This window comes from Natator depressus, chromosome 22, assembly GCF_965152275.1.
Source record: "Natator depressus isolate rNatDep1 chromosome 22, rNatDep2.hap1, whole genome shotgun sequence".
NCBI lineage: Eukaryota > Metazoa > Chordata > Testudines > Cheloniidae > Natator > Natator depressus.
Window position 1 is genome coordinate 12,838,305 of NC_134255.1, and position 72,089 is coordinate 12,910,393.

General features: G+C 46.7%; 1 protein-coding gene across 2 annotated transcripts; it reads right to left on the bottom strand.

Moving 5' to 3' along the window:
* Window positions 1-22,453: 22,453 nt before the first annotated feature.
* LOC141975951 (protein NYNRIN-like) lies at window positions 22,454-41,011 on the bottom strand. Of its 2 annotated transcripts, none has more exons than XM_074936653.1 (2): window positions 37,617-41,011; window positions 22,454-22,567 (listed from the first exon to the last, which is right to left on the bottom strand). In XM_074936653.1, exon 1 carries the CDS (start codon window positions 40,730-40,732, stop codon window positions 38,768-38,770), a length of 1,965 nt encoding a protein of 654 aa, XP_074792754.1. In that variant the 5' UTR covers window positions 40,733-41,011; the 3' UTR covers window positions 22,454-22,567; window positions 37,617-38,767. The 2 variants fall into 2 exon arrangements, with proteins under 2 accessions (XP_074792754.1, XP_074792753.1); XM_074936652.1 differs by having other exon boundaries at window positions 22,535-22,567; window positions 37,612-41,011.
* Between the last annotated feature and the right edge of the window lie 31,078 nt (window positions 41,012-72,089).

Below are 72,089 nucleotides of genomic sequence, written 5' to 3' on the forward strand. Positions count from 1 at the left end.
AAACACTATCCTGATGGCGAAGGGGACAGAAGCTGAAATGTGGAGTCATGGTGGGAGAGAAGCGAGACAGGATTCCGTTGCAGATAGCACATTGACCGCAGAGTGTGCTCTCAGGAGAAGTGGCTTCCTGCCATAACGTTTGGACCTGGACCTTGAATTCTGAAGACTGTCTACGGATATTCGTACCCAGGGGTTCTGATGGCACCTTTAAAAAGGGAGACATCTGGGTTGGAGCCAGAGGTTTTGTTCAGGGCCATTGCTACGTCACAAATCACAACCACATACATTTAGAGACTGCGGTGGTCAGCCAGGATCACACTCTGAACCTTCAGCATGGCAGCCACAGATCTTTATCGCTTCTGCTAAAGGAAAAACACCCTTCCCTGTAAATAGAAGGCTGCTCTGGTGACTGGGGAAGTGCAGTAATGCCCAACATGAATATCTTCAACATGCCTATGCTATGCTCTCATAATTTGATATCAAAATACATCTCTCCTTGTGTTCTTCTTATGATTCCATGCACACACCATACACACATGAAAATGAAAGATAGTCTTGTGCTTAACGCACCGGCTTATTCCCAGTGCTGCTGTATACTGTGTGTGTGATCCTGGGCAACTCATTTCATCTCTCTGTGCCTTGTTTTTTATATCATCATTTATTTGTATTACAGTAGCAGCGAGAAGCCACAATCTGGGATCAGAGCCTCATATCTATGGCCAAAAGACAGTCCTTGCCCAAGAGAGCTTGTGATTGGGTTAATGACCAGATGCAAGAGGTAGATTTGGATAACTGACTTTCTATATTCTACAGCTGGCTCACCTTGGGTTTAATTATCAATGTGATATTTAAGGTTTTAGGCATCTAACACATTGGCTGTTTCCCTGCTAAAAGGGACTATACATTCTGCTCTGTTTGCTTCCACCCTGCCCCTTAAACGCAAGCAGGAGAACCAGGGCTGAGTCTTGCTAGAGACGACACAGTAACAGATGTGCCTGTGACACCATAACAAGTTAAAGTTGCAAGCAGGTAATTTTCTCTCACTTCAGAGTCCCCATCCCATCTACCGTTATCAGTCACTCTACATGAAGGTGTTGAATTGACTGGGTAGAAGAGTGCCTAGTGCTAAATCTTCAGTTCCTACAGCCGCTTCTCAAATCACTTTAGAGGCTATTTTTTACAGCCATATAAGGCTTAGAAGCCCCACTTTGATTCTTTTGAGTATAAATTAGACTCATTATCTGTTAAAGTGTCTGACTTGGAGAGCAAATTTGAATTGGCTGAAAAAACATTAATGAGATCCAAGAAATATTAGCAACTCAAGAAACTAAGGAGGAGAGGACATGGGAGCGTTAATTAAAGACACGGTGGTCCTCCGTAGGAATGCGGAGGCATTAGACTATTTCTCCGAGATGCAGAATGCACGTGGTTTGCGTTCTCCCAAGAACTGTAAAAGGGGAAGGATTTGTACAATGCTGTGACCATTTCAAAAATCTTGTTGATAATTTGAACCCTCCCCTTGCAAATATTTAAATGTTCCAAGGTAGCTCTAACATGTGCCCAGTTGCCAAGGGCCCCAAAGGGATGTTCTTTTAGCGGAGGACCACCAGAGAGCAGACCTCCACCCACACCCCGTGCTATATAAATAAACAAATAAAAATGACAATACGTAGCTCTTCTCTGCTGCTTCACCTCCATATTTACAAAGGGGGCCAGAATTATTGGCCCTGTTTTACAGGTGGGGAAACTGAGGCACAGAGTGGGTACATGACTAAGTGTTATGTTGGGAGAGAGTCCTTGGAGGAGGGGAGGAAATGAGCAAATCCTTCACTGAGCGAGTCTAGTGTTTTGGGTTCTGTTCAGTCTGCGCTTTGGAGGAAGTTTCTAAAGTCTCCCCAACTTATTTGGTCACCCCTAGTCCTAAACTACGAAGATGCTCAGCCAAATGCTTCTCAGTCCCTGAGCCAGAATCTGCCAGTGTTTTGAAAGTGAGCACTCAGTCCAGAGCCTGCCTCTCAGGAGCTATCATATCCATCTCCTTCCTCCCCCCAACCTTTGGCCCTCCTTGTGGATAAATCCAGATCGGCTGAAACCTTAAACAAAAAATGTTACCATAAAGCCCACTGAGATTAAAGCAGAGACTGTGTAATTCCAGAAATGTGTAGAGCAAAATCCATAAAGGTTACATTTAATGTCAAGGAGAGGAAATTTCATCTTGCTGGAGCTGCCTATCATCTGAAGGCCATGAGATACAGGGAAACCTAAAACACAAAGGGCGGCTTCTTGCTCCAGTGCAGTGGCTAGCGTTTGCCACCAGACTACTGCACTTGCCCCTTTTCATGCCAGGACAAGAATCAGCTGATTGAAGAAATCAGCTGGTGGCAGACCTCTTGAAACATGCTTAAACAGAGTCTGGAAATGATTAAATCCATGTTCTCTATCTGTGAAATTGATCAGAAATTGGAAGATTGTTCAAAGCAATTATGCTGAGATGGGCCCAACCCCTGAGATCACAGCCTGTGTGAGCTGATGCCAGACAAAGGTTGGCACCGTTGGGAAAGCGTATTTGGCACTGGAACCTGAAATCCTGGAAGTTTAGAGGCATTTAGTCTCGATCCAAATCTAGAGTTTTGCACCTTGCCTATAGCTGCCAATTGCCTGAATGGGGGAACTAGCTGTATGGGTGGCAGGGAGCAAGTCCAAAGTGTTTCAAGCCAGGGTTGTTTCTAATTTCTCTGCTTAGATGAGTAAAGGGCCAATAACACTGGGGCTGGACCAGGAGTGATGCATCGGACACTATATAAGTTCTTGCCAATGCACCTCAACTATACCTTACCAGTAGCATAGATGCTATGATAATACCAACAATAGCAACATCAGTGTCTATCAGAACCTCCCCATCATCGACACAGCTTCGCTATCCTGCCACACCTCCCAACCTAGCAGCTACAAAAGACCACTCCTGACTACTGACCGCTCCTGAGCCCACTTACAGAGCTGCTAGTGCTCATCTACCCTAACCTGAAGCACTACTGCTCTTCTACTCCTGCGTGTCTCCTCCTTCCAGTTTAACCAGATGGTTTTTCTCCCTGTGGCCAGTTCCACTAGGGACCTAGACTGCCTACCTTAAATCCAGATCTCCTGGCGTGAGCACTGAAAAGGGTTTAACATCCACCCATTGGTCCGGTGTCTTGCTGACCCACATACAGAGCTTCCGGCACCTCTTTGCAAATGCGTTAGATGGGAGCAACCACTGCTGCTGAGGTGTCAAAGCCTTGTTTTGCAAGCGCAGACTGCATAATCTGAACTGGGAACCTGGGCTCTCGCCCTCCTGGAAGCTGGGAACAGCCTAGCAGAGCTCTATAGTAAGAGGTGTGACACACAATTTCTTGCTGCCTTAATATATGGGCTTCCTTTTATAGGGAGACAGGATTACAGATGAGTTTGGGGACTGCTGGTTGCAGAGTTTAATCACTGCACAGATGACATTATTCTTGAGAGCTCCAACTTCTGCTGCTGCCCACGACACATCTGAGAGAATGGGGGAGAAGCAAAAGACAGACTGTATCTATTCCAGTCCACCAGTAAGGGGACCCAGCTCGATCTTCTGCATTAAGGATTTTGCTAGGGTTTATACCTGCCCAGAGACACCTGCATTTGCAATCTCAGCCTTAAAGCTGAAGAAATAAGAAACAAATCCTCTATCTCTTTATATGCCTGAGAAATAGCTGTGAGCAGATCAAACATTTCTGAAAAGGATTTGGAACCTTCAGATCCATAACACAGACCGCTATCACTTGTGCTAAAGAAGTAAGTCCATTAGCTGCCAGGAGTAGTAGGCTATTATCCTCGATGGGGATGAGACATTAAAGGGGGACACGGCACGCATCGGGCACGCAGATCAGAAGTGTTTGATGAATTATTATTATTAGTTATTTGTATTGCCGTAATGCCAGGAGGCCCAGTCCCGGACTTCGTTGGGCTAGGTGCTGTACAACCACAGAACTAAAAGACAGTCCCTGCCCCTTATTGTGTTTTTCCTTTTACACTATGGGCTGATCATGAGCAGTTTTCTGTCAGTATACAATATTCATTATCTGTACTGTATTGGTTAGCTGGGATTGGTCAGATGATTCACATGGTTCTGTTTCCACTCCCTGATTGGATGAGTGGACAAGAACTTTGTATGTGAATATTCACCCATATGACTTGGAAACTGACTTTTGGCAGAAGTTCACAAAACCCACCGGCACACATCCCCCCCGGGGAACACAGCACACATGGAACATGAGCTCCACCAAAGAAAAGAGTGGTTCTCCACCATTTCCACACTGGGATCCTCACACCAGGAGCCCCCACTCCCATCTAGATGGGACCTCCTTTCCATTTAGCAATCAGGAATGGGCAGGATGGTTGCAATCCCTGACACCTATTAGTGAGCCCATGCCACCACGCCCTGATTTGAAACATGCAAGCGACTAGTCACGTGTCAGCCCAGCTCTGCTTGCCCACTGCATTGGCTTGCCTGAATTTCTCCATTTCCAACTCTGCAGAGGGAGACAGAGAAATGGAGACATGGACAGAACTAGAGAGACAGCAAGAGAGAAGGGACTGCAGAGCTGCAGAGAGAGAGCTGCTCATGTCAGTAACAGTGTTTATTATCCACAGAGAAATTGCTTAGGGCTTTTGACTCCTGTTTTGCGGGGCACTTTGCTGCCTGACATTGCCAAGGGAACTTTCAGCAGCTCCTGCTGCTTCCCTCTGGGTGAGCTCTGCCCCAGGGAGGAAGCAGTGTGGCGCTCAGCTCTCGCTTTCTCCTGTCTCCCTCCCCTATATTTGCTGCCCCAGAGTAGAAGCCCTTCCTGGTGACTGTGGAGAAACTCTCCCCCAACCCCTTTTGCTACCGAAGAGTCTCATCGCCTACGCCTGCTACCAACTCTGAAGTCACAAGGATCCCTCCCCTTTTCTGTGCACCCAGAATGGGTCAGACACATGTATTTGCTCCACTGCTTTGTGTTGCCCACCAGGGCACTAGGGTTGATCGTCTTGCCATAAAAGTAATCCCTCAGCACTGGAAGCCTCCTGCCCGAGAAGGATTAGCCTACTAAAAGAGCATGGTCTAGTGGTCAGAGCAGGGGGACTGGGATTCAGGCATCCATGGTTTTTCTCCTGACTTGAGTGAAACGGAGCATGTTGCTGAACCTTTTAGGGGGCAGGTTGTGTCTCTAGGGCACAGACCATAGTAATGGGCAAGGGCACGTAGCAACTCTGCTCCAAGAGCATGGCTCAGGGAAACGTCTTTCTCCAGGGAGGAGTATATGCTGCTGGCCTATAGCAATAGTAAATTACTGTCCAACCCTGCATTGGCCCCGCTGAGTATGCCAGCATAGGGATGGAGTCAATGCTCTGGATGTTCCCCGCTCTGAAGAGGGGAGGATGTGCTATGGGGTTCCTACACTCCTCTGCAGACATGTGTTCCCAAGCACCGTCTATCCCACAGGGCTCCAGTTAATTACTCTGCACACCAGAGATAATTAGGCTCCTCTCCCCCGTAGCATCGTGTTCTTTAACCGATGCTACAAAAGCTCTTTGAGGTCCGTCACTGCAAGGTACCAGGGTATTTTGAGCTGGGCATTGAATCAGTTCCCCAGGGTGATCAGAAGGGGAGGCTGGAAGATGTGTAACACAAAGGAAGAGTGGGGGTCTTTAGCTGAGCTGCCTTTTCACTGACTGCAATATTAGGAAGAGCTTCCTGGCTTGTATCACTGGAGAACGTTGTGTCCAAAATTTGCTAAAAGGAGTTCTAATCTAGCCATCCATCCCTTCCCTCCTGCATTGTTTGCATGATGCACTACAGTCCCAAGGTATAATGAATCCAAACGCACTGCCTGTGATTTCTGTGTTACTGCAGCCTCACTATTGCAGCATCCCTAATGCAATGTGAATCTGTCCAAGTCAATAAAGAATCCCAGCCGGAGACATTGCCATGTAAGGAGAAAGAGAGAGAGGGAGAGAGAGAGAACTTCTCCCCTGAAGACAAAAATAATTGCACCCGTTTGCCTGAGCTGCTGTTCCCAGCTTCTGGCTGTTACAGGCCATAGTGGGAAGCAGGCAAACCAGAGGCTGAGGCAGCTAGCAGAACAGAAGCCAGCTCCGTACTAGAGCAGCAAATGAAAGGGAAGAAATCGGAGTACAGAACTTTCATCAATGATTCTTTTGGTATGGAACCCCCCACGGCCCCAGTCACAATTCCCCTGGAAGCTCCACCCATCCTTTGAACATAGAGAAAGAAAGTTCAGAATGAGCCACTCCCTGTGAACATCTCTGTTGGATATGTGCATTTCCCAGAGTCATAGAATATCAGGGTTGGAAGGGACCCCAGAAGGTCATCTAGTCCAACCCCCTGCTCGAAGCAGGACCAATTCCCAGTTAAATCATCCCAGCCAGGGCTTTGTCAAGCCTGACCTTAAAAACCTCTAAGGAAGGCGATTCCACCACCTCCCTCGGCAACGCATTCCAGTGTTTCACCACCCTCTTAGTGAAAAAGTTTTTCCTAATATCCAATCTAAACCTCCCCCATTGCAACTTGAGACCATTACTCCTCGTTCTGTCATCTGCTACCATTGAGAACAGTCTAGAGCCATCCTCTTTGGAACCCCCTTTCAGGTAGTTGAAAGCAGCTATCAAATCCCCCCTCATTCTTCTCTTCTGCAGACTAAACAATCCCAGCTCCCTCAGCCTCTCTTCATAAGTCATGTGCTCTACACCCCTAATCATTTTTGTTGCCCTTCGCTGGACTCTCTCCAATTTATCCACATCCTTCTTGTAGTGTGGGGCCCAAAACTGGACACAGTACTCCAGATGAGGCCTCACCAGTGTCGAATAGAGGGGAACGATCACATCCCTCGATCTGCTCGCTATGCCCCTACTTATACATCCCAAAATGCCATTGGCCTTCTTGGCAACAAGGGCACACTGTTGACTCATATCCAGCTTCTCGTCCACTGTCACCCCTAGGTCCTTTTCCGCAGAACTGCTGCCTAGCCATTCGGTCCCTAGTCTGTAGCGGTGCATTGGATTCTTCCATCCTAAGTGCAGGACCCTGCACTTATCCTTATTGAACCTCATCAGATTTCTTTTGGCCCAATCCTCCAATTTGTCTAGGTCCTTCTGTATCCTATCCCTCCCCTCCAGCGTATCTACCACTCCTCCCAGTTTAGTATCATCTGCAAATTTGCTGAGAGTGCAATCCATACCATCCTCCAGATCATTTATGAAGATATTGAACAAAACCGGCCCCAGGACCGACCCCTGGGGCACTCCACTTGACACCGGCTGCCAACTAGACATGGAGCCATTGATCACTACCCATTGAGCCCGACAATCTAGCCAGCTTTCTACCCACCTTATAGTGCATTCATCCAGCCCATACTTCCTTAACTTGCTGACAAGAATACGGTGGGAGACCGTGTCAAAAGCTTTGCTAAAGTCAAGAAACAATACATCCACTGCTTTCCCTTCATCCACAGAACCAGTAATCTCATCATAAAAGGCGATTAGATTAGTCAGGCATGACCTTCTCTTGGTGAATCCATGCTGACTGTTCCTGATCACTTTCCTCTCATGTAAGTGCTTCAGGATTGATTCTTTGAGGACCTGCTCCATGATTTTTCCAGGGACTGAGGTGAGGCTGACTGGCCTGTAGTTCCCAGGATCCTCCTTCTTCCCTTTTTTAAAGATTGGCACTACATTAGCCTTTTTCCAGTCATCCGGGACTTCCCCCGTTCGCCACGAGTTTTCAAAGATAATGGCCAAGGGCTCTACAATCACAGCCGCCAATTCCTTCAGCACTCTCGGATGTAAGAGGAGTCTTATAACTTATCAGAGTCTTATAACTCTTATCAGTGACAGGAGTCGCTGGCTCCTGTCACTGATAAGAGTTATAAGGTTCCATAAGGACCTGCAACACATGGGGTTAGGGCAAATGAGGCCACCTGCTGGAGTGCTCCATATCGGTGACTGGGAATCTCTGAACTGAAGGGATGAAGGGTGACTGGAGCAGACTGAGGGTACTCTATCAAACTTGACAGTAGTTAGGCTGCAGGTAGGCTTAGATCACGGCCTGTCATGCTGAGCGACATTGCCTCATTGTTTCCTCCTGCCTCCTCTTTGTTGTCTTAAACTCTTTCAGGAAGGGTTCATCTTTTTGTTATGTGTTTGTACAGCACCTAGCACCAGAGGGCTCTGGTCCATGACTGGGGCTCCTCGGTGCTGCAATGATGCAAATAAATAATAATAATATGAGATGCTAATAGATAACATTGTGTTATTGTAGAGGGTCTTGTGGTTAAGACACGGGGACTCAGGAGATGCAAGTTCAGTTCTGTCACAGACCCTGTGTGACCTCTGGCAAGTCACTACTTTGCATGGCTGCCCCACGTTAGCAGACTCAGGCTGTGGAGCTACAAAATTGCAGTGTAGATGTTCAGGGTTGGGCTGGAGCCTGGGCTCTGGGACTCTCCCCCTTAATCTCTCTGTGCCCCACATCCAAAGATCTGTTAGATAAGCATGGCAGAACATTTATGGTAGGGGCAAAAATCCCAAATTTTTTAATATATTTAACTCCTTTGAGTTAAAGGATGAGTCGCATCATATATATACACATATACACATATATATACACACATATACACACACATGATGCGACTCATCCTTTAACTCAAAATAGTCCATTACAGAAGCTGATGCTAGTCCAAAAGCAGACTGGAATCCCCTGAACTCCATGAGTTGTTGTGAACGTGCTTAAATACCATAGGAACACAGGAATTGCCAGATTGGATCAGACCAGAAGTCCTTCCAGTCCAGTCTTGTCTGTATTCAGTGTCTTGTCTGTGTCAGTACCTGCTGCTTAAGGGGAAGGTGCAGAAAACCCTGCAGCAGGTAATCATAGAATAAACATAGAAATTTTTCTTCCTGACCCTCATTAGTTGGAGGTTGATTTATGCCCTGAAGCATGATAATAAGCAATATAGAAAACGTCTGGTAGGCCAAAGTAATAAGTGCCTGCCAAATGACAAGCTATGACTGGATCCTTAAACTAAGATGGGAGGGAACTTAAAGATGTTTTAAAGTGCATTTTCCTACCATAACATAAGACACTTTCCTCCTCTGGACCAGTAGGGGGGCTCCTGGGCCAAATTTCATTCCCTCTGTAATGAAAATTAATGGCAATGGAGGAAGAGTGAGGCCAGTTACCTCCCACCCTGCACATGTGACTACTTCACGCCTGCCCCTCACACTCCGAAGGAACACAGTCACTACATTTTAATCACAGCGGTCATATACTTTCAGTCACTATCCCCCTCGGAGACTGCACAATAACCATTTTAACACAGGGTCAGTTTGCTTGCAGGGACACAGACCACAGTGCTCTTTAAGGTCACTTAATTCTGCAACGTGTTCTGTTCCAGACAGACACACACTCCACACACCTCCTCCTGCTGGTGCCCGAGGAGGCCATAAGGGAACAACCATCAGAAGCCAAATCAAAACCCTTTTCTACTGGGATAATCAAAAAAAGTACTGCTCCGGGGATGCCCAAACTCCACTGAGTGTGAGTTATATCCCAGTCTTCTAAACTGGAAATTAAATTCTGGCCCTGACACCCTTTTTGGATTAGGAAAGAGGGATTGGAGTGGAAGCCAGAGAGTGGTTATAGATTGTCAAACCATTTGAATGTCATCTATATATCAAAGGGAATTGTGATAGAGTAACGTGGAGAGCTCCTTTATGTGGGAAGTAATGTAATTCTAAGTGCTCAGGGGTTGGAGATTTATTAATATAATAAGATCACAAGAAGTAATCGGAGCAATGTGAAGAGGGATAAAATGGCAGAGTTGGAAAGGTATGGAGGGAGAGAGAGATGGATAAGAAAAGAGAAACTACAGAAAAAAAAATGCAAGTAGAAATAGGCAAGGTGGATAACCGCACACCAGGTAGTGGCTATGGTCATTTTTTTTATTTTTGTTTTTAAGAGTGACTAGTTGGTTGGGGGGGGGGGGGGGCTGAATTTTGAGGTGACCTCTTAAAGGGTCTGGATTTTCATAAAATGCTGAGCCTCCTCCATCTGAAATTAGGCCTCTCCAAGATGGCTAAGGTTGAGCCCCCAGAATCGCTAGCCTCTTTGGAAGATTGTGAGGAAAAGCGATCAGGCCACATCTTTCCCCTTAACAGAAGTGGGAGTGTCTGTCCCGGAAGGCAGCGCGTGACTGGAGGGTAGATTTGCATCATGGTATAAGGGATACAATCTCTCATTCCTATATTATTGGAGCTGTGTGACCCCAGCATTGCCCCCCAGTGCGCACATGACTCAAAACTCATCTGCTTCTCTGTATCTGTGCCATGCTGTTTGGGCCAGTCTGAGTTCTCTGTTGGTAGGGGCACTTGGCCTTCCTTCCCAAACTGTTGTGGGCACCCTTATTTATTCCAGCCACCAACCACAAGGGGCACTGTTGCTCCTACCTTGCTCAGCTCCCTCTAATGAGCACAACCATGATGCTAAAAAGCTGGAAACAGGGCACATGTCAGGGCTGGGTGGGTGCCCCATATGCACCAGTCAGTTACCAAGTTGCAGTCAGGAGATGAGCAGGGAGAATCAGGATCGAGCCAGATCAGGATACCAGGGAGTGAAGGTCAGGTACCAAAGAACAAGCAAGGAGCAGAGTTGGGGATGAACCAAGACCAGAAGCTGCCCTCTAGGATCCATAGAAAGGCAAGATCTGGAGCAGAAGCAAGCAGGTGATCTTGCATCATTGCTCAGACAGCTCCCCATGATGGTTTCCTGGTTTATATACTAGCTGGGTGGTACTTCCTGTAGTGTCTAGCTTCCCAGGATCCTCCAACAGAAACCTAGCCTAAGCTTCCAATGGCAATGCAGAAGCATTGGCATCCCATAACCCCCCTAATCCCAGTTTCTAGTCCTGTAGATTCTTTTGGCACATGGCAAATGACAGGACGAGTGGTACCGATCAAGCTTCTAGATTCTCAGCAAAATCTCTAGGCTGGTTACGAGGAGGATAAATTTGGGATTTCACAGCCATCTGATCCCCTAACCCTCCTCCCCACAGTCAATACTTTCCTTCCAGCATGCATGAATCCTTTATGCAAGAACTCCTGCTCTATACAGGCCCTGCTGTAACTGGCAGGAAGTTTGCCAAGGATCCACCCCTCCCCCATGTAATAACCTCACAACCCCCTGAGGGGTCCTGATCCCCAGTTTGAGAACCCCTGCTCTAGACCATCCCCGACAGGGGTTTGTCTAAACTGTTCTTACAAATCTCCAATGATGTAGATTCCACAACCTTCCTGTGTAATTTTTCTCCCCACTTAACTACCTTTACAGTTAGGATGTTTTTCTTAATGTCTAATCTAAATCTCACTTGTTGCAATTTAAGTCCATTGCTTCTTGGGCTGCCCTCAGTTGATAAGTAGAACAATTTATCAACCTCCTCTTTAAAATAACCTTTTATGTACTTGAAGACTTATGTCCCCCTCAGTCTTCTCTCTCTCCAGACTAAACTGCAGGATCCAGCTTTCACTGGAGACTTAAGAGCAAAGCAACTAGCCCATGTCAGTTTATGGCTTTCCTGCTCTTTAATATCTAATTATCCCACTTCCATGGATGCCCAGAGACTCCATGTCTTGCAGATATCTTTGTAAATGCCAGGATTTCTGGTTGGTTTCCAGATGCAGGGGAAAGAAAAAGAACTGACAGTTATTCCCCAGGAGACCAGGGACTCGTATTCCTTCTCCCTTCCTTCCCCAGCTGCATTGCTTTCTCTTCTAGAGTTTCTAGCAATGTGGAAACCTCCTCCCCTCCCCCACGCCCAGCAAAGTTCTGGCAAACCTTCCTCCAGGTGCAGCCACCCCCACCGCTTGGGCTGGCTTCAAGCAGGTGGCACAAGGGGATGCATGTTCCCCCACAGGGGGCTGCCTGCAGTCACAGATCACACTGCTGTTTCCTACCACAGAGCTTTTTTTGAGAGAGGGACAGCCTCTTCTTCACATAACCCTATAATTTATGGAGGTCTCCCCTGTAGAGTAATAACAACTGCTGCAGCAGAGGCAGGCTCTAAAGAGAATGGAGCTGGAGAGAGAGATGACTTCAAGCCCATCTCTTCCCCAGCTTCCCATCTTTATTTCATTTTTAATATTCATGAGCACTCCCAGCAGGGGAGCTAAAAATGCTCCACTCCTAAATCTAAACGCTTTATAGAAGCCTAATTAAATTCTTTGGTGGAAATAAAATGACCTTCAGAACCAGTGTTTCTATTTGCAGTGCCACATCCCAGAAAGCGCCCCCAGATAATAACTCCCCTGACCCAGTAACTTCCCTGCAACAGTCACAGTCTGGCTCTCCTTGCTCTGCCTGCATGGCTCATCCCCCTCCTCCTGATGAGCTGCTGCAGGGATAAAGCTCTGGAGGTGGTGGCAGATCACTTGCACGCTGGGCTGGGATAGTGCAGCTGTGGTGAAGGCGAGGAGATGCTGGTTATCAGAGCACATGCAGAACGTTGGTAGAATTAGTACTTGAGTGGTGCAATAAAGAAGGGCAATTCTACCAGGGACCATTGCACAACCACAGCCGTGTGTGCACGCACGCGCATCACTGCCTTCCACTGGAGTATGATGGACCAGCTCAGCTAATAGCAGTTCCTTCATTAGTACTGGTTAAGTGCCTTTAGTTTACGCTCATGTTTCAGGGCATAATGTGTTCACAATCTGGGTTTCATGGGAAAGTATTTACTTTGATATCGTAGAATCATAGCAAGGTAGGGCTGGAAGGGATCTCAAGAGGTCATGTAGAACACACACGCACACCCTTTTTGACATAGGGCTATGTAAACCTAGACCATCCCCACAGGTCTTTTGTCTAACTTGTTCTTAAAAACTCCATTGAGGGGGATTCCACAGCCTCCCTAAGTAACCCGTTCCAGCTCTTAACTGTCATAATTAGAATGTTATTTCTAATACCTAACCTAGATCACCCTTGCTGCAAACTAAGCCAATTGCTTCTCGACCTACCCTTGGCGGACATGGAGAACAACTGATCACCACCCTCTTTATTAGAGCCTTTTATGTCTGTGAAGACAAATCATGTTCCTCTGCAGTCTTCTCTAGATTACCCATGCCCAATTCTTATCATTCTGGACTCTCTCTAGCTTGTCTGAAACTGGACCTAGTGCCCCAACGGAGACGGCACTACTGCAGAGTAAAGTAGAACCGTTGCCTCCAGTGTCACGTTGCATGGTCAGGTGCATTACTGGAGTTTAAACACCTTTGTTGGAACGATGTAGCACCTGTCTGAAAAATGACAGCAAAGCTTGGGAAAGCAGGGGTTGGATCTGCTAGTTCTGCAGTGTAACAACCTATCCAGTCCAGGATGCTGGGAAACAAAGGTCAGTGAAGCACTTGGAAACAATTCTGAAAATTTAATTGAAGATCGTAAAAAACAAAACAAAACTCTGTTTTAGTGTCACCAGCTATAGAACCTCTCTGCTTGGAGTAAATTCAACATGGGTGAAAGGGGCTAGACTGGTAGCTCTGGGGAATGAAGCCTTCTGTTTATCTCCAGATACAACACAGAAGCTACCCAACAGTGCCCTGCTGAAGTGTCTCAGAGCCCTGATCTGGAGACACAATCTGCAACTCCTTCCCTAAAGTCCCTCCCGGCCCTAGACGCTGCTGAAACTGACGGCCAGAATGCGGCAGGTACCACCAGAGGGTCCCAAGTCAAAAATGCGTTTTCCCATCTGAACCAATCAATATTCACAGCATATTATTCACTCAATTCTCGTCATTGTTATGGGAGCACTCACCTCAAAGGACAGATGGGGCTGTGGCTCCGGCGCAGGGCTGGGACTCAGGAGATCAAAGTTGAATTCCCAGCTCTGCCAGTCTCCCATGACGGAGTCACTTATTACCCCTGCGCCTTAGATCCCCAGCTGCAATGGGGCTAATGATGCTTCCTTTCTCCTATTTGGACTGCAAACTCTTCAGGGCAGTGACCGTCTCTTCTGGGGTGAATGCACAGCACCTCGTGCCATGGGGCTCTGATCTCAAACAGGGCCTCTAGGCACTGCTGAAATAGAAAGAGTCATGATTTGTCCATCTCTAGTCATGGTTACCTAAGTAGCTACCTCAAAGTGGGCCAAAGCCATGACTGTAGGAGAGTCAACTTTGTTTATCCTTCGTCTCTTCTCTCCATCCTGATCTGGTTGTCTGAGGCTCCCCTATGCCCATACAATGGTCTGTCCCTCTCCACCCCTTTATTTATGCTGTATGTTCTCACTCTTTGCATTCTTCCTACCCGGCCGCCACTTCCTTGGGAAAAAAAGAAGTGCTGAATCAAATTAAAAATATCTTCATGCACAGAGTTTTTTGTTTTTCTCTCCCCCTTCCCAGCTGCTGCAGCCATATCACCATGTGCCGTGATCCCAGCTCTTGCAAGCTAAGTAAGGTCAGACCAGATTAGTGCCTGAATAGGAGACCTTGGCGCTGCAAGGTGTGGTGTCAGCAGCTCAATTGCTGGCACTGTGTTCTCTGAGCCAATGCTAACCCACATGGTAGAATAAAGGTGGGGGGCCGAGCCGGTGGCCTGACCATCTTTCTGGGAGGGAGATTAACAAATACTCAGGACCTTGGGTTTTTTTTTTTTTTAAATTAAAGATCTGAAGGTAATTTGTCATGAGAGTAACCCTCAAGCTACTGCATTCTGCCTCCCTACACTGTGGTCACATTCCACCTACCTTTCTCCTTCCATCCCTGCTCAAGGCGTATGTGTGAACACCTCCCAGCATCCCTGTGAGGGTGAGCGGACCATCTCCATTTGACATGAGGCACAGAGAGAGTAAGTAACTTGCCCAAGGCTATACAGGAAGTCTGTAGCAGAGCCAGCAACTGATCTTGGGTCATCTTGCGATTAAACCACTAGGCCATCCTTCACCCCAGAGGCAGCTGTACTTAAGAATTGAGCAATGCCTCTGCATAGCTTGTGTATCAGTCCACAAAGCACTTTGGGATCCCTTGGGGTGAAGATGCTATAGAAACAGTAGCCGTAATTACATCAGTCGAGCTAAAGAGTCTCCCGCTCCTCGCCCACTGCAGACGTGTCCTGAATTTCCCCATCAGTTATTCCACGTGGACGCTTGGCTTCATGCACCTGCCCCTCAAACTGTCACTGTGGACAGACTCATTCTTCTGCTGACCTTTTACTAGGATTCAGACAGTTAACTCCTGGCCACAGCTCTCCGCTTTCCCCTCCGCCTCAGGTCTCCAAGTCCTCTGCAGTGAATGTCTACTGCCCACCCTCTCCTCTGCATCCATTAGTAAACCCCACCACCCCGTGGCCACCTATCAGAAGCATCAGGGGCTAGCATGTCTCAATCCGCCTTCCCAGGTCACGTTGACACCAGGCGTTATGCAAGTTAAGCTAATCAATGGCAGAGCCGCAGATTAAGGGGACTGGTTTACAGCCATCCATCAGTGCCATTTACATGGGGGGGGGGGGTCTGTCAGGCCACAAACAGAAAAAGAGATGATGTGAAACAATCCTGTCTGAAGGTTTTTAACACTCTTTACAAATTGCTGTGGTGAATAACTTGTTGCCTGTATTTATCCCTTTTCAAATTGTGTCTTCGCTACAGTCATCCATCTTCATTCCTCACTGCCTGCTCCAGACACTCCTGGCTGCTACCTCATTACTTTATATTTGTACACGCTACTGCCAGAATGTGGCTAGTTCAGAGACACAAAGGAAGAGGCAGAGGACAAGCTCATCCCTGGTGTAAGTCCATTAACTTTCAAATGGAATTCAGCCTGGTCTGCCTAATATCTCCCCTCTTGGAGGCAGTGTGTTCTGTAGAGGCCAGAGCAGTGGCTGTAGGCATCCTGGGTTCTATTCATGGCTGTGCTAATGACCAACTAGAAAAGCAAATCATCGCATTGCTCGGTGCCTTAGTTTACCTAGTCTGTAAAATGAGAATGACAACTCTTTGTGGTGAGGTAAAGCATTGGCCACCCACATACAAGCTGCAGCTTTATGGATATTGATACCGAAGCTATCTCAAGTAGGTCTCCATGTGCTGTAATCACCCCGGGACTGGAATGTAGCAGGGACAGAACTTATGGCCATAGAATTCAGATCCTCCTGCTGAACTAGCAAAAGCCATTGTTAATTGATCCAAAGTATAATCTCCAGATGCTGATAGCTATATCGAGCCTATGACAAGCACTTCAACAGTTCCACTTCTATCGAATCAAGGGAGTGGCACACAGCCAGTACATTGCTGAATTACATCCCAAATTAAAGATCTGGATGATGCCATTGGGATCCATTGTCCCCCAAAACATATCTGTGCCCCGTGATCTGCCTAGAGATTTACATGGTCCCCAGATCTGAGCATCTTATTCCCACTAATGTATTTTATCCTTAAAACACCCCCGCTAGGTAGAGAAGTAGTATCTCCATTCCCAGGTGTGGAGATGTAGCACAGGGCAGACTCACATGAGGTTGCAGAGGGAGCCTGTGGCACAGCTAGGACTTGAACCCACGTCTCCTGAAGCCAAGGCCCTCATCACTAAACCAGCCTCGCAAGACAAGTCTAGCTCCAGCCAGAAGCAAACATAACTGCCAAGTACCCATTGTCTGGCTATGGCAAGCCAAAGGGCAGGCACCTTCCTCCTCCATTAGTGGAACGCCTGCCTCTGCCCCCTCTCCAAGATCCCATCACACCAGACTTCTGCTGCTCTCCTTTGTAAGCATGCAGAAATGGGATTATCTCACCTTCACCCTCACATCCCATGACCCATCCTCCCTCATTTCAGGACCCAATTAAACAAAACAAAACACACACACACTTGTTTGGGCAGCAGATCTTTAGCTGGTGCAAACTGGCATGGTTCTATTGATACAGATTTAGGCCAGCTGAAAAATCTGGCCCCTTGTTTTTAAAAACACTCCACTGAATTACCCCCAGCTGAACTCATGGCTTCCCTGTCTCTGCTCCCTCTCTTTGCTTACCACCAGCCCCCTCTCTTCTCAGAGTCTTCACACTCTCCTGCTGCTGTTTGCAAAACTCCCCCCTTGCCAGCTTTCCCTTTCATTCCAAACTTCAGCCTAAAAGCGTAATGTATCTTTTCTGCCTCTGAATCTCTCCCCCTCATTTGCCGGCCTTACGACTGACTGCTTCAATTTATTCACTCTCCAATGTCTCGAAACCACTGCTTCCTGTAATTTATGCCCGGCACTGTCTCGTTTTTATTTGACTCTGAAATGTGTTCTGGGGATAGAGTTTCTATGAAAGATGCTGTACAAAATAAACTTGTATTGTGCTATAAATCTTGGCCAAACTACAACTGCGTTAGGGATAAAATTACAGGCTACAAGTAAGTGTGTTGGGGGTGGGGGGGGGGGGGTTGATTGCACTCAGTTACCTAGCGGGGATGGGAAGACTCATTCCCTCCACTGCAGGAATCACTGGATGAAATCTTCTTGCCCTGTGCTTTGCAAGACATCAGACTAGAAGCTCACAGTGATCTCTTCGGTCCTTAAAATGCATGAATCTGAAGGGAGCATCATTACTAAAATAGCACCTAAAGGTCGCAATCAAGATCAGGGTCTCATTATGGTACAGGGTGTACAAATACCTAGTAAGAGACAGCCCCTGCCTCCAAGAGCTTGCAATTTAACTAGACAAAACAGACAAGGTGGGAGGGGAAATAGCCAGGGTCACACAATTGTTCAGTGGCAGAGCCCAAGTCACCAGAGTTCCAATGCATTGCCCTGTCCATTAGAGTACAGTGCCTCAACTGGATCAAAAGAAGAGAGTGGACTTGCTGAGGGTGGCCAAAGGGGTATAGCTGGGAGGAGCGCAAGGACATTAAACAAAGGAAGATTGGTGCTGAAAAGCAGGATGTATTTCCTAAAGGAGAGAGATTGTTTAGACGGAAGAGTTGTCTCTTCCAAAGGGAGGGAGAGAAGCCTCATAACGTCAGTGATGTAAAGCTGGAGTGGAGCAGGCACTCAAAAAATAAACCATTGGGTGCAGTCCTGCCCTGGTCAAGAGAGGTGACTAGACTGGATAGATTGTAAGCTTTTCAGGACACGGCCTGTCTTATTATGTGTGTGTACAGCATCTAACACAATGGGACCCAGATCCTCGATTGGGGCCTCTAGGCACTTTTATGATAGAAATAGATAAATAAAATAGTGACTTCTCCGATACTGGGATCAGCTTGGCACAAGGTTCACAATGGAGGGTTTGAGACAGGTATTGATGGAAGCAGAAGGGCAACCGATGGTATATCACAGGAACCTATTTTTGCCAACTGCCAGAGGACACAGAGCTCTGCAGAGGTCCCCGGCTCAAATAGGTGCACAGTAATTCACCAAAGGGTGTGATGTAAGGCCTCTACAGAGCGCCAGTAACCCACTGGTCATCATCGTCATTGCAAAGTGTATGTGCAGATAATGTTTAGGCAGTTATGTATCTATACTGGAAATTAGATTTGTAAAGACTTGCAGTTAAAAGCAGGTCACCAGGAGGGGATGCGCCTTGGACAAGTTCTGTTCAGTCAGGGGATAGCAGATGCTTATCTGTCTGGTCACTATGCATTGTGCGTCTCACAGCGTAAGTCTATTTGCACAAGAAGCCATGAGCTAATCAAGATTGCAAAATTGACAAGAGACTGAGAAATCTACAGGAAGGAACACATAGAAGGAGGGTGTCCGGATTATGAGTAAAGACCAAAGGACTGTTTTGATGTATCTGGGGTTGCAAAGAGGCACACAGTATCCTTTACCTAGGGGACAAGCTGGCAGCATGTTTTCTTTCATGAAAAAAGGATCACAACCAGGCCTGGCTGAAACCACTAAAAAGGACTTCGGGGTGAACTTTGCTCTAACAGATAAGAAAGTATGTAGTTAAATAAGTCTAGGCTCTGGAATGCATGTTATGATTTTAATGCATATATAACCATTTGTTCCCAATATTTCTACTTGCAAAAGATTAACAACAAAAAGAAGAGATACAAATGACAGCTTGTTTTCACTATAGACATATCTAAGTGCTGTGTGTTAAGCACAGCGGTGATCTGCAACTAAGCTGGGGAGTGCCGCTTCTTTGGGCCCAGCGACTATGTGAATACTATGAGTGTCCAGTGGAACAGGGGCTGGACACCCCAGAAGGTTGCTCGCAGAGCTTGGCAAATTGAGTGTGCTTATTGCTAACCTGCAGAGTGGCAGAAGAGCCAGGGCAGGTTGTGAGAGGAGGGCTTGTGCTGTCCACGGCCCATGGACTCAGGCAGCTGGCCCATGGTAGGCACAGATAAGGCTTCCCTCACACTAAGAGCTGGCAGTGGCAAGATACATCACAAACCTAAGTATCCCTGCTGGGAAGCATCGCAGATGGGTTCTGATCGAGTTGTTCCTGACATAGGCTTGCTAAGGAATCCATCCTCAACTGAACCACTGTAATGGACTTACTAATGCATTAGGTTATCATAACATTGACACAAACAGCCCTGTCCATCGTTGACATGACTAGTGAGGTCAGCAGCATTCACCGGGGTGGACTACAGCTACGGTCTCCCCAGAGCCATCTCTACTGGGCACATTCTATATCTTCCTTGGTGTAGTTTATCTATTCAATGGTACATGTGGAGGCCCAGATTCTAGGAGCTACATGTGTACAATTGCACACACATAATTGCAGTGTGCAGTGACAACGACTAATCACAACGGTGACAACTGCATCTCTGTTCCCCAGTCCAGTATCTATATTGTTGCCCCTGTTCACAGAGTCTGTGGTAGTCCATACAGCCACAGTGACACTGAAAAAATTGTGCGTATGTTTTTGCACCTGCAATTCTGAAAATCTGGGATTGACTGACATTTAAAAGCAGCAACAACCCACAACTTCTCCAGTCCATACAGCATCCTGGAAATGCATTGTACTAGGAGAAAAGCTTGGCTCTTAGTACCCCAAATGGAATTCCCTGGGTGTATGCGAGAAATACATTTACTCCAACATTAGGAATACTGAATTATCAAGCATTCAGGAACATCTTCTCCCATTGCATGTCAAACTGTGGCTCTTGGCTTATTTAATTGCATGTGGTTACAACCTTTTTCTTTTCCTCTTAAAAAGAACAGAAATCAGATTTGAAATGCAGTCATTATCGCTAGCAGCTCACCACAAAACAATTCCAGCCCATGCTCCTGGCTAACAAGATCATAAATTCAACCCCAAACCAGTTTATATGGGGGCAGTCTACTATCTTTCCTGTCTAAGCATGCCAGCTGCTCAGCAGTGCACCCTGGATACTCAAGAGACTTCTCCAGGATTTTTGCTCTGTCTAGTCTGGTAGGCCACCTCCACCAATAGCCAGCACCACCCGCTTCAGAGCAAGGTACAAGAAACCCTACAGTGATGGGATAGCCTGCCTGCAGGGAAAGTTTCCTCCCACTCTTTAACAGTTAAGATCTCTGGCCTTAAAACAATAGCCTGCATTTGCATTATGTAACATTGCTCCTAACTGAATAGGCCCCAAGCTGAAAAGCCATTCCTATGATGAATGCTCTAGCTAGGCATTATGTTAAATTCACTTCTCCGTCGCCGATTTCCCTGTTGCTCTGTGCCTGGTAGGAATCTATGTCTCGGCACTTGGCTGTATGCAGAAGTGCTTTGTGCATATCGGACTTCATAAACACCACAAATTTACTAGGAATGTTGATGGAACCACCCAGCAATACAAACCTGCTGTGATCCACCTCTATAGAGATGGATTTATGGGGTCATGTGGGCTAAGCGGTTTCCACCTGCAGTCCCCATTTTGCTGCATGCAAATGCCCATTTTCTTTACCCCCATCTGCCCTATATTCCTGGCATTATTAGTATTATTCTTTAACACTACGATAGCACCAAGAGTCCCAAGACAAGATGAAGTCCCCATTGTACCGTGTGCTCTACGAACAAGCTGTGGGAAGAGACAGTCCCTGCCTTGAAGAACTATTAGGCCACAAAGACAGCAGGTGGGATCAAGTAGGGTATATTTCCTTCTAATGTGAAGAATGGTAAACTGAGGCACAGGGAAATTAAGTAATTTGCTAAAGTGTTCTGTGGCTATGAATCCCATGCTTCAATCACAAGGCCGACCCTCCCATTACAAAGTACTATGGGCCCTTTGGCCAGTAGCAACGAGACACATTGCCAGTGTGTGAGGCAAAACCCAGCTGTGCCATGCAGGAAATCCCCCAGCAATAAACATGAAGCTCAAGAAAAGAGCTTCCCCACTAAGAGTTAGAGACAGCTGAGGAGCCCTGAGGGCCTGGACTTCTATAGCGGAGATCACTGCTCAGTTCACAGTTATTTCACACTCAGAAATTACCAGGCTGAAAGCTAAAACAGACAATCAATTGGGAATGACGAGCATTAGGATAGCAGAGGTACCAGAAACTTCCTCAGCGATGAAAGGACAGGTCGTTACCAACACACCAGCAGAAATAAAGCTAGTGCCTGACAATCTAGAGGTCATAGGCTGGGGCAAAAGGAAATATCTAAGAATGATTGGGCTTATATGAGGTACTGAGGTAAAAAGCAACCTATGCCCTTCCTCCATTGAGAGATTTCTGCAGCACTAAAAATGCAAGCAAAAAGATGGCTGGATTAAAATTGAGCAGGCATACAGAACTGAAGTAGGCTCTGCAACACTCCTTCTCTGCCCCCAGCCCTGTTCCTGGCACAAACCCTCTCTCCCCCGACATACACCCTAGGCTAGCTTGTGAAGAAGTCAGCTACGTCATCTCTGCTGACTATAAACCAGCGAAGAGTTCCCCGGTGCAAGGGGAATTTTCCACTCGTGACCTCCAGCTAGAATGTGGCCACTTTGCTCTGCCTGAGTGGTACTAAGTGGCTCTAGAGAACCAGAGAACCTCGTCCACATGATAAAAAATTGCTTCCTAAAACTGTATGTGAAGTCAGAATCATAATAATTTTACATTGTAAAAAACAAAACAAAACATGAGGAGTACTTGTGGCACCTCAGAGACTAACAAATTTATTTGAGCATAAGCTTTCGTGGGCTAAAACCCACTTCATTGGATGCATGCAATGGAAAATACAGTAGGAAGATAGATATACACACACAATCTTCCTACTGTATTTTCCATTGGGTGCATCCAGTGAAGTGGGTTTTAGCCCACGAAAGCTTATGCTCAAATAAATTTGTTAGTCTCTGAGGTGCCACAAGTATGCCTCAATATTTTTTGCTGATACAGACTAACACGGCGACCTCTCTGAAACATTGTACATTACGTGTTCTTTGGTGCAGCAACACTCACCACTTCTCTGGTACCTCCTTCTGGTCACTCTGGGGATTAGCTCTCAAGGTCACCAGCCTTCCCATGGTCACACAGTCCCTCTCTCCGGTCTGCAGCTCCTCTCATCCCATGGACTGCAGCATCCTTTCCATGACTCAGCCCTCCAGCCAGATGACTCAGCATTTCCTCCTGCAAAAAGTTGTGGGGGAGACAGGACATCAAAGTCTTTTCTTCAACAGCCCTAAGCAGTCTTCCCATTCACTGCTTCAGGGGCTGATAGGGAAACCTGGCCCTCCTCTACTCCATATTCCTCTCCAGGGATCCTCAACCCAGCAGTTCCTTGCTTTCTTCTCTCAGCCCTCACTACTTCTTCCTACAACTCCTGTTTCTCCCCCGCTTTCTCTGGGAGTACTAGCTCCAAACCCTCTTCCCAGGGAATGACTGCTCTTTCCTAGCAGCCCCTGTCTGTTACCAGATACCTGGCTTTATAGGCCCCACCTGTTCCTGCATAGCAGAACCTGCTTGCAATCAGCTCCCTGCTCCCTGGCTCTTCCTCCAGGTGCAGCCTCTGGAGTTAATAGACCTGCCTGGCCACCTCAACCCTTCCAGTCCGGTGTGGGGTGGACACCCCATCACAGGCAGGGACTGTCATTTATTATATTTTTGTGCGGTACCTAGCACAATGGTGCCCAGCTTGCTTGTGGTCTTTAGATGCTACTGCAATCTAAATGTTAAATAAAATAATAATGTTACCACCCCCTTCTTATATAGTGCTTTTCATCCATAGAGGCCACAACTCTTTACAAAGGAGGCAAGTACCATTATTCCCTTTTTACATCTGGGGAAACTGAGGCACAGAGCCGTAAAGTGACTTGTCCAAGGTCCTGCAGCAGGCCAAGGTTAGAGTCAGGGGTAGAACCCAGACTGTCTGAGTCCCAGTCCATTGTTCCACCCACTAGGCCACGCCGTGTCCAGTGTTAGTATATATAATCTAGTCCTACATGAGGTTAAAAACAGCTCCATGCTTCTTATTGCCTCATTTAATTAACTACAATAATTCAAAAATTCTATAGAAAGTTCTTGCTCATAGTTTAGAAATCTTATTTCCTATCATTATCTCAATGCCAATGGGCTTTGTAAAAGGTAGAAAAGTTGCCGATAATGTTTGTAGATTCCTTAAGGTTATTCATCATTCTAAAGAAAATCAAGCTAAATCTATGATTATTTGATCAGAAGCAGGCAAGGCATGTGACTGAGTTGAGTATTTATTTACATGTGACCCCATCAGAAAATGTGGCCTTGGATTATTTTGTTCATATTCTTTTTGCGGTCACACAAGTGCAATCATTTAACAGGCTTTCATCTGACTTCTAGCAAGGATGCCCACTCACTGCTTCTGTTCACTTAGGAAGACGCTATCAATGACATCCAAATGAGGAAGTGGCTCAGATGGTACAGCAATGGCAGATAGATAGATAATCATTATCTACTTTTGTTTCTCTGAAATCCACCCCAGTCAATCGCCAGTATTAATAAAACAACTTAGCTCAAATATGACCTATCAAATGAATGTAATCAAACCATCAGCTTCCATTTTGAGGAGCAACAGAATACAGAATGGTTTCACAACTCCATATCCAGATTTTTGGATAAAATATATTAGAATTAAATTACTTTCCTATCTCAAAAAACAAAAACAAACAAACAAACCCACCAACCCTCCAATAATTGAATATTGAACCAATAATACCATAGGTGAGAGCAGAAGATCTAGATAGGTGGGCAAATCTTCCCTTCAGACTTATGGACAGAACTGCCCGAATAAATATGAATCGATTTTCCTCACCTCTTAAATCAAGTGTAAATGTTCTTATACAGATTTAAGCCAGTGCTCTTTATTACAGTAAATTTACCATCACTCACTTCTTATGAGAAATAGGAAGCCTGGCTTACCTTCAAAACCTTCTGTTTAGAGAAGAACAAATGAGGACTTGATTTTCCATGTTTATTATTAATTATTATTATTTTTGCTGTTGTTCTTATCACAGGAGTGCCTAGATGACCTAATGAAATTGTGCTAGACTAGGCACTGTACAAACATGCGAGAAACATTGCACATTACAGAGAGCTGACAGTCTAAATGGACAAGAGAGACAGAGGGTGAAAGGGGAGAGAGAGGCACAGAGAGAAGTAATGTGTCCAAAGTCACACCACAGACCAATGGCAGAACTGGAAATAGAACCCAGGTCTCCTGGGTCCCAGTCCAATGGCCTATTATAAAATTATATTTGTGGCCAGCCCATGTAGATGATTTTACCAATTCCACCTGGACTCAAATAGAACAATGGTATGTTAATACGTTTCATCAGAGAAATTTACTTGTGCATCCTACTGAACATGTACCTGCCCACCCCCTTATGAAAGACAGCTTACAAATACAGAGACATAAAAGAGAGATGTAAAATAAAATAACGTGTGTTCGCTGTTATTTAGTTTAGGACCAGACTGTGCCCATCCTGCACAGGAAAGCAAGGGTTGTTTTATCCACTGTGGACAGGGTAATAACATCAAAGGACTCCATGCTTGTAAAACTAAACTGGCTCTTTATTAAGAGAGCTATTTACAGAGATGTTGCCAGTACAGCTGGCATTCTAGCCATGTGCACACAGACTGACTTCTTAGTGTTTCCTCCAAACTCTTTCCTCCTGCAATCTGTGGTCCTCCCTCTAACTTCCAGGCAGGTTGCTACAAGGGTACAAGGAACCTCCTTACTTCCCTATGCTGGGCACCATTGCAGGGGCAGAAGAGCAGTCTCTGTAGAGCCACTACTTCCTGTGCATGGGAGCAGAAGCAGATGGTAAAGGGCAGGTAGGAGGCGGAGACTTGGCTCTGTCTCTGCACCAATTGACCAGCCAGCGCAGCTATGTCATCAGTGTTTCAGGGAACTTATGCTGTGCCACATATAGGATTAGTGTACATCCTTCCTAGAGCATGTGGGAGCTTGTGAGAAACAAGTTGTATCTCAATACGCTCCTGGGTCAATGCAGCTATGTGCTGCCCCATATCAGGACGCACAATTAACACCTTAATGAATAAACCCACCTTCCCTAAAAGCATGGGGACTTCAGTATATAAGGGATGTGCACAGGGACCATAAAGATTTTCTGACAAGTCAAAATATAAGGATCTAATTAGAAAATCAATTCTACTGAGACACCAAACAATCTATTGTTTACAGGAAAAACATTTCATTTAAATACATTTTGTTTTAAAAATAAACAAATACAAAACAACCACCTCAAAGGCTATTTACAATCCACAGAATATATGTATCTCCATATCTTTTAAATATTTTCATTGAGCTACTATTAATTATTATTTTTATTTGTACTACCATAGTGCCTAAGAGTCCCCAGCATGGACCAGGAGCCTGTTGTGTCAGGCACTGTGCAAAGAGAAAACAAAAAGATGACCCCTGTCCCCAAAGAACTTACAATCCGTGTATAAGACAAGAGAAAATAGAGGGGTACAGACACAATGAGTACAGGAAACAATGCGACAATACCGGCTGACATATAGATAGTGATATCTGCACACCAGCGATCTGTTGTCAAATTTTGTAGGCACCAGTATGTATATGCTGGCAGTACCCCAAAAGCTTCAACCAGGATTGGAGCCCCATTGTGCTAGGCACTGTACAAACGTGGAAAAGAACCAATCTCTGCCCCAGAGAGCTTATGAGCTAAAGACACAAACAGACAAAGGGTAGGGGATGTGAATGCAGCATACCAGCAAATGAAGCTGGGGAAGAATTAGCCCAGCTTGATGGGGTTTTAGTTGGCTTGTTTGTCTTTTCAAACATTTCGGGTTAAAAGGGAGAAGGAAGGAAATAGGAAAAGAAAAGGAGAAAAATACTCCAGCTGAGGCCTCACCAGTGCCAAGTAGAGCAGGACAATTACCTCCCATGTCTTATATAATGCTTCTGTTAATACACCCCAGAATAATATTAGCCTTTTTTGCACTGCCACAGATGGTTAGGCACCTACATAGCTTTAAAAATGGTCCATAGGTGCTTCTGACAATCCCCCCCTTATATTGAGAACAATGAAAGTTGAAGAAAATCAGTCTACTTAATTACAGTAGTTGTCTTAAATGGGCCTGAGGTCTTCTGAAAATCTTGGCCGTGGGAAAGAAAAACAATAGAAAAATCAGTACTATAAAATGTGAATTTGGATTCTCCTTATTAATGATTGTAAAAAAAAAAATGTAGATTGAATAATTGGACCACTGAATCCATGTTCAGATATTGAACATGGCTCTTGTTAATAAAACAATATTCACCTATCAGCCAAATGACACCATTTTTTAGAGAGCAAGACGAAATTTGAGGGTAAGTGGGCCTTGGCACTAAAATAGTGTCACTTCTTTCTTCTATTGTAAGGTGAAGATGATTTAGTTTTGTGTTCTTACAATTCCATGTCAAGGAGACACAATCAGGAGTGTATGTGTTTTTTTGTAGCCCATGTGTCACAAATATGTCATACTTTACTTCTGATTGTTGTGTAATCTGGGAATGAGTTAATAAATTATATTGTGTGCGCACCCATGTGTGCACACGTGCAAGGCAATTCTCTACGAGTAACAATGCAAGTGAGAGCCAGTCTCATTTCCCCCTGTGCCTCATTAAAGGAGAGGTGCTTCTTTACCTTAGCCAGAGCCCGGTATTAACTTTCAGTTACTCAGCGTAAATTTTAAACAGTTCCCCAATTCCCTTCCCCATTACAATCAGAGATCGATACGTGAGCTGCAGTCCTTGCCCCTACCCCCAACATAATTAAAGATAACCTTGATGCCAACTACACCCTTGGACATAATTCTGGGCAGAGGGGACAGATCCCGTTCCCCACAAAGCATGCTCTCCGCAGTTCAGTCCTTTCCTCTGTGGCACTGGATTTCACTCCAACTTGCTAATGATTATTATCTCCTCTAGCAATAAATAGGAAGACTCTGGCTCTATTCTGCCAGGATATTTATTGCCCAGAGTGCCCTTTGATCCTGTTTAGTCTAATTGAGCCTGGCATGCAGCTCCAGGTTGCTAATGTATTTCCACCATAAACTGTATTTGTAGACAGATGGAAGTTACGATTGCCTCCTTTCTCTGCTATTAGCAAAGCAGTCAACTCCTTGCTTTTACTTACAATTTAATTACAAGGCATATGGAAATGTCAAGCAATGTTGGAGCCAGGGCCCTAGCTCAGATTCCAGTGTTTGTTTCTTTTCAGGTTTTTTACTCTCATCAAGGATGCAACAAGCTTCTGGAAGAGAGCCTCCCCGGCATCATTCAGGAGCAAATGGACCCCGTCGAGGGCAGCGCTTCAGGGAACTGTTTCCAGCTCCTATGAGTTCTGTGCTGCTCATGCCACCATCCCCAGCACGCTGTGGGATGGAAGCTGGGGCTGCTCATGGGAAACATTCTCTCTCTCCGCGTTTCAGGAGGTTAGGGACTGGTGTTGTCTTGGCAGTGTCTGGTCTGCTAAGTTCCCCCACCCTATCCTGCTAGGAGGAGAGGCTGACCCAGTCCAAGATTCCAAATATGAACCCCCCCATATCCTTCTACTTTGAAGTGTTGGATGTTTCAAAGTCCAGCCCCAGGTCTACGTTTCATGGCTGCCTCAGATCTCTAGAATGGCACTAGCTGGTTAAAGGCAGCCTCTCTCACACACACTCTGAAAAGTCAGAGGCCCAGTGAAAACCAAGAAGCTGAAGGGCCGCCTGCTTTTAAATATCAGGATGAGCCATTGGTAGCATTGCCTGCCCTCCTGGAGGTAAATTGGGAGAAAACATGGCAGCCCCAGGCTCTGTGCATCTGCTTCCAGCCTTTTCTCACCCAGTGCCTCTATGGGATAGAACTTGAGGGGAAACCGCAGACCCAGTGAAGGGAGCTAAAAGATCTGTGGAGCCACAGGGGCTGGAGTGCCGTTGCATTAACCAAGGTAACAGACACGACTCCAGGGCAAACTGATGACCTGTGGTTTATGTGGACCCGGATGAGCCTCAGTGCACTACAGCAGGAGAGGGAAGCTCAGTTAACCCTCCTAGCCCACGCTCCAGCATCTCAACTCAGTGGTGCTTACAGTGCAGACACTTCTTCCTCTTTGGGGCCCCAAGGCAGCAAAGCAGGGCAGCACATGCGTACGTCCCACTGGCTGCAAGCTGCATGGGGACCAAGGTGTAGTTCCATCAATTGCATTTCTGTGGGTAGTCTTAATCCCAAAGCACCTTACCAACAATGACATAGGTTTGCCTCAGGGGCAAACTGCCCCATGACCTTGTAAGAAGTTCAAGTCCAGATCTGAATTTAGCGAATGGTCCATATTAGACTGTGAGGGTGACATTTTCAAAAGCTGCCTTAGCTCCCATTGAACTCAGTGGGCAAGGTGACTGTCCCCTGTAAGAGGCCAGGGGGTGCAGACCACCTGTGATTGATTACCAGCTGCCCAGTTGGACTTAAGGGAAGACACCTGGAGAAAGAACTGCAGGGTAAAGGCTGGTACCTGTAGATCTTGCTCTGCCCAGGGAGGTAAGGGAAAGGACTCTATAGAGATCTGCTGGGTGGGTTCCTGAAGGCAGATGCTGGAGGAGCTGCTGAAAATGCAGAAGTATAGGCCCCAGGAAGGAGGGCTGTGCAAACCTCAAACCGATGAGAGACTGCATCCCAGGGAGACTTTATTTTAAGTCTGGGAACCACAGAGTTTAAGTTTATTCGGACCTAATAAAGTAGAACCTCTGTGGTGTCCTTCCAGGGCCCTGAGAGAAGGGGAAACTGAGGCAGAGCCATGCTCAGCCAGCAAGGGGCGCTACAGGAAAGGCACTTGATTTTTCAGGGAGTACTAGCATTGACTTCAATGAGAGCAGAATTAGGCCTAGGCTGTTGGCTTTAGAAATCCCACCCTAAACTCTCTGGATAGCCACTGTGTCGTCCTCTATGTTTGTGCATTGCCCAGCATAGTGTGATGTGGCCTCAGTCCTCACTGGGGACTTAGGATGCTACTGCAATACAAATTGTAAAACCATGGCTGAGCAGATCCTCTGAGGTAAGGAGTCTCCCACGTAGCTCATCCTATTGCTATTATCATTTTCTGCTCTTCCCTTTGCTTTATTTTACTGTCTTAAAATTAAATCCACAATAAAACAAACTTGCAAATGCAAAAGAACCAAAGCAAGGGGAAATGTGTAGTTAATTTTCCTAATCAAATATGCCTGACAAGCCCATAACCAAGTAAATGATGATTGTATCAGTGAGGATAATTGAATCCCTGTCAAATAAAGAGGAGAACAAGATCAAACCTGCAATAAGATCACAACCAAAAATAATACAAGGAAGAGACAATGAAAGCAAATGAATACAACGAGCCTGAATTTTCCCAGCCTATCATTCACTCTGGCCTGCTCATGCCCCATGTCAGGTAGTATCCGACTGAGTAATTAGGGCTTGATCCAAAGACCATTGACGTCAATGAAAAGATTCCGATCAGTTTCAACCGGCTTGGATCTGGGCCACAGTCCCATGGGACTCATAGAGTAAAAGTACAAGTTAACATGAGTTAAGTGTGAGAGAATCTGACACTTTTAAATAATATGAGGTGCTCTTGTGCTCTTAAGTCACATATGTGCTTTTGCAAATGCCACTCTATGAGACTTAGCCTGATACCCTGGAATTCAATAGAAAATCCCATTGCATTCAATGGGAGCATGATCAGCACTTAAGTGTTCATCTCTGGCCTTGCTGCTGTATCTGTTTGTCAAATACTAATCACTGATTCCAGTATTCTTTATTCTGGATAGATATATGAATCCGTGTTCTCTCCACTCACTTTGGATTTTCTTTCCTCCTCTTTGCTTTCCATCTGCCCCTCTTTTTCCCCCGCCCCTCTTTTTCCCCCACCCCTCTTTTGATATATCCTTCTTTCTCCCCCTTCATCACAGTCCCTTCTCTACTTCTTTTGTTTTCTCTGGGTACACACATGCGCACATACACAATTTCCCTCATCTCTTCTCTAGCCCTATCCTCCATGTTTCACTGAGTTCAATTTAATTTAATCCAAATTGCTTTATTGGTACCACTGAAAGACAAGGATTGCACAAGCTATTATAAACTTGTATAATACACATTATGTAAAAAATATTTAAGGAAGGGATACTCCAGCAAATGGAATCAATACACTCCACCATAAAGCATTACCAGGAATAAAAAATAATAAGTCAAACTCTTGTTAAGTGCACCGCAAGCCTACTCAAAATTCAGGGCTGATTACATGTTTGCACATAATCAGCAGCATTCCAGCTATGGCTGCTGTGTATGCCCTGGCTCTAACAGCAATCTTTCCTCGCACAAACCTATGATCTCTTGCCTTTTCAAGGATTCTGGGCCAAGAGAACTAGAGCTGTTTCCTTTGGATCTCTCCTTCCAGCACTGATTAGGATTTAGCCATAGATTTCTCTCTCGGACCCCTCTGAATGACATTTCAGAGACGATCCAGACAGGCACTGATGGCAGGGAGGATAAGGTGAGAGTTTTACAGGGTAATTTTAAACCTGAAGTCAGAATAAATCTCCAGCCATTTTTAGAGACAGCACTGCAGCATATAGTGCTCATGCTGGCTCTGTATGAGGTGTTGCCTTTTTATCTTAGTGTCCTCTCCATAAATAATAATTAGACGAAGTAGAGGCGCATTCAAGGGAAGGGAGATACTTAGGATGCAGCTAAAAGATCCATGGGGATAGCAAGCCTCAAATTACAGTCTAGCCGCCTTGAAATTCTACTCTCCCTGAAGGAGTCTTGATCTTCCTCCACCGAGTGCAATGTGCCCAGACCTTTCCATCATCATCAACCTTATCATCCTAGGGCTAGGTACTGATCTTCTTGCTCATTCTGCCCCAAAGAGTCGCTTGGAAGTGCATGGGATTTGTCAGGGAGCACAGTGCTACTCAGCCCAAGGAAGGCTGTTGGAATCTGCCTCCCAGGGACTGAGAGCAAGACTGCAGAATCCCAAAGCTTAAAGTCTGACTTCTAATTAAATGGCTGGGTTTTCAGAAGGGCTGAGCAAACAGAAGGGCCCATTATCTTTATGCTCCAGAGATCTTGTGCGTGGGGAAAAAAAACCCAAACCAAAAAACAAAACTAGGGGGGAAATGTCACAGGACTTCTTTTTTTCTTCAAAATTTCAAACCAAAATATTGAAGTATCAGAATTTGGTCTAAAGTCTTTGATTGTCAGAAAATTTTCAACCGGATGATTAAAAAAGTAAAATAATGTAAGAAGCCACCAATAATCAAACATTGAAAAATTCAGCAAATTTTAACTGGTTTTAGTACTTAGTGATTTTGAAAATCTAGCCACATATTTCATTGCCTAAGTATGGATTTAGGAGCCTAACCTTGAGGCTCTATTGTATGAAAAATAATTGGCCTGAGTGATCTCTAATGGCTATTGGAGGTGACAGAGATCCAGGACTCCTGGGTTCTGTCTTGGCTCTGACACTGATTGCAGAGCATGACTTTGAATGAATCACGCACTTTGTTGGAGTCTCCTCTGTAAAATGGGTTCAGGAAGACTCTGGTGAAGGCACACATGTGCTAAGGTGACGGATGAAGGTACAAAACCCTTTCCCTGGGGACAGGTGATTCCATAACTCCCTATTATTGCAGGGTTTCTTGCTCCTTCCTCTGAAGCAGCTGGTTGGAGACAAGGTACTGGATGCAACAACTGCTATGTTCCTAAAATAGATAACACTTCTCTACCTCATAGGGATGCCTTGAGACTGCTGCCCATAAAGAGCTTTCAAACCCTCAGGTTCTAGATAAATACCAAGTACCACCTTTCCCCCCTGCATTCCTGCCCTGTCCCCTTTTCATTATCCATAGTCTTGAGCCCCTCACAGTACCCCCACTTTAGAAGCATCTCCTATAGCTGTCAGAGTTATCCTAAAACCCAGTGACTACTTCCCTGTGCTCTCCTTCCTCCTCAATCTCTCTGCTTTCCAATGAACCCCCAGGACTACGGATGCACTGGAGTATGACTAGATGGCTGCCATCAGGGTGTGTTCTTGGATCCAAAGTCAATCACGGACCACATTAAAGCCAATGGGGCTGCCAAGCACTCTTTCCAGCTCAACAGAAGGAGCAATCAAGACCCCTTATGTAGTAAAGGCAACTGGCAATGACTGCCCAAGACAATAGGTCTAATGGAACCTCAGAGCTAGGCCATGAGTTCTGAGGGGTTTCCCTGGTTGCAAATACAGAGACTAGGAGGCAGGATTGCAGCCATTGCGTACTGGGGGGCAGAAAGCCCAGAGTAGGAGCTGTGAGCAAGCCCCTGAGAGGAAGCAAAGAGACAGAGCTCCTTTGGGCACAGAGCTCACTGGACTGGCAGACATGGGGAATTCTGACCAAGGAAACTGCTGTCTACTGTTTTCAGGGAAACAGGACATTGTGTAGATTTTTTTTTTTGAATAAACAAAAATTACATCAAGAATACACGTGACTCATATCACCAATTTCTCATCCTAATGCAAACAACCTGGCGTGATCCCAGATATCGGCTAGCCTCTGGGGCCACAAGAGCCAGCAATATTTCCACCCTCCCAGTCTGCTCATGCGTGAATCCAGCATTTTGTTAACTTGTTCCCATGCACACCCCCTTCAAAAGCAAAATAAGCAGGGAAGCATCCTCTTCACTGTTAATGATTCCATCTCACCCTATCTATCCAACGTGGGGAGAACCTTGTTTCGAAAAGGGAGATAGAAGGTTCTTTGTTTACCCTTCTCCCCGGTGATTGTTGTCGGATTATCTGCTCATTTTTCTGACAACTCCTGGATGCCCTGAGAATCCCAATATAGATCAAATCCTCTCACCTCCTTTAGAAGAAGTTAAGTTTCCTCTGAGGAAGCAATCAGTCAAAGTGTGTTCCATGTATAGGGGAGATTAAGAGGGCTCAGCTAATAGTTTACCTTCCAGAACAGAACATGTCAATGCTAGCTTCCCTTTCATTGAGCTCCCTCTGCGGCCTAATAGCACCTTGGGAGGTGCCTGAAAATAGCACAGCTTTTAAAAGTTAACTTCACTTTCAGATCATGTGAAATATACCCAGAGAGTCGGGGGGGGGGGGGGGGGGAGGTGACGTGGAAGCAGTTAGTGAGGCCGGATGGTAATCCAGATGAAAGGTATTCCTTTGAAAAAAGAAAAAGCAACAGCTTTGTAACGCACGGGTGCCTGGTCATCCTATAACTGGATTAGAGTTGGGTATGATTGAATTCCCAGAGGGCTGAATGCCCTGGGAGTTAGGACATCAGTAATGCCTTATGAGAGCCTTCCAGCTCTAGGTTGCCGGTTTGAAGCCAGTCTGTTTAAGCTATTTGCCCCAGGCATTTATAGAGCACTCATCACCATGCTGCCTGAGACTCTAAGAGCCAGACCACCGGTGACCAGATGTTGTTTGGTGGCCTGTATAAAACAAATGGGCATTCTCATTTCATTTCCTAGGGGGCAAGAGATCATATCTTATTAACCTCCACCACAATGGCTGCCCACGTCAGAAGCTTTGGTGGAGAAACCTGAGAACAACAGGACATTACAAATGATCTCACTCAAGGGTGTCCCTCAAAGGGAGGGCTCTGGCTATCTGTGGGGAGAAATCTGGGCTCTTCTTTCCATGCTAAACCTGTTCCAGAGTGAAACAAAGGATTTCAGTCTAGGCTGGCACCTTTAATAGCTGTTCAGATTCACTCAGTTATCCCCCTAATAATTTCATTTTCTTTTATCGATTATCAGTTGATAACAGTGATTACTGGACCTATCTTCTCCTGCTGGCTGAGACTGCAGAGCCCCTGCCTCTCCCTCATCCACAGTTTAATATCAGATGTAATTTACGAAGGGGGTGAGAGAGCAATCCACAGCAAGCAAGGGCAAGGATTAAAAGGTAAACCCATCAGCAAGCCAATTGGCATGAATTGTTCAGCCCACTGCCCTGCCCATGGACATCTCCTGTCATGTCCTGGGAGCACAAGAAATTGTTCAATCTCTGCTGCAGCAGATGAGCGGGAGATTGGTGAAGCACTCACTCCTGGAATGGAAAAGATTATTGATAATATTTGTCAAGGCAATACATTAGAGAGAGGGAGAAAAAATGGTGATAAACGATAATGGTTCTTAAATCCTCAACTGGGAAGTAACTATGCTTGCTGCTTTTGATTTAAGATGGCATTTAAGTACATGCTTGTCAAAAAATAACTGTTTATCGGATACATAATGCATCAGTGGGGCAGGGACATTTTTTTCTTGTGTTTGTACAGCACCTAAGACACTGCAGTCCTGGTCCACACCTAGGTCTCCTAGGTGCAACGGAAACACAAATCATCATCATCATCATGTACAGAGCATTTACAGTAAGTAAAGCACAACTGACATGCCTCAGAATGTCCTTGGTGTGTCCAAGTTCAATGCTAGCATGCTGGGTGGATACTGGTAGAATGCACTTGATGAGCTGCTGAATATTCCAGGCAAGGCATTGTGATCATACCTTATAAACTGCTAAATATCATACCAGGTACATGCTGCTGTGCGCTCCAGGTATGGTGTGCATCCAAGTGGAATGATCATGCCAGGCATAAAGAACCTGAATATTGCAGGTAAGGTATATCCAGATTGAAAAATGCTATTGGACAAGGGACATTGTGCATGAAGCAGTGCATGCCTAGTATGCCTCTCTGTGTTCCAGGTGTGGTGCATAATTAAGTAGAATGCTACTATCACAGCAGGGATATCCTGCCTGCAGAGGAACTTCTGTGACATGCTGCTGAATGTCCCAGGTACTGCACATCCTGTTATCGGGCCTGGTACATCCTGATAGAACGTACCTGCCATTCTTTTTGCAAATACAGACTAACATGGCTGCTACTCTGAAACCAGGCTCCACAGCGGTTGCTAGCCCATATCTCCACATCTATGTTACTATTGCTGCCCATGCTAGCATCATGTCTTTTTGCAGTATAGACCTACCCTTAGAGCAAACACAGGGCAGAAGTTCTCAGGAGGGTCGTGCCTTTCACCCACAGTTCCTTCCATGACTACTAAATCCAGACCAAGATTTAGGGAGACCCTGTGTGGTGAGCACACTGTCTGGGAGCTGAAGAACATGAAAGGATCTTAGTGTCTAGCATATAAAGAAGCCCCTTTCTATATCACTGCAACCAAGTGTTTTCTCTACTGTGAGGAACAAGACACCCCAACAAATCAGAAATGATGCAGAAAAGTGGAAGGAAAACTAGCAGCCTAGTGCTTGAGGATTATTTGCCAAAACTGGGTTGTGGGTGGTTTTTTGGTTGGGTTGGGTTTTTTTTGTTTTTTTTTTTTGGCCAAAGCTGCTAGCTTTGTCGTAAATTACAATTTGTGAACTGCGACCTATCACTTGCTGATTTAATGATTTCAGAGCAGGATTCTCTACATTGGGAAGATGCAAGCCCCTCAGACTATAATCACTTTTTCCGATATATAATGGTCTAATCAATATTAATAGGGATAGTTATCTCCTTTCCCCAGCTTTTGTGTCCTTAACAGTAGATAAAATGCTTGTGAAATAGATTTCTATTCAGCATATACTGATTGCTTGCTTCCAAAATGCATTATTTCTCCGAGCGATCGCTGAGTAGGACTCATTACCTGGAAGGCTTTGGTCATTGACAAATCTGGTGGACTCTGTGATGACTTGAATGTGGGTTTGTAAGGTAGCTTTTGTTTGAATGTTTCTATGGCTGTATTTGTTTCCTATTGTTCTCTTTCTGCAAACCTCGAAAGAAAAAATGGATTTTATCACATAATGAGAACAAAGAATGACCCAGAAAGGCCTCAGATGAAGTTGTGGATGATGCTCTGAGTTTAAAGGGCAACTCCATGGCTGCTTCTAATGAACTGACCCGATGCTATAGAACACCCTTCTAGAAGAGGAAAGAATGATAACAGACTTTCCAGCCTTTGGAGCAGAATGCAAGATGTCCTTCTTTAGCCTAAGTCTTTCCACAATGATCTATCTATATCTCTGGCCCTCATCACTGCAGTAATGGAACCCTTTCAAAACAGACAGTCTTTCATCTCCCAACCTTCACTTGGAGTCAGGGAAGCATCATTGTCCACATTTTACAGATGAGAAACTGAGGCACAGGAAAGTGACTTGTCCATGGTAATACAGGAAGTGATCGACCAAGCCAAGACCTGAACGCAGGTCTCCTCCATTCCAGTCCTGCATCTCCACCACAAGACCACCTTTCCTCCAACAATTAAGAAAAAGATGAGGAAAAAGGAAGAGGAAAAGGTCACAAACACATGGAAATAAGATGGGGACATTTCAATAACCTCCTAGGGCAAAGGGAGAAATCTAGTCAGTCGGTTAGGCCCATTCTTGAATAGCTTGATCCTGTGAGTTCTGTCCCTGCTGGCTCAGTAATGAGTAATAAGAACCTAGGCAGAGAGATATAGGCAGAATTGATATTTAAGATGCACAAAACTCATCAGCAAAATCCACTGCCATCCCCCCTTCCCCAATTTCACATGGAGTCTGATGCTCTCAAAGGACTTTGTCCTGACCAGTGCAGGAGATACCTGCATCAAGGCAAGCAGGTGAGGGAGCACATCATGGATTACTGAGATGCTGTTCTGTTGTGTTAGATGCTGCCATGTTACGCCTGCCAACGTGCATATGTAACCCTTCTGCCAGGCCAAGTTGATAGCAGCAAGGGCCGGGTTCAGTACACAGGGGTTCCCTCTCATCAAAGCAAATACAAAACTGGCTCGAGCCCCCACCCAGTGACCTGGGAAAATCTTACACACCCCCTGGGCGCCTCGAAGAGGCAATACTTCCCCTCTCGCAAGCACGGAGTCTCGGTGTAGTAGAGAATCTTTAATAACATGAGGTAAACGACATCAGCATTAAATTGGGAAAACACCACAACTAGTGTTCATTAACCAAACCATGAGCAAAGACCCACCCCAGAAAATTGGGCCACATCCTTTCCCTCGGGTTCTTGAGTCCCAGAACCCAAATGTCTCTTGAGTCCAGCAATCCTCAAATCACCCAAAATCCAAAAAGTCCAGCCCCAGAGTTCAAAAGTTCATCTGCAGAGTGTTACTCCCCAGTCTGGCTAAAATGTGCCTGTGTGTGGGGGAAAGAGGTAAGGGGTACCTTACGTGTCCTGAAGCTGACTGCCCCACAGGGCTCTGCTCTGCTACGCTGTCTCACGAACAGCTCCGCTCCACCACGACCGGCTCCACTCTGCACAGCTCGCCGTCTCACGAACAGCTCTGCTCAGCTTGCCGTCTCACGAACGGCTCCGCTCCACCACGACCGGCTCCGCTCGGCACAGCTCGCTGTCTCACGAACAGCTCGGCTCAGCTCGCCGTCTCACGAACACACCGCTGTCTCACGAACGGCTCCGCTCCACCACGACCGGCTCCCTCTGCACAGCTCGCCGTCTCACGAACAGCTCGGCTCAGCTCGCCGTCTCACGATCACACCGCTGTCTCACGAACGGCTCCACTCTGCACAGCTCGCCGTCCCACGAACAGCTCTGCTCAGCTCGGCGTCTCGCGAACACACCGCTGTCCCACGAACAGCTCTGCTCAGCTAGCCGTCTCGTGAACGGCTCCGCTCTGCACAGCTCGCCGTCTCACGAACAGCACCACTGCACTCTAGATCTTCCGGCTCCCCACTACTTGACACAGTGCTCAGTGATTTCAGCTCTCAGTGATTTCAGCTCATAGTAGTGGGGGCCTTAGTGCTGGTGCACCATAAGGCCAAAGTGAATGCAGCACAGTACCTGTAGCAAGACTCTTAATAGACCCAACATTAGCTCTGACATTCCACAGTGGAGAGAGACAGAGGTGCAATTGGTGCTTCAGGCCCTCACAAAGGGGCCCACACCACCAGGTACTAATACCTGTCTCAAGTCTCTCTCCCTTCACAGAGTTTTGGAACCCATGTCCCTTGCCTAGCGAGTGCTACTCAGTTGATGGTGAGTCCCTCCATCATAACAAAAGGCCAAGTACAGTTCCAAGCACAGTTCCCATAATCAGGGTAATAACAATTTACTCTTCCCGCCCCAATAACAAAGACACTGGGGATCCCACAACAGCCAAAGTGACCATTTGGGCAGTTATGGCCTCATTCTAGGCGGGGTGGGTGTGCCTATGCAAATTGAGATCAGCCCCTGAAGTTCTTTTCCACTACTTGCCACACCTCACCACCAGATGTCAGGGTGGAGCCCATCCTGACTCTGCTTACATCCTCCCCCCAGCCGAGAATTTGGCGTCCCGACAAATCATACTCCCTTTATACCAACTCATTGGTTTCCTCCAAAGGGCCTCAGGAAGCCCACTTTGGCTTCCACAATCCTGTGTGCTAAATGTATTGGCTCCTCACTAGTCACCCCAGGTGCATCATAAGTCAACCGTTTTACTGGTCTTATCACCCTGTCTCGTCTATTGAGACTCTCTGTTGCCGAGGTAGGGGGAACATCCTCTTGATTGACGGATGGAGAGGCTTCCTTTGAGGGTCCCTTGGCTACTGGCGTAGGCCCCTGCACTCCTAGTTCTAACGCGGGAGGGTCCAAGGTGCCCAGGACATCCTCTACCTGTGTGTCTCCACTGGCCAATAACCTGTGTGTGTCATCACACGGGGGTCTCATCAGCGGCACAGGGGTGTCAGCAATGGGCCTAAATAATTCCGCCATGGGGTTTAGGGCGGAAGAGGGAAAACTCTCGTTTGGTTCAGCTGATCGAGACTGAAATCTTGTCTCCATCCCAGGATACACCAGGGTTGTGTCTTCCTCCTCAGACTCACTCTCAGATGTGCAGAATAGGGGTAAGTTAGCTGCACGGGGCCCGCTGTCTGTGTTGGATGGCGGCTTTGGTCTAGCCCCTCTGTTCTGCCCGGCTGCCCTGTCGTGGCCCGTCTCATAAGGGATGCTTACCAATTCCCCCACAGGGAGCAAAAGGTTTCTATGCACCGTCTTTATTTGCCCTGGACCGTCTTCAGGTTTGATCTTGTAGACTGGCAGATCTCCCAGCTTTTCCATCACCAGGTAAGGTATTGCCTTCCATCTGTCAGCTATCTTGTGTTTGCCAGCAATACCCAAATTTCGCAGCAGGACTCTGTCCCCCGGCTGGAGCTCCTGCGAACGCACTCTAGCATCATATCGATGTTTGTTGCGGTCTGCGTTTTTCCGAGCTGCAGCGGTAGCTAAGCGATAAGCATCCCGCAGCTTTTCTCTTAGTTGGGATACATATTGCTGGTGAGTTTCATAGCTATCTCCATCCTCTGATACACCAAAGCACAAGTCTATGGGTAATCTTGGTTCTCGCCCAAACATCAACAGATATGGGGTGACTCCCGTAGCATCGTTCTTTGTGGCATTGTAGGCATGCACCAGAAATGCGACATGCTGGCTCCAGGTTGCCTTCTGCTCTGGTCGCAAAGTTCCCAACATATCTAATAGGGTTCGGTTGAACCTCTCTGGCTGAGGATCACCTTGGGGGTGATAAGGCGTTGTCCTAGACTTTTTAATTCCTGCTATCTTCAGCACCTCCTTCAGAAGGTGACTCTCAAAATCCCGCCCCTGATCAGAGTGTATCCGAGCCGGGAATCCATAGACTGAGAAATATTTGTCCCACAATACTCGAGCGACGGTGGTGGCCCTCTGATCACGTGTGGGATATGCCTGTGCATACCGTGTAAAATGGTCAGTCACTACTAGAATGTTCCCAACATTCCTCTTGTCTACCTCTACAGACAAGAAATCAATGCATACCAATTCCAAAGGTTTGTTGCTGGTGATGTTCTTGAGATAGGCAGCCCTCGTGGGCAGAGTTTTCCTTTGAACACATCGAGCGCAAGTCTCACATTTCCTGCGAACATCTTCAGCCATTCGGGGCCAATAGAACCTACTACGAATAAGTTCCAGGGTCCTCTCCATCCCTAAATGCCCAAAGTCATCATGCAGGGCCCTCATGGCCAGGGCTCTGTACTTTTTTGGCAGCACTAGTTGTGCTCGTTGTTTTTGTAAAGAGTCGGTGGTCATTCGGTGTAGCACTCCCTGAATCAGTTGTAGTTTGGTCCATTCTCTCAATAGTAGTTTACCCTCTGGGTTAGGTGGGACAACCGCAGCTGGGCTTCGCCCCTCCCTTTTGGCAAGTAGTGTATCACGAATGTCAATATCTTGCCGCTGGGCTTCTTGCCAGTCAGCCGCATTGAGCATGGGCAAAGGAGATTGGTCCAATGCAATATAGTTCACTGAAGCAGAAGGCATGCATTCAGGGGGCAGGCCCAAAGCTTCTGCAACACATCCTTGAAGGCTCTCACGGCCCTCTGGCTCTCGGCGACTCACACTGCAAATAGCTCTCACTCCATCTGTGGGTATCACAGCAACTTCTGGAGCCTGCGGACGCCTGGACAATGCATCTGCATCTACATTGCTTCTCCCTGATCGGTACTGAATGCTGAACTCATAGCTAGCCAAGGCGGCCACCCATCTCTGCCCTGTAGCATCCAGCTTAGCACTTGTTAACACATAAGTCAGTGGATTGTTGTCTGTCCACACCTGGAACTGAGCAGCATACAAGTAGTCTCGAAATTTCTCAGTGACGGCCCATTTCAGGGCCAAAAATTCCAGCTTGTGGGTGGGATAGCGAGTTTCACTATCAGACAATCCTCGGCTGGCAAAAGCTACAGGTTTACGTTTGCCTTCCACTTCCTGGTACAGGACTGCTCCCAGACCCTCCAAACTGGCATCAGTATGCAGGATAAATGGTTTGCTTGGGTCAGCAAAAACTAGGACTGGAGCATGAGTTAGACAAATAATGATTTCTCGAAAAGCCCTTTCACATCTCTCATCCCACCGTGGCCCAAATGGGCCATAGTGTCTCTGCACGGGGGGCTTTGGGGACCTCCCCTTATTCTTGGACTTAGATTTGTTCTTGCTGGACTGATGTCCCCTGGTAAGATCATTCAGAGGCTTTACAATTGTAGCATAGTTTTTCACAAATCTGCGGTAGTAGCCACTAAATCCGAGAAAGGTCTTGAGTTCTCTGTAGTTACTTGGACGTGGCCATGTAGTGAGTGCTTCTATTTTATCAGGATCAGTACTCACACCCTCTTGGGACACGATGTGACCCACATACTTCACTGAGGTTCTGCAGAACTGGCATTTGTCAATTGAAAGCTTCAGACCATAATCCTCCAACCTATCAAGCACTTTAAGAAGTCTTTCTTCATGCTCCTCTAAGGTTCTTCCAAACACAATCAGGTCATCCAAATAAACTAACACTTGCAGTAAATTCATGTCTCCCACAACTCTCTCCATGAGACGTTGAAAGGTGGCAGGTGCTCCAGAAATCCCTTGGGGCATGCGTTCGAACTGATAAAACCCTAATGGGCAGATGAAGGCTGTCTTCTCCTTATCTTCTTCTCCCAGAGGGATCTGGTAGTACCCACTTCGAAGATCCAACACAGAGAACCACTGGCTTCCCAGCAAACAGTCTAAGGCATCTTGCACTCGAGGCATAGTGTACTGGTCGACCACAGTACGGCTGTTTAGGGTGCGGTAGTCAATACACATCCGGATTTTCCCATTCTTTTTACGGACTACCACAATGGGTGAGGCGTATGGGCTGCGGGACTCTGTAATGATGCCATTCGCAGCCAGCTCCTGAAGATGATGTTGCACATCTTCCATCTCAGAGAGTGCAATCTTCCTAGATCTCTCCCTGAAAGGTCGAGAGTCATGTAGTCTGATATTGTGTTCTACTCCTTTTGCACATCCCACATCCCACTCATGCAGTGAGAACACCTTGGATCTTTCACAAAGTTTCTTCCTCAGGCGATCTTTCCACTCCTCGGACACTGGTGAATCTCCAAAGTCAAACTTTGCTGGGTCTATCGTTGGAACTTGAGTTTCCCACTGGGGGGTTACAATTGACTCAGGCTCAAAGAGGTCTGCTATCTTTTGTCCTTGCTTCACAAAAATATCACGACTCGTTTCATTAGCAATCAGTATAGTCACCTCTTCCTGGGCTTCAGCAGGTAGGGTTATGACTCCACTAAGAACCAGCACTCCTTCAGGGAGCCCTCCCTCGGTCGGCTGCTCTACCACTGCTAATGTTCTCTTACTGCCTTTCAGGCAGGTACTCATGACAATCACCTCCTTTTCTGTCATTGCAGGCACCACTAAGGGGATCGGGCCTGCGTACCTCAGTGCTCCCACCGGCAAATCAGGCATCACTCTTTTTGCGTCCTCAATTTTTCTGTAGGCTGCGGCACAATGTGTGTGTATCACCAAGGTATTCAGGTATTGGTCCCCTGCTCGTTGTCTGCAGTAATCTGCAAGTACCTTAAAGAGGCTGGAGTTGGTCCCTATTAGCACGGACACATCAGAGACACCTTTAGGGTCGGGGCATATTAAAGCTGCAGTGTCCACCTCCTGTCTTACCCCAGCGATCTCTTCTGGGAATTCCAGGTGTACAATGACATACCCCTGATATGGGTATTCATCCATGCTGAGACCACATAGGCCAAGCCCTGTCAAGGGCTGTATAGGCAGATGCATAAGTATCTGCTGGTAGAAAGACTGGAATATGATAGTCACTTGGGATCCCGTGTCAAGCACTGCTCTACATTCTGTCCCTTCAACCTTTACAGTGACCTCTGCTCGAGGTCCTATCAATCCTGGGGGGATTCGGGTGGCATGGTTCTTCGCAGGGGAGCCTCCAAACCCTGCAGGCCTAGGCGGCTCCCTTCCCAGGCCCTGGGGCCGTTTCCCGACTTTCCCCAGGTGGTCCTCAGCTTTTGGTATACTAGCGGGGGATTCTCTGCATTCTGACACCTGGCAGCAATGTGCCCATCCTGGCCACACCGGTAGCAGAAGAAGGATTGCCCTTTCCCGTGTTGCCGGGGTGGGGCAGAGGTTCTAAATGTAGTCTTCTGGACCTTGGTAACGGGGGGTTCCTTGTACCCTGAAGTCTTTGCTGAATCGATAGTATTCTCTAGTTCAGCCACTTTCTGTGTCAGGACCTGCACTCGTTGGGTAAGTTCCTCTTGAGGATTCACCATCAGCGCCTTGGGTGTTCGTATGGATGTTGTGGCAGTTGCCTGGGGTGGCTGAACCTCCCAAACCTCACCAGCTGCCTGCCTCTCTTCCTCCTCTCGGACCTCTTTTATCAGTCGAGAGTAACCTGGTGGATTGTCTTGGCGCTCCCTTAATCGAAGGTGGAGAAGGATTGGGTTCTGATATTGAATTCCTCTCACAATCTGAGCCAATCTAGTCCGGTCCATTTGCTCAACCGCTACTGCTCCCCTCATGATGGCTCTCTGTAATAATTTCTCCAACCTCTGTATATAGGCAGAAACTTTCTCTCCCTTTTGTTGCCTGGCATTGAGGAACTTGCAATAAACATCCTCTGAGCCCTCGGTTCTCCCAAAGGCATGATCAAGGGCCTCTAGGCAGTCCTTTACCTTGACCCCAGGGTTACTGAGCTTCAGGGTGCGAATCACATCTAGGGCTGGCCCCCTGAGGCACTCTACTAGTCGCCTTCTCTTTTCAGCATCAGGTACTGCCCACTCCTGCAGCATTTCAGTGGTGTGTTCCAGCCAGGGTTCAAATGCTTCCTCCCCAGGTATTGGGGTGGGACCCCCAGAAAACAACCTTAGTTTACGATAGGGGTCTGCCTCAGGGTGGGGTGGCACAACCTTCTCTAATGCTTGCCCCAAAGCCTTCACCCACTCATCAGGTGATGGAGCAGCCTCCCGGGGTGGGACTCCTGGGTCAAGGCCCAACAGACCCGGCATATCAGCCAGGGTCTTCCCCTCTTTCCCCAAAAAGGCTGACATTTTCTTTAAAAACTCCACGTCAGAGGCAGGGGCTGGTGAGGGCTGGCTCCCAGTAGTTATTACCTTCCACTCACCATCTTCCACTGCTATTGTGCCTGGAACCTGTAAAGGGTCCACAGCCGACGGCAGCTCACACAGTACCGCAAAATCTCCGTCCTCCCTCACAAACATGCGCCCACGCATTTTACACTTACTCAGGTACTCAGTGGATGCCCTTAAGGTAGGCTCTATCGAGCCTTCATCGAACGCCTCCGGCACCCCGGTCACCAGGACACAGTTCCTAGGGTTAATATTCATCCCCCTGCACCAATCCTCTAGCAAATGTAGAGCCATTATACAAACTGTAATTTCTTTCCCAAATATAACAGATCAATACAACAACAACCAGATGCTGGGTTTTCCCAATTTAATGACTCACCTAAGATGTGCTTGCGAGGGGTACTGACCCAGTCTTATCCCGGACGAGCCCCCAAAAATGTAACCCTTCTGCCAGGCCAAGTTGATAGCAGCAAGGGCCGGGTTCAGTACACAGGGGTTCCCTCTCATCAAAGCAAATACAAAACTGGCTCGAGCCCCCACCCAGTGACCTGGGAAAATCTTACACACCCCCTGGGCGCCTCGAAGAGGCAATACTTCCCCTCTCGCAAGCACGGAGTCTCGGTGTAGTAGAGAATCTTTAATAACATGAGGTAAACGACATCAGCATTAAATTGGGAAAACACCACAACTAGTGTTCATTAACCAAACCATGAGCAAAGACCCACCCCAGAAAATTGGGCCACATCCTTTCCCTCGGGTTCTTGAGTCCCAGAACCCAAATGTCTCTTGAGTCCAGCAATCCTCAAATCACCCAAAATCCAAAAAGTCCAGCCCCAGAGTTCAAAAGTTCATCTGCAGAGTGTTACTCCCCAGTCTGGCTAAAATGTGCCTGTGTGTGGGGGAAAGAGGTAAGGGGTACCTTACGTGTCCTGAAGCTGACTGCCCCACAGGGCTCTGCTCTGCTACGCTGTCTCACGAACGGCTCCGCTCCACCACGACCGGCTCCACTCTGCACAGCTCGCCGTCTCACGAACAGCTCTGCTCAGCTTGCCGTCTCACGAACGGCTCCGCTCCACCACGACCGGCTCCGCTCGGCACAGCTCGCTGTCTCACGAACAGCTCGGCTCAGCTCGCCGTCTCACGAACACACCGCTGTCTCACGAACGGCTCCGCTCCACCACGACCGGCTCCCTCTGCACAGCTCGCCGTCTCACGAACAGCTCGGCTCAGCTCGCCGTCTCACGATCACACCGCTGTCTCACGAACGGCTCCACTCTGCACAGCTCGCCGTCCCACGAACAGCTCTGCTCAGCTCGGCGTCTCGCGAACACACCGCTGTCCCACGAACAGCTCTGCTCAGCTAGCCGTCTCGTGAACGGCTCCGTTCTGCACAGCTCGCCGTCTCACGAACAGCACCACTGCACTCTAGATCTTCCGGCTCCCCACTACTTGACACAGTGCTCAGTGATTTCAGCTCTTAGTGATTTCAGCTCTCAGTGATTTCAGCTCATAGTAGTGGGGGCCTTAGTGCTGGTGCACCATAAGGCCAAAGTGAATGCAGCACAGTACCTGTAGCAAGACTCTTAATAGACCCAACATTAGCTCTGACATTCCACAGTGGAGAGAGACAGAGGTGCAATTGGTGCTTCAGGCCCTCACAAAGGGGCCCACACCACCAGGTACTAATACCTGTCTCAAGTCTCTCTCCCTTCACAGAGTTTTGGAACCCATGTCCCTTGCCTAGCGAGTGCTACTCAGTTGATGGTGAGTCCCTCCATCATAACAAAAGGCCAAGTACAGTTCCAAGCACAGTTCCCATAATCAGGGTAATAACAATTTACTCTTCCCGCCCCAATAACAAAGACACTGGGGATCCCACAACAGCCAAAGTGACCATTTGGGCAGTTATGGCCTCATTCTAGGCGGGGTGGGTGTGCCTATGCAAATTGAGATCAGCCCCTGAAGTTCTTTTCCACTACTTGCCACACCTCACCACCAGATGTCAGGGTGGAGCCCATCCTGACTCTGCTTACACATACACTAAGCTAAGTACCTCATTGGTGCTGGAGTGAAGTTCTGGAACAGTCTCCCAAGGGAAGCAGTGGGGGGGGGGGGGGGAAACCTAACTGGTTTCCAAACTGATCTTGATAAGTTTATAGAGGGGATGGTATGATGAAGTTGCCCACAATGGCATGTGGCCCATCTGAGACGGCAAGTAGCACATTTCTCCAACAGCTGGGGATGGGACACTAGATGGGGAGGGCTCTGGGTAACTACAATAAATTATTTCTCAGGAGGGTCTTTCCAACATGCTCAGGGCCTAACTGATCACCACATATGGGTTGGGAAGAAATTTTCTCCCAGGCCAGATTGACAGAGACCGTGGGGCTTTTTCACCCTCCTCTGCAGAATGGGGCAGGGGTCACTTGCTGGTCTGAACTTGAGTAAATGTTGGATTCTCTGTAACTTGAAGGCTTTACGTCAAGATTTGAGGACTTCAGTAACTCAGCCAGAGGTGGGTCTATTACAGGAGAGGGTGGGAGAGGTTCTGTGGCCTGGAATGTGCAGGAGGTCAGACTAGTTGACCCAAGGACCTCTTGATGCCAAATGACAGAGGGTTACATAGCTACAGGGATTCCCTGGGTCTGGTATCTATCTGCATTCTAGTTCACCGAAGAGTGTCATAAAAGATCTCTGTGGAAAGCCTGTGTCCCACTGGTCCTTATCAACTTTGTGAAATGTACATGCAAATACTGTGTAAGGAGATACGTATATACATTGGAAATTATGTTCTTAAAGCCATGGAGTTAAAGACAAGTCACCCAGAGGTAACACGCGTTAAGACAGGTTCCACCAGACAGGTCCTGGTGGACCATGATGTATTGTGTGTCTTACAGGGGGAGTCTATTCACATACTGAGTCAAATGCTAATGAAGAGGTAGCAGGGATGGCAGGAGAAGAAATGAACAGGAAGAGGTGAACAGTGGAAGAAGGAACCCTGTTTACAGGCAAAGAACAAGGGACTGGTCTAATATATCTAAGGGATGCAGAAAAACACCCAGGCACTCTTCATTTGGGGACACACATTGCCAGCTGGCTTGATCTCATGAAAGGAGGGCCTTAGCCATCCTGGTTGAAAAATTCCATGCAAAGGACTTTACCTAAAGTCTCTTATTTCAAAAGAGGGCACCTTGTTAAGTGAGTTCAGGCACTAGGATGCATGTTATGGTTCCTTTTTAGGTGCGCTCTTTTGTTTACAATGTTTATGTTTGCTAGCACAGGAATCTCTGTTCTTTGCTAAATAGACTGACACTTGCTTTCTCTCTAAACAAGTCTAGGTGCTGTGTTAAGTGGAGCTGCCTTCTGAGGTGGAACTGGTCCAGTGGGGTGCTCCGTTCCTTTGGGGACTCCAGCTGTGGTGATTCTGTGAATTCCAGCAGATCAGGAGCTGGACATCGCAGGGAGACTCTGAGGGGGGTTGGAGCATGCCTATCGATAGCCTGCCTGAGGGCCAGCAGAGCCTGTGGGGGCTAAGAGGGGACTGCTTGGGTTGTCTATGGCTGGGAAAGACAGGGAGCTGGTCCCCAGCAGGCCCTGACAAAGCTCTCTCCTGCCAAGGGCATGTGGTAGCGAAGTGCCACAAAGCCCAGGGAGCATCACACCAATGATGTGCTTTTTATTCATGCCCAGCTGGAGAGCAGGGAAGGCAAAAAGGATGCTCAGCCAGACTGAACCAGACTGAATATTTACTCCGCTTACTTCCTCCACTTAACTTATTCCACTTACTTACTCCATTTAGCCAGGCTTCATTTACAGGCTTTTCTGAGTCAGTGCTCCAGGAAGGAGCGGGGCTTTGGTTCAGTGCTCGCCCTGGTTTGGGGAGGCTGCCCACCTCTAAAGCCTCCCCTCTTCCCTGCTTTAATGGGCTTCTTTACAATAGGAGGCCCCAGAAACTTGCCAGGTGCTGTATGACAATCCCTTATATGAAAGGAACAGATAGCCAAAGCAGCAAGTTCCCTGAACTCCTATGGCAACTGAGATGCACACTGTGCCCATCAAATGACTGCACCCACATCATGAGCTGACTTTGGCTTACAGTCAGGGCCAGGCAAAAGGAGAACCAATAGCTGAAAGAAAAAAAAAAAAAAAAAAACCTAAAAACAAAAAACACCACACACACCCCACTCAGGTGGGCCAGCACCTGCAATTTACAGGCCCTGCCTAGCTCCTTCTCCAGCAGTGAAGCCTTGGAGGAAGGTAGTAGCTCTAGACAGCATGCAGAAAACAATCCTGAATTTGCAGGGAGATGGATCACTGAGGGGGTCCTTTCCCCCTTGAGCTCCTCCAATGCTGTGGAATCACTGTCAGACCCCACCACCTTGGAAAGCACTAGCACATGACCCGTTGCTTGATCTGCCTCCTACTGGCAACTTGGGGGGCTATTTTTTTGCTGGCAGGAAGGATCCTTACATCTCAAGACCAGCCCCACTGATGGCCTGTACATACCCATGGCTGCTAACCTAGGATGGCTAAACTGACTGGGGCTTGAATAAGACACAGAGCCTGATTCTAAGCATCTTGTCAAACCACATCCTCCATCCCCAGCTGTAAAAGCTTTAAGAACTGTCCCTCCAGTCATGTACAATGAAGGATTCCCTACCCTGGGAAACACAGCAAGCCGGCGAGCTAAGTTAGCTGAAAGAAATGGATTCAGGAGTCTGTTAAGTTTGCTTTAGTCACCCTGAGATATCTCTGCTAAAGGAGCTTTCACAAACAAAACACACCTGCTACACCATGCCCTGCAGCATGGCCCAAAGTCAGCACTTACTCAAAAGTATGTGGAAAAAGTTGTAATACTTACCAAAACAAAGGGAGGTTTCATGACCCATTTCAATCCCCCCCAACTGAGTCAAATGTCCCCCATTACTCTGCCACCCCTTCATTTATATAGTTCAGAACACCTGGTGGCCAGCTGCTAATTGAAGCTCATTTTAGCTCCCAATTATCACCAGATCCATTATCTCCTGTTTCTCTCACAACTCAACCAGCTTGTCCAATTATCAGGCACTAGACGCCCATCTTCTCCAGAGGCAGAGAATAGAGAAAAGGCTCTTCCCCAAGGAAATTTAACTCTTCACCCACCTGGCATTCCTGTTTGTGACTCATCTCTCTGTCTATCTGTGTTCAGCACACCCACCCTCAGCCAGGATTGGGAACACAGGCATCAGACCGTGCCTAATAGAATTACACATTTTACAATAAGTCTCTTTTATGTAGCTCTCCCTTAGCTGGCTCTGAGGATGCGAGCAGTGTATGTAACACTTTGATATTGGGAGCTAGGATGCCTAGGTTCTAGTCCCAGCTCTGCCACTGACTCGTTATGGGATGTAGCTCAAGTTGGTTAACTTTTCGGTGCCTTAGTCTCCCCATTGGTAAAATGGAGCTAATGATACAGACTTATCACCCAGGGCAATTTTTTGGCTTCCTTAATAAAAGATTCTAAGTGTCATGTGTGACAAAAATTCTAACACAACACAGGCCAATTCATTATAGGATATGAAGGATGAATTTTGCTCAGTGTCTGGCTGCATACAGCCCAGGATATCATTAACATGATTAATTATTAGTAACTTATTATTTCTATTGCTTTATTGCCAAGGGACCTCAAAGAGGGATTAGGACCCTGCAGTGCAAACAAATAACATAATGAGAAAACTCACAAGTGCACCCCAGAGACCTCAGACTCAGAGGTTTAGGCAGTACTCAATAGGTGAAGAAACAGGATCCTGGAGGGAAGGGAGTGGGAGAAATGGTAACATCAGACAGGTGTGAATGCATAAATTAGCAGTCATGGGTCATTTAAATCCAGCCTTTTAAAGATCCCTAGGTGTCTAACTCCTATTGATCTGGCCCTTAGAGACTGATCCAAAAGACTACTGAAGTCAATGAGAATCTTTCCATTCTCTTTGATGGGTGCTGAATCAGGCCCTGGGTGCCAAACTCAGTAAGAGACTTAAGCATTTGCATAACTTTAACTCCCATTTTAGCCACTGTACAAACACAGTGAGAGTCATTCAGGCTATGTTCTCACAGTGGTCCCTTCTGGCTTTAAAATCTATTAATCTGAAAGGAGTTTTATTATTAACATAGCATCCAGGGACCCCAACTGAGATTAGGGTCCTCTGGTGCTGGGAGCTGTACATATACATGGTAAGAGACACTCCCTGCCCCTACTTACTTACAATCTAAATCCACAGGAGGTGAAAGGGGAAACAGAGGCACAGAGAGTGACTTTCGCAGGGTCACACAGCAGGTCCATGGCAGAGCTGGGACTAGACCTCAAGTCTGCTGACTCCCAATTCAGTGTCCCATCCATCAGATCATATCGTCTCCTGTGCTAAAAGTTACTCACAGGCTCAAATGTCTTACTGAATCGGGGCCCAATTCAATAGACAAGGAACAAAATGAGGCAATTACAAGTAATGGACAAAATTCACCCTGAATATAAACTCATTTAAATGAATACAGTGACACTGAAGGTGAGCCTTGTCCATGAGTCTATAAGGTGTGTTTTTTTCCCCCTATTTACCAATGCAACTTGTAGTAATTTAAAGGAAATGAAGTTTCTAGAGGATTTTTTGCAACCTGCATTTGGCTCAGTCCCTATTTATATTCACCGTCAACTAAACTGTGAATATATCCACACACACACACACACACACACACTTACACTTTCCAATTTTATCATCCACATCCAATGTCATTTATGCACAATACTGCCAGGATGGGAGTCTGGGAGTTTTATTTTTATTTTTTATTCCAGTACTTCACCTTAACGTGTTATAATACAAAACATAACAGCCGCTACCGGGTTGGATAGGAAAGTTAATATTTCATTTTCTGCATGTTTTATGTCCAGATAGCTTCCAACCACCATCGGCGGTAATTCATACATATTTCACTGGGAAATGTAATGGTGTGGAAAGACATTCCCCAGCTCTGCCATCACTATGCTAGCCGTGACACAGATGAAATAAGGAGTCACAAAAATGCGCTGGAGGTATCTACTCTGGACTGACTCGCCGCAATTTAAATAAGCTACTAATATATTTGCCGTTGAGACAACACAGGATTTTTCCCTCTTTCTTTTGTTTATTCCTTTGCAACTTAAATAGAGAGGAAAAGAATGGTTGTTGTTGGTTTTGTGGGGGCAGAGAGGGGTTGTTTTTTTAACCAAGATGCAATCTTTAAGCCAGTGGCGTGGAAAATTGCATTGATACCTCCTGAGCAAAATGATCAACTTTATTGAACAGCAGCAAATGCCAAACATCTGCATGAAGCCTTTAAAAAGAAATCTCAATCTTCCCCATATGACAACCGAAAAGGGCACCCCTTTTAACAAGGAAGCAGTGATTTCATCTGGATGATCTGCAAGGCAATAGGAACTGAATTGAAGGCTGCTGTGTTCTGGCGTTGAAGAGAAATGTATAGACAATGGACTGCGTGGAGCAGCTGGGAGATGTGAATGGGAGGCAAATCAAAGCAGAATGCAAAAAGAGGCTCAGGGATTGGAAATAGGATGCAGCAGGGTCTTACATCTCTTTGGCGTCTGTTTGAATCTAGCTTCTGTTGGCAGTGAGATGCAAGTCATTACCAGCTGATGGCCAATATGAAATGACTTGGTGGGTCTCAGACCCGTTCTTTGTGGAGCATTGTCCACCTCACTAAAACCCACCACAGCTGGTACCATTATTCCAGACTCAGCAGAAAGAGTGAATAGGCCATGAAAAACGAAACACAGCAGGACAGAACAGAGTCCTATGAGCAGGGCAGTGTGGAAGGAGCTGGTGCACAGCTGAGGGCTGCATTGTACCTTCTCTTCTGGACTTCATTCTCCAGTATGGGCCAGTCCTGCCCCTTTCATCAGCTCTAAGGTAGAACACAGGCACTGACCAACAATGGAGTCCAAAGGTCATTCTACAGCCACGGAAGAGGCAAAATGATTGTGTAATGCAGGTCACCTATGTGTATTTCCTGTTAAGGACCTTGGCGCCAATCTGGAGTCAAGTTAAAACAGGTGTGCACATAGTCCCGAATGTCTTTTCTCCATTAACGGCCCTTAACTGTACAAGGGATCTAGTTTTTATTTTCAAACAACCCTTGGTTTCCTTCTCTCCTAAGCCAAACAGTGTTTCTCTGACCCAACCTGGCAAACCCCTTCCTCCTCCTCTGCTCATACCTTTATGCCCCTCATCGGTGGGTCTCTGCATGCATCTGGGTCCTGGAGAGTACAAGCAAAGCTATCTCCCATGTCGCATCTAACCCATCCCACCCACACCATCAGCATTGCCAAACAGATTTCTTTTTGTGTGTGCATTTGTGTGCCCCCACTTTAAAAAGGTCTTGGAACTGGATAGCTGTTGGATTGATTTCAAGTAGCCCCAGGGCTGTATGAACTTTGCATTCCCCCTTAGAGCTATTCTGTGTCTGGAACATTATGGACTGAGAAGTCCATTTTTATTAATTATTATTATTACTTTATTTAATTACAAAAACCCTACACACACCCCCTGTAAAAAGCCATCCATGCTCACACGGATTTCATTGTGATTCAGAAGAAGAGCTTTCTGCAACTGCTCTTATCAGTGCAGGCAGCATTTTTAACACTCCTCAAAAGGGAATACTGAAAAAAAAAGGGGGGGGGGAGGGGGTGGACGAGACAACAGTCCAAGGGACACAAGTTCCACCAATCAGCTGGAGTCATGTTTCTCCACTCCCTTCCCCAGATCAGAGGCAGCTGCACTGCACACTCCCACACTGTAGTCTCTCTTTTAGCTTGAAAGCCTTTTTTTTCCTGCCTGGTGTCCCTCCTGCTTCTCCTACCCTTGCTCCCTGCTTGAATTTTGGGCCCCTCCCTGGCTCATTGACTCAATTATTCATCAAGAGGAGTTCTAAGCACTTGAGTTAATCTCTTGCTCCCTTGTTTTCTTTGCAGCTGAGGTGAGCAGTGAAGCGGCTGTGATGCCTGCCATGTTGATTAGATAGAGTATTGATCGGCCTGTAGCCCTCGCCATCTTAAATCAGAGCATCAATCAATGCCAGGCGGTCTCCAAAAGCACTCCAGAATCCAGGAGGCTCAGATGTTCTTGCCTGCCCATGGCTACCACACAGGTTCTGCTTGCAAAGTGCACATATGACCATGCAAAGAGAAGTCTCTAAATGCTACACAGCAATTATCAGAGCCAGACGTGGGTGCAGGCCTTCTCTTTGTGTTAGTGAATTACAGGTGGTAGGAGGGGCGTGACAGCCCTGCAATCCTCTCTTTATTCTCAGAGCATGTGCAGTAGGAGCTGCATAGGCTGTCCCCATGACGGGCCTCAACCCTGAACTGAAGATGGATTTCAGGCTCTGGCTCATTTGCTTTCTTGGCCTCTCTGCTGAGGCTACTCACAAAAGGTGCCAGGTGAAGATCAACACCTTCCGCAACCACAGAGCTCAGCGTGCTTCAGAAAGGACCCTCAGCAGCGTCATTATTCATGTTTTGCAGATGGAAAACTTGAGGCATGGGGAGGAGTCCGAGGTCGGGGCAGAGGAGAGCAGCATTCCATCCCTCAATGACTCATAGCTCTGGGGCCTGACTCCTGGGCCACACTGCAGAGTGGTGCAGACCCATTGACTAGGAACCAGGCTGGGCAACCTATTTTTATGGGACTCCAAGCACCCATCAGATGGGCTCAGCTTCTGGTTGCTACCAGCCTGTATTAGATTCAGATTAACAATCAAGAAGTAAAAGGTTTGAGAGCCTCACAGCACTGGCCTAGTCACAATTAGGGAACTGCTGCTTGGTGCAAAGCGGAATGCTAAAAGAACAAAAAACAAAACCCAGGAATATCAAGACATCCCCTAAGAACATAAAAACAGAAGAACGGCCACACTGGGTCAGACCAAAGGTCCGTCTAGCCCAGTATCCTGTCTGCTGACTGTGGCCCATGCCAGGTGCCCCAGAGGGAATGAACAGAACAGGTAAACATCAAGTGATCCATCCCTTGTCGCCTATTCCTAGATTCTGGTAAACAGAGGCTAGGGACACCATCCTTGCACATCCTGGCTAATAGCCATGGATGGACCTGTCCTCCATGAACTTATCTAGTTCTTTTTTGAACCCTGTTATAGTCTTGGCCTCACAGCATCCTCTGGCAAAGAGTTCCACAGACTGACTGCGTGTTGTTGAGGAAAAAAATACTTCCTTGTGTTTGTTTTAAACCGGCTGCCTATTAATTTCATTTGGTGACCCCTAGCTCTTGTGTTATGAGAGGGAGCAAATAACACTTCCTTATTTCTCCATACCAGTCATGATTTTATAGACTTCAGTCACATCCCCCCTGTTTTATAGCCTGTAATTTCTGTAGATGGGTGTGTGCAATGTGGAAGCTCTGATTACTGATTGATCGGCTGTGGTCGATGAACCAGACTGCCAAGAAAGCACTTGTAGGCTCAGATTGCATGCCACCTGTACCTGGGAGCAGTTGAACTTGCAGTACTTGGAGTACTTGGCTTGCAATCTTGGTGTGGTGGAGGGCAGTTACCAAGCGGGTTGACATGGCGAGGAAGTTCTCAATTTCCGAGTCCTGTATCTGCTCTGGGACTGGAAAATAACACAAGTCTAGAGGGAGGAGTGTTGGCTGGAGTTGGATGGGAGCATACAAAGAGATGGGTGAGTGTGACCCAGAGACTTCTAGGTGCCTGCTGGTAGTGGGCACTGAGGGTGCACAAGGTTTTACAGGGATCCCCTGGGTCTGGTATTGACCGTAATGTTTCACCAACGGGTGGCATGTGAGGTCTCTACCAAGAGCCAGAAGCCCACTGGTCCTTATAATTGTTGTAAGGTGGTTGTGCGGGAAATAGTTTAAGAAATATGACAAATGTAAAATATTAGGCTCCAAATCTGACAAAGGAAAGTGACTCAAGGCGAGCCTCAGGGCTAACTCAATCAGCATAGAGAACAATGGACATTTGTGGAGACAGGCTATATTTACTGCCTGAGCCTGGTGTTGTCCCAGACAAAGGAAACCAAAGAGAAGTCTCTGAAGATGGGACCTACTGGTATAAGAGACAATAGTCTGTAACTGCATAAAAAGAGGAAACTAAGATTTTATCCTTCACCTAAGAGGCAAGCTGACAGCATAGCTGTCTCATGAAAAGAGGCCAGTGAGCTGGAATACTGCCTGGAAAGTGCCAGAGAGACTAGTTCACAGTGCAAAATCCAGATCCTGGCTTGGAGTTGCAGTGCCCCAGATTTCAGACACTCGGAACCAGATTTTTAAAGGCATTCGGGTATCTATAAATTCAGAGAGGCATCTAGTGGGATTTTTAAAAGCACTAATCAGGCTGGGCACCTAAGTCCCATTGAAATCAATGAGAGTTACATGCCAAACCTGCTTAGGCACTTTTGATGTTTCTCTCCATCTTTAGGCACCTAAATACCTTTGGAAATCTGGCCCTTGCTTCAGACCCGCTCTAAAGTGAGGGGCCATTTACAAAATTCAGGTCTGGATTTTTAACACCCTCTAAGTCACGGGGACTGGGGACTTTTGGTTTGGGCCCAATTTAAACCAAGCAGCCATAGATCAAATCGCGCAAAGGAAAGAAACTAGTAAGACTCATTTATAGCAGGAACGTCCATCCCTGTCAGCAAGAGGACCAAGGCAGCCAGGCGCTGGGCAGAATTCGCCCAGCTTTTATTCACCACTGGGTGACTTCCACTCCCTGTCCCCACACACACGTTCCCTCATGCTGTGCAGCAGCTTTTAAAAGGCACATATGGCCTGCGACTAATGAATCCATTGCTTCCACATTCATTAAAGGGTGTTTGATCTGGCAGCCCTGGACTCTGCAGCCTTATTCGCTACCTGTGATGTTTGGAGCGAGAGGAAAGGACGTGTCCTGAAGCCGGCTGGAGTGGAGGTGAGGGGAGGAAGGTGGAGGGAAAACATTGCAGTGTGAAGTTAGAGGTCAGAAGTCCCTGGTCATAATGTAGCTTAAAGCAGCAGGAGAATGAATCTTTTTGCACCCACTCTTTCTGACACATAGGATGCTATCATTTCTTGCCCCTCACTGCCTTTGAGCCTGTTCCACTCTGCTCTTTGAAGAGACTTTAAAGGTGAGCTGCAGAGTACACACACACACACACACACAAATAGTTTCAGATCCCAAATTAGTATCTGGAGCTATCTACCAACCAAGAAATTACCACTAAATGCCAACAGAGAGGACAGGCTGGCTCAGGATGCGGAAAAACAGAGCTGTTTGCGAAAAGGTTTTTCTTTGTTGAAAAATGTCAGTTCGTAGAAATGGAAAGCGTTTGTGGGAAAGGAACATGGATGAGGAATTTCTCAGCTTAAAAAAAAATTGTAAGGAAAAGAAAATGTTTTGTTGAAATTGGAGATCTTTGACATTTTCCAAATGCAAAAAAAAAAAAAAAAAATCTGGTTCAAAATGACTTTTTGTTTAAAAATTTAAGATAATTGTTGACCTTTTTAAACAGAAAAATGAAAATGCACAAAAGCAAAACAAAATTTTTGAAATGATCAAAGTCAGACCTTTTGATTGACCCAAACCAAATTTTTTGTTTGTTTTTTTCTGTTTGTTGAAAATTTCAAAAATGTTTTCATTTAGTCACCATTTGGGATGGGGAAAAATTTTGGACATCTTGAAAATTTTTGCAGGATGGGAAAACCATTTCCAACCCAGCTCAAAACATCCTGCCATGTCTGAAAAATGGCTTGTCTTTTTATCCTGTCCGAGGCACCAGTGACCATTCCAAATTCAATAGACAGTATTGCTCTGCTGCCCGTAAAAGCTGGCGGCCTTAGTTTTCCAGTAAGTTACAGCAGCCTTCTCCAATGTTGATGGTTTATGAATTTTCAGGTCTTACAGTCAGTATTTGGATTATGTTCTTGTAGGATCTGGTAGGACAACAAGGGGCATAGCCGGTATGCTTGGGGCCAATGGAACTCGAGAATGAGAAGCCAAAAATTCATACAAAAGCCACTTCCAAACTTGCTGAACCTCTTGGACTGCCAAACATGGCATGGAAATCACAGGAGATGAGGCTTTCTCCTAAGATCTTCAATCAGATCTACAGCCTAGAAGAGCAGCCTTCCTTGGGATACTCTTCTGCTTTACATACCAGCTGGGGCCCAGAAGAGCAGAGGCTGCCATGAAGAATACTTGTGGGCATAGGAAGTACATGTACATTTTAGAATCTACCTTAAAAGTTTGGAGCAAAGTTTCTGGTCAGCTCTTGATTTATCCAAACTGATTCTCCTGTCCCTTAATTAATACATTTGAAGACAAAACATGGAAGTGTTTCGATATTACAGAGACAAGCAATAATCTAATAACCTAGATAGATAGATTAGATGGATGATAATCACAGGTATGATCCTGAGATGTACTCTGCAACCTCTATGGAAATCAATGGGAGCTGTGGGTGCTCTGCACCTTTGAGAATCAGGCCACTTACTGCAGTGCTTCAATAGGAATGTAGGTGTCTAACTTTAGGTACCTAAGTTTGAACCTGTTGGACTATGTGATGTGCCCACGGTCACCTGGGGAGTCAGTAGCAGAGGGAGGAAGAGAAGCCAGGGGTCCTGACTCCCACTTTCAGGCCCTTTCCACTGGATCATGTTGTATAAAACTCTAAAAGGAATCAAAGAACTCAGGGCTTGACAGGTGGGGGAGTGAGGAGCTGATTTCCCCACATTTGCTTTTTATTCACAGTGCACCCACATTATGTTGCCTTAGAACCTCATTCTGAGAGCTACTGAGCAATTGCAATATCCACTGACTTCAAGTGAGAGCAGGGGAAATTGGGTACCCCTTCCAGAGATGCCCCTTAATAGTTTAGGATCTGTTAAGTTCACGTTCACAATACAAACACCAAAGGAGGGTTTCCTCTCTGAGGCCAGCAGGGCTCAGGAGGAAGCATGTAAACAGATTCCTCAGCAGCTTTGAACGCCTTTTAGTCTGGGAGGATTTTATTCATTTAAAAGCTGCATTCCCCCATGAGTTATTAACTTGGAGAAGGTACCACTGGAGACACACACAGGGACCTGTAGAGATTGCCGCATGGCCAATTCATTCCAATACCAGCTGTATTCTCACCTTCGACAGCTAAGTGACTTCAATAGATTGACAGTTTAAAAAAGAAATGATGGCGGTGGGGGGAGAAATCAAACCTAAGGGCACAATGAATTCATAACATCAATAACATATAATTTTTATTTCTTCAGTCTCTCATCTCGGACAGCACTGCACCGCCGTAGGGATCTAAGGTTAGGTCTCTGCGTGTGTGTCTCTCTCTTTTTCTCACCTAATCACTGCTGAGAAAACAGCAGGGCTTTTCAGATTTTTGTATAAAACAACTAAACCCATTGGCCACTCTGCTGTGTGAGAAAGGGAGAGCCTGTGCTTCAAGCTCAGGTAAAACCAGGGCTAAGCTGCCTGTGAACACCCATTGCTCCCTCCAGGGGGATGGGGATGAATTTACTTCCGCTTGCAACCCTTCATGAGCTGAGGAGGCAGCAGGTTTCGGTTCGGTGGTGAGTTCAGATGGGTTTAGGGCTCGCTCTCAAGGGTGAAGGTTTGGGTTTGATGGTGCTGGAGTCTCAACCGGTGTTGGAATGGTGATGGTGCTGGAGTCTCATCCGGTGTTGGAATCACAATACTTAGCTCTGACAGCACTAAGGGAAATCCTTACCAAGTTCCAAGTAGCTCCAGGCACAAAGTAGGAGCTCATTATGGGACCCACTGAGGGATTACCCCAAACTGGGTAGGGAATGGCCTAAAAGGGTGGCTCTTTGGTGGGCAGCGTTGCCTAGGAGATAGGGCACTGGTTTGGGAGTCAGATGTAGGGTCTCTTCCCGGCTCTGCCACGGACCTGCTGGCTAACCTTGGGAAGTCACTTCTCCTCCTTGTGCCTCTGTTTCACTTCTCAGCCCTTGTCAATCAGTTTAGATTGTAAACTCTCTGGGCTGTCTCTTGCTAAGTGCATGGATAGCACCCCACAAATGGGGCCATTGTCTTAACCGGGAGCTCTCAGTGTGGCTGTAATACAAATAATACATAATGAAGTAGGTCAACTTCATGCTCCGTGTGACCCCACTGACCTTGGGTCTAAATACCATTCTTGTACATCTTGGAGCAAGTTATTTGCCCTCTCCCGTGCCTCACTTGTGAAACAGGGATTATAATGTCCACATGGAATGCACTGTTCCTCCACTGAGATCTAGTCCCATCGCCTACTTCACAGGGGCGTTGTGAGGCTTAAATCATGCTTTTTTTGGAGGGTTTCTCAGGGGGACAGCTGGAGAACTTCAGAGCAACATCCAGGTCTGGTGGTCTGGGCAGGCAGCCACCACTTCCATGTTCAAATGGAGTGTGTGGTCCTTTTATCGGCACCCAAGCTGGGCCAGGCTTTCCTAACAGTGGTTCAGTCAGGGTGCATGAAAAAGGAGAAACAGAATTTTTAAATTCTGTCCAGGTCTATTTTGCAGTTTACTTCTCAGGACAGGACATAATCTCTGCTTCCCAGGATGTCTCAGTGGTTTTCTATAGCCTGACGCCAGATGAATTTTGCGCTGAGGCTTGCAGGCAGGAGGCATGAGCTGAATAAGCTACATAGTCAGAGGCTGATACCCATTTCAATTTTCCAGTAACATACAAGTGAATCTGCTTCATTTAACCATCCCCAGATTCTCCAGGGACTCTGCCTCTCAGCTCTACTCCTTCTGGAGAGGGTCCCTGTACATGCCACAGACTTTAAATAGGAAAAAGCATGCACAGACACACACACACCCTCGGTTACTTTGGTCCTGCCTCAGTGCAGGGGGTTCGACTTGATGACTTCTTGAGGTCCATTCTAGCCTACTTTTCTAGGATACACCCAAGCAGCCCCTGCCCCTTCCAACACTGCAATCAGCGGGTACATTTGCAGCCCACGTAGACATATCTGAGCAAGCTTTGCACAGGCGGTCAGCTGCATGGACTAGCCCTGCCCACCCAGGAACCTGGGCACATAATCGAGCAGTCACCCAGACCCGTGCTGTCACAGTTTAACTGCTATCGTGACTCAAGGTAGCTAGATGAAAGCTAGCTCCGGTAGGTCTACTGGTGCTGCAATCCCACTTCTAATTGCAGTGTAGATATAGCCAGGCTCTGCACTCACACACATTACCTATTCTGTTAAAGGTAAGCCATACACACACCCACACACACCCCCCATTCATGCCAACAGCAATCATGCTGATCACATGCTGATCAAATGCAGCCTGGGGAGTGAGGTGTGATTGTGGTGGAGGCAAAGAAAGCCTCCCTCTGCTGCACCCTCCTAAGCTCCTGACCAGAGGGAAGGTGTCTCTGGAGAGAGCATCCCCATTGCTCTCAACTGTGGCAGGTAGTGAGAAAGTAGCTCCTAGCAAGTGGAGCGGGGTTCTCTTTAGCAGGTAGGCCCCAAGTCATTTACAGTGTTGTGGTCCAATGCCTTCTGCTCCACTGGTCTGAAAGCAAGTGCACAGAATTGGCTTTTGGGCAGGGACTGAAAGGAAGGGCGGAGGGAGGTGTGGCAGATGGGGTCAGAAGGAGAGTTCCAGGCACCAAGGAGTGCCCAGGTGGATGTGGGAGATGGATACAAAGGAAGCCTCCAGATGAGCAGTGTGGGCTGAGTGAAGTGGTCTTGGTGGGGAAGTAAAGGAGACTAGGAGGGAGCTAAGCTATGGAGAACATGGAAGGGGAAATGAGGAGCCTGAGGCTGATAGGGGCGAGATGGCTTCCTCCTAGCATGGACAAAGATGCGGTCTCCATGCCAACCCTTTGAAACCTATCAGCAGCCTTTGATGTGGTTGACCTCAAGGATGCTTGACTCATCTGCAGTTCATTGCCCAGGTGCACAGAACGATGACTTTTTAGTGATGCCATTCTCCGCCCCAGAGGACGGTGTCCGGCAGTTCAGTCTGCAGAGCTCCCCAAAGCAGGTCTCTTGCCTCCTGTCTCTCTTATGGGACACCGATGGCTGGGAGGCAGCAAGACAATCTGAGCCATGATGTCCCTTGCACCCATCATCAGATCCCCTATTGCCACGTGGGGGGAAAGAGAAGTCACCCTCATGGCCCCCTGCAGCATTCAGTCCAGCGAAGGAGCATGTGGGTGGGGAAGGTATGATGAAGTGATGGCGACCGTATTATGCCGGTCACCACAGCCAAGAAAAATAAACATGGATTCTTTCCCTCCTAGCTTTTTAAGCGAGAGGTCTGTTGGCTTGAGGGAAAAGGCTGAGATGCATAGGCTGTTTTTTTCCTTCCCCCTTCATCCATTTGAAATGTCAAGCAAATTGAGGCCAGCTCTGAGAGGCTAAGGAACCAGGCCTCTCGCAACTCTGACTTGCATCGTTTCAGGGATCTGAGCTCCTTGTTTTGTAAATAAATCGAGGGCAGTTGGAATAATATACCTGTCAGACAACAGCGAGCTTCCAATTTCCCTTGTCAGCATCAGCTCACATGCACAGCTTGCCTTCTGTGAGACGCTACCGCAAGAAATCAATTCTTCAAACATGTGCCCAGGTACAAAAACACGCTCGGTAGATTTGGTGGGTTTTACTCATTGACCACAGATGCCGAAGGGACATCACCTCCCGTCTTTGCTTCGCATGTCGTTTTCAGGCCAAGTCCTCCCGATCCAGCCTTCATTTGCTTTCCAGGATTTATTAAAGGTGGCGCAAGGTAGTGTTTTTCTGGGTCTTCATCATGAGACGCAAGGAGTCTGCTTGGCAGAAGTGCTGAGCATTCACAACGTGGCTGAGGCCAATGGGAGTTTTGCTGTGACTGTATGAAGTGCTATAAAATGTGAAGTACTCTGGGAAAAAAAAAAACAGGCCCATGCTACTCAATTTGGGTACCCAAAGCCACATCACACTTTTGACAGTGTTGGTCCTAGTGTGTCAGTTCCCCAGCTGTAAAATGGGAAAGGGAGCAGTGCCTCACCTCCCAGCGGTGTTATAAAGATAAATCCTTCAATGGTTGTAAAGCACAATGGCCCAAAAGGTATTTGGCACCTCACTCCCACTGAAATCAGTAGGCGTTAGCCATCTGAACGTCTTTGAGGAGCTGGACCGAAGATACTATAAGCACCATAGAAAAGCCCAGGAGGAAATTAATTAATTCTGTATTTGGTGCCGAGCTTGGATGTTGTACAGTACATAATGTATGGGGACACACACTCAATGATGAGGATAAAACAAATATTGACTAGTTATCCATTTAGTTACCAACACCCATCCCGTGCACTGAAAAAGGAAGAAATTGTGTGTGATCACAATGACTACCACAATGCAGACATAGAAGGGGGAAGTGAATTAAAATTGCACAGGCAACCTTAATCCTGGCATTTCCTAAGTGCTTGACTCTGTACCCTTAACATTCTTTAAATGTCATTTTTTGGATGTAATGTTTTATATAGCTTACATTTCCATCTGTGGATCTCCAATCACACTGCAAACCATCACGAATTCTACCCTGCAGAGGCTCTGGGACGTACAGAAGTATTGTTATGTCCCTTTTACAGATGGGGAAAGTGAGGCATAGAAAAGTGAAGTGGTTTACCTTGGATGTCTGCGATATAGCTGGGAATAGAACACAGGCCTTTTAATTAGCAGTCGTTTGGTTAGTGAGTTAGACCAGTCTTAGTTGTACCAGCTGAGGAAGTGCCTCCTTGATGTTAGCCACAAGACAAAACTCTCCCTTCTATAAACCAGCCTTCTCCCATTGCACACCCCCATGCCAAAAAATTGTAAAATATTAAAAATAATGACATAATAGCAGTCTAGTGTTGGACACTAATGCACCGTGGTACAAAGGCGGAATAGCTGCTGTGTTCCACGTTACTGAAAGATGCTATTTGATACGCAAAGGGCCTCAATCTGATCTCACATAAACTGATGGAAATCGATCAACTGAGATAAATGGCATAAAGCTACACAAAATCAGATGCTGAGGGCATGTCTACATGGGGGGGGGATTAGGGTTAGCTATTTTAGAGCAAGCTAGCATGCTAAAAATAGAGAGAGTGGCTGCAGCGGAGCAAGTGGCAGAAGGGGCTAGCCACCCTGAGTACGAACCCATCTGAGACACTAGGCACGTATTATCCTGTCCCTGGCGCTGTGGCAGCTACGCTCTATTTTTAGCATGCTAGGCCAGTCGGAGCTAGCATGGATATGTCTCCTCAAGCTGCGCATCAGCCCCCCTGCTCAAAGTGTACAGAATGAGCGGTTTTAATGCATGCAACATTCCTGGTTATCTACTCAACAGAGTTACATCAAGCAGGAATTCGGTCTGGTTCTGCCGCTGATTTACTGGGCCAGACCCTCAGCTGGGGCAAGTCAGCATAGCTCCATTGAAGTCACGATGGCTTATGCTAGCCAAGAAACTGGACCACTGTGTGTCAACTTGGGCAAGTTGTTCTACCTGTATGCAACTCAATTTACCTTCTCTACAACTTGAGTTTATTACCTTATTTACAGGGCATTATGAGTCTTACCAAGCCATCACTGAGTGCTTTTGAAACATCCTCACTGCTACACATCTTCAGCTGGGTTTAATCCCATGAACTTCAGCACCAAAGCACAGACAGCTACCATTTTGACTAATGGACTAACTCCATTAAATTTCAGCAGTAGTAGGCTGTTGTCCTTTATGTAGTTGAGCCAGTGGAGTGGAATGTGAAGTGTGGTTTACAAACAAAACATATCAAGACCTTGGTGTGAAAGTGGCTAGAGGCGCTTAAAGCATTACTGCAAAGAGAATGGCATCCCAGACTGCTATGTCTAATGAGAACATTTGCAGCCTGACCAAATGTTTCCGCTTTGTGTCAGGAAACAAAAATAAGTGCTGACAAATAAAAACACAAAGCAGGGAGGGCAACCAGCTCTTCAATATTTCTCTGAGCGTGATGTTTGCTTTCTAATATTGACACATGCAAATCCCTGCTGTGCCCTGAGCTGGGAACGCATCCCAGAGTGTGTGGAATGAGCCAACACTTCCAAAGCCATGTATTTGCCTGTCACTGTTCACTGGAAAGAACAACATGCAGAAGCAGTTGGAAGGCAGTGGGCTCAACAGAATCGCCCTGCCTGGGCCGATTTGCTTTGCGCCTTCTCCTTAGCCCACCTGGCTAATGGCTACTGGGCTAGGAATAAGCCCTGGATAGTCTTTCTGTTCCCTCCAAACTCTGTGGGCTCGATTCTGTCCTATATCTCAGAGCCACTCGGTGCGCAAGGGGCGACATAAGGGAGTCAGCCATGGCTCCCTGCATCTTTGATCTGCCCTGCGCTGGTCCCAACTTTCAACCACGGTGTGAGTTAGGGCAATGTTGGCGCCGCTCTATCTTACACCAGCAGTGGGTGCTCCCTAAGTGACCATACGCCAGAGCATCAGAGAGCAGAGCTCTCTGACCTGCCTCTGCCAGGCCCCCTCCTGCCTCCAACTAGCCATCTACACTGGGGGAGCAGGCCCTCGCTCCTCTGTCTTTATACCAACTGGGAGATTTTTCCACTGGCCAGTTAATCCAGGATCTGGCTCCTTTGCACTCAGCTGGTTCGTACATGAGAATCTGGCCCTGTATCAGAAAGCTTCAGCTCCCCTGGTCTATCTGTTCCAGGAAATGGGTTCTCACACCCTTTTGACCTGTGCTTTACGTTCTGACAACAGGCCGCATCACACAGCAGGGTGGCTAAGGCAGCCTCACATCATGTGAATATAACTCCCCACCTTGGGCACTGGTACATGATGTGCAATGTCAGTTACTCACAATGAGAGAGTTCCTCTCTCATCAAATCTCTTCTCAGGCTGGGTGGCAGGGGTTGGAACCACTGGCAGAGACCAGAAGGGCCAGGTGTGGCAAGGTGGGATGTGGAAGCAGAATGCCTGCATGTCTGGAGAGAGTAAATCTTTCTCACCATCTCTAAGTGGAGCCGCTTTCCACAGGCTTGGAAATTTTTTCTGCCATGCATGCAAATGTGAGACTATATAGGCCTAACTAGTGTCTAGTTAGGGACTAGTAATCAGATTCTCTTTGGTATCCCAGTGCTGTAACAGGTTTTTGAAACAGTTCTGTTGTCCTGAGATGCCCTCTCATTCCATTTCAGAGTACAGAGCAGCCCAGATGCTATTTAACAAGCAGCTATTTGAACTCTCCCACCCAGGAGTGATTCTGCAAAAGGTCTGGCTCTCGAATGAGACAGGGGCTGGGTCACAAGAGAGCCTGGAGGAATAGACTCCATGGAGTTTGGGTGGAAACCATACAAAACCCACCCCACAGCTATCGGCATTGCAGTAGTGTGTAGAAAAATTATTGGATTTGTGAGGCTTGTAAAATATTTGAAGATTTCATCTGGTGGACCTTTTTTCAAATTTCAACAAAACCAATGGCAAAACTTTAAAAAATGGATGGATTTTCCCTCCACATTTTTGACCAGTTCTTCCTATGATGCAAAATACTACATTATACTAATCCTTATTGTTCATAATACCCCACATTCTATTTATTTATACCTCCAGGTTCTTACATGGGCCCATCACCACAGAATATGAACACCTCCCAAGAGTCGGATCTTGTCTCCATGGGGAAATTGACCGCAATAGCTATAAACTATTCCAGAATAGTTCCCCAGTTGGTCACCGTTCTGGAATAAAAGACTGGAATATTTAGTGCACTTGCAAAGTGGAGTAATCATTCTGGAATGAAATCATTTTTATTCCAGAAGAGAATATGCATATGAGGAGCTCTTCTGGAATAGTTAATCACTATTCTGGTTAATTTCCTCATGTGTACTATATCTTCTGACTTTTAAAGCAAACTTTGTATTTGTGGATAATCTAAGCACTATACATCTGTACAGACACTCTTTTTTTAACCTGTGCTTTATATAATTTTTTAACATTAGCTTGAATAAAAATTTTAAGTCCTAAGAATGACAATGATTTCTCTTCCTTCCCTGCAGAGAGGAAACAGATTTAGGTATCTGGACAGAATACACATGTGCCACAGTTCCATTGCAGAAATGTAAATATTTTTAAAACAATAAAACAGACGTATGAAACAGCTAGTATTTGCACATCAGTAAATATATAGCTACAGGCCAGTTCTGCTCCTTCTTACATGGGTGTAAATCCAGATCAACACAATGATGCCAATGGAATTATTCCTGATTTACACAAATGTATCAAATGGCAGAATCTGTCCTTGAGCAATATATTTGCACACAGCTCAGAGTGGCGTCTGAACTGTGAGCATGGCACCAGGGATAGCCGAGTCTAGAAATGGCCCTGAATGATTTTTATCATGAGTTGCATGTACCTGGAATGTACTGATCTATCTTTGCAGCTCCTTAACCTATTTGCTCTGCTTATTTGCATACATAGATATAAACTGAACTCACCAAAAACTGCTCAAGCAGAGGCAGGAGAAAATTAAAAACTCGAGCAAAGGAGAGAGAGAGAAAGAAAATTGCAGCTATTCAGTGTTTCAGGCCCAATTGTAGCTGACACATCTCAAAGCAAGGAAGCTTGCAAACATCAAGTACAAGGGGGAAAAAGTGAAAACATGACAGGAGAGTCATGCTACTGTATGAGATACAGATGCGTGAGTGGCTAATTTTTTCTTTTTTTACACATTCCACTCAGCTAGTATAGAATCCCATAGAAGCAGCAGCCAGGGAACATAGTGCTCAGACATTACAGTAATAGGGGAGCTATTTAAGTAGATTAGATAGATAGATTAGATTAGATAGTGTGTTTTAAGGGCCTGATCCAAAAACTTCCTTGAAATCTCTGGAAAGATTTAAGTGGCCTTTGGATCTGGCCCTGAGTGACAAGGGAGAATTAGCCACCCTAACGCTGCGATTGCCTGCCTTAATGTACAGGGAGATATACTGACTAGACAGAATAAGCAGCCCCACTCCCCACTGTTTCTGCTTCAGTTGAAAAGCATTTTGTGCTTGTTCCAATTTAAACAGGAGACACGTTTCGTCTCAAAAGCTAGAGATGGAAAAGGCCAGTGAGATCAGCTGGTCCATTGCCCTGCTAATGCAAGCAATAAGGGATGGGTGTCTATGTGGGTCGCGAGATTAAGAATGGGCTAAATAAGTCTCTCTCATCTCTAGGTCGTAAATTCTAATCTTGCTGTGATCAGTGCTTTACCATGTTAACCGGAGACCTATTTGAAATGAGTTGGCTGATCCAGTCCTAGGGGATAAAGGTCCACATGTGGATTGGTATTAACTACGCCCCGTGAGCAGCCGAAGCAGAAAGGGCAAGAACTGAATGAGCCATAAGGAATGAGCAATGCTCTCTAACCCTAAGGGTGAATGCTCCAAGCCAGGCTTGAGCACATGATGGCAGGAAAGCTTGCCATGCGATATTCATTCTCTGGATACAGACAGCCCCTCAGTGTCCAGCGTTGCTGAGGGGCTGCCATAGTCTCTGTTTAAAATAACTGTGCTGGCAAAATGCCAAGAGCAATAATAAGACAGGAGTGAGTCCGTCTTTACCTTGGAGCTGTAAGAGTCCCATGAAACTGGAGTGTCACAGGTACAGGGCACGAGCTGTGAGCTTCCCCATGTTACGGGTGAGGAGGGGAAAAGGGGCAGGGATCTGGGACTTCCCGTGGAAGGAGCAGTCTGCTCTGGCGTGAAAATGAAGATGCTATTCAAAGCCCTGCATGTTGTTGACGTCTCTCCCCTGGAGATGGGTGAGGCTTGGAGCAGTACGTTAAAGCTCTGCGACTTATTGAGATCTCTTGGGCCTGTAAAGCTGGGCTTTAAACCTGGCTTCTGGTGTGTCTTGCTTTCCATCCAAACCTTCCCTGGCCTGTAGGAAATGTGCAGCAGGGAGCAATCCCGCACTGGCCCTTGGGAGACAGGCTGGATGGTCCAGCTCTTACTTCTAGAATTCTGCAAAGCCAGGCCAAGCATAACCCATGGGCGGCATTCCCCATGGCATCCTGGCCTTCCCACTCACCTGTGGAACCCAGAGTGCAGAGAGCATCGCCAGCTTAGGAAAAAATTATACGTGGTCTGAATGTTTCTGAACCCAGGAAAAGTTTCTCAGGGTTCAGGTGAGAGTCGGGTCTTACTGGCCCCAGACAGGTTCCTTTGCCCCTCCTATGCCCTCCCCGTTGGGGTGGAAGTTACAAGCTGCCATCGATCCCTCTCCATCTGCAGACGAAGGCAGAGAAGAGGAGCACAGCTCAGATATGCCTCAAAACCCGCTCAGCCCAGAGATTCCGCTGGGCTTTTAGGCTACAAGTGTTCAGAAGGATTTTCTCAGCAAGAGCTCTCTCTTTTTGAGAAGTGAGGAGTCAGCAGTTCTTTCGAGGCAGCATTTTCGTCCCGCTGAGCCCGCAAATGAGCCGCCGTTGGGACTCCAAATCCGTTCCTCGCCTTCGTCCCCCATTAAAGGGGTGCTCTGAAGCCCCCTGAATGCTGCTGTTGCAGAGGACGGAGCGCCAGGGAGTTAGAGCTGCAGAAATGTTATCTCCGAGAGAAATTAGCAGGCAGGGAAGGTGGGGAGCCAAAGCGGGGGAAAAAGAACTCCTGCTTTCTAGCAAGATGCCTGCTCCTAAACTCCCTTCATTCCCCTGAGTGACAAGTTTATCACGCTGGGCCTGGAAAGGCACTGGAGTATAGATATGGAGGCTGTGTGTGCTGTCTCAGGGGAGGGACAAAGGAGGCTATATGGGCTCGGCCTTTTGACAGTCAATCTGACAACGCTGCTCTGTGTTCCCCTCTCAGTCCCTCAGCAATGCCTGCTCTGCCAGGCTCACTGGGGTCTGTGAATTCGCTGCAGGCAGCTGAGACACGTGGGAGTTGGGCGAGGAAGAGGGATAAAGAGAGAGACCCACCATCATGCCATCCTGTTGGTCGATCACAAAAACAGGGCCCAAACCAGAACCTTTTCTCCACCCTCTTCCCCCTTCCCTGATCTTCAAGTTCAGTGCCAATGAAATGGAACCTGGATCACAGACACCACAGGGGTGTTCTTTGCAAGACCGCCTTGGCCCACCCTGTATATGGGACAGAGCCATTTTATCTAAAACCTACCCCTCACCCCCAGATGTTAGAGGCCCAGATAAATCAACTTGGAGCCAAACCACCCCAGGGTGTCAGCCCAAAACTCAGCCTCCCACCTCTAGTAAAGGAGGGCTCTTTCCTTCAGCAACTTTAGGGGCACCTTCGAAGTCAATGCAAGTTCTGCCAGTGACCTCGCTTAGAGTAAGACTGGCACTTTAAACTCCAGCAGTGACAGAAGCCAGGGACACCAATGCTGCCCAATGTGACCCCATTCTATTACTCACCTTGTCATTGTGCCCTGATCTGTCATCCCCAGGGGCACTTGGGGGTCCCTGTGGTGTCAGTGCTATTGCTAAGGGAGTCTCTCCTGTCCCTCCAGTCCCAGCTGTGTCAGGCAAGTGCTTAATGCGGGTATGAATCAAGATGCACCTAAGCTGCCAAATGTTGCCTCATGATTTGGATCCAGATCCCAAATCCCACTGATGTCTGGGGTCAGGGTCCTCACATGGCCAGTCTCTAGTTCTAAGAAGACGTGAGCCTGATCTGAAACTCCAGATCCAAACAGCCCTGAACTGTGGGAAAGCTTGGACCCAGCTGAAAGAAATAATAGGGAGAATGATACTTAGTACTTACATTTACTTTACAGCCAGATCCCCAGCTGGTGGGAATCAGAACCAGCTTCAACAGAGCCAATCCTCAGCTGGGATCTCTCCCTATATTTTCAAAGCTCTAGGTTAACCCATGACTCCTCACCACTCCCTGTGGAGGTTGGCATTGTTCTCTTCATTTGGGGAAACTGAGGCATAGAAAAGTCAGTCTAGGGAAACTCAGCATGATTCAGTGGCAGAGATGGGAATAGAATTCAGAACTTAATGGCTTAATTTTGTTTGCCTTTGATCTGCTGAATGCTCTGTTGTCACCCAAAGTACTTTCCTGGCACACTTTTTGCTGGAAAGAGGACAGCTGTAGAAAGACCCCACTCCTCCCTCACCAGCAGGGTGTTCCTGGAGCCGGAGTGCACAGAAAGCGCAATAGATATGCATGGAGGATTGTCAAACACAGAGATGAGCAGCAGAATGAGCAATCCGCTTTGTACTGGGCATGTAACATTACAGAACCTGTCAGCTCTCATTTCACTTGATGACTTAGGTAAATATCTCTGTTTCTTTGTCTTTTTTCTATTTTTCTTTCTTCTGTTGTTTTTCCCAGAAATGGTTGACATGAAAAATGAGAAACAAGAACTAGGCATTGTGGTTTAGAGACACACAGATGCAATTAGCTATATCAGGCTGGCAGTCTATTACAGTCTATTCCTGTATATTGATCCTGCTTTTAAACAGAAGGGGAATACCTGGACTGGTTTCCAGGGGCTGATAAAGGGATGAAGAACCTTTGCAGTTAAATTTGGAGATGCTAGTTAAAGTTGCTACCATTGGAGCTGATTGGAACATTGCAACAAAGTTTTTCCACGAGGAAACAAATGGCCTTTGTTCTAAAACAATTTTGGGGGGTGGGAGGATGGGAGGGGGTAAGAAAGTTGGACTTTTTCCAAATTTCTCATTTATCCCTACATTTATGATCAAAAACAGGCCCAAAATAATGAACAAGATTGTTAAACATTTTTTTCCATTTGCCCAGACCAGGATGTGTTGGCAAATGATAACTTCTTGATTACTGGGAGGAGGGGAAGCCCACCATTTTCAGTTTAAAAGAAAACCCAATTCCTATAATCGTTTCAATGAAATTTAGATTAAAAATTTCATGAAAAATGTTTTAATAAATGGAAAATGGGCATGTTTGGAAGCCTGTGAAGTAGAAACAGCTTCCCAATTTTGAAAATGTTCATGGGTATTCCCCCGTTTTCAGTGGTCTGTGCATGAAGGCAAGCACAGAGCCCCAAGCACTTTGTCTGTTAGCGACACCCAGTTTATATCTATCATGAGAGGACTTGTGGCACCTTAGAGACAAACACCTTTATTTGAGCATAAACTTATGTGAGCATCATCGGATGCATTGCTCTGGACACGCTGAGCTCCTGTTGCTATTCCTGGAGGTGGAGGGTGTTAAGCATCTCTCAGGAGGAGCTCAGCACTAACTAGGACCTGGCCTATACAACCTTGTAGCTTGGTGAAGGGCATCTGAATAAAGTGAACTGTAGCTCACGAAAGCTTATGCTCAAATAAATTTGTTAGTCTCTAAGGTGCCACAAGGCCTCCTGTTCTTTTTGCGGATACAGACTAACACGGCTGCTACTCTGAAACCTATCATGAGAGTACAATCCTGATCTCATTGAAGTCAATGGGAGTTTAGCGACTGACTTTGATGGAGCCAGGATTTCATCCTGGTGTTTCCTGTGCCAAGGTCTGATCCTTGGTGCCTTACGCAGGAGTACTGCCCAGGGCGTGTTGTGTAATGCTTGGGGTCTGGGACTGCAAACCAGGAAGGCTGGGGTCTAGGCCCCTCTCGGTCATTGACCTGCAATACAATTTAATCAAGCCAGCTCCCCTCTCTGGGGCTCAATTTCTCACTTTTTTAAAATGGGGATAATAAATGCTACAGACAGCTGGAATTTTTTCAGTGAACCTGCCTTTCAATCAAAATGAAACATTTGCATTTCAGTTAA

What these genes read in the sequence shown, in the direction of transcription:
- LOC141975951 (XM_074936653.1), bottom strand. Translation starts at nt 40,732, where the DNA reads ATGCCTTCTGCTTCAGTGAACTATATTGCATTGGACCAATCTCCTTTG.